The sequence below is a fragment of the Bos grunniens genome, chromosome 21 (genome assembly GCF_055505025.1).
Source record: "Bos grunniens cultivar Pamir isolate PY7600 chromosome 21, Bosgru_T2T1.0, whole genome shotgun sequence".
NCBI lineage: Eukaryota > Metazoa > Chordata > Mammalia > Artiodactyla > Bovidae > Bos > Bos grunniens.
The window spans coordinates 36,585,825-36,656,292 of record NC_141185.1 but is presented as its reverse complement, the minus strand read 5'-3'; the positions used below and the strand labels follow the sequence as shown (position 1 = coordinate 36,656,292).

General features: G+C 47.9%; 2 protein-coding genes across 4 annotated transcripts; one reads left to right on the top strand and one right to left on the bottom strand.

Moving 5' to 3' along the window:
* The first annotated feature begins 23,471 nt into the window (after positions 1 to 23,471).
* LOC147349390 (cytochrome P450 1A1) lies at positions 23,472 to 60,476 on the top strand. 3 transcript variants are annotated; one of them, XM_086363805.1, is made up of 7 exons: positions 23,472 to 23,492; positions 56,903 to 57,765; positions 58,320 to 58,446; positions 58,535 to 58,624; positions 58,717 to 58,840; positions 58,986 to 59,072; positions 59,235 to 60,476. In XM_086363805.1, the coding sequence occupies exons 2-7, from the start codon at positions 56,929 to 56,931 to the stop codon at positions 59,518 to 59,520; spliced, it is 1,551 nt and encodes a 516-aa protein (XP_086219931.1). In that variant the 5' UTR covers positions 23,472 to 23,492; positions 56,903 to 56,928; the 3' UTR covers positions 59,521 to 60,476. The 3 variants fall into 3 exon arrangements, with proteins under 3 accessions (XP_086219931.1, XP_086219930.1, XP_086219929.1); XM_086363804.1 differs by lacking the exon at positions 23,472 to 23,492 and adding an exon at positions 54,397 to 54,497 and having other exon boundaries at positions 56,906 to 57,765; XM_086363803.1 differs by lacking the exon at positions 23,472 to 23,492 and adding an exon at positions 54,397 to 54,497.
* LOC147349391 (cytochrome P450 1A2) lies at positions 28,503 to 35,257 on the bottom strand. The gene is made up of 7 exons (XM_086363806.1): positions 35,144 to 35,257; positions 33,168 to 34,007; positions 32,269 to 32,389; positions 31,712 to 31,801; positions 31,319 to 31,442; positions 29,663 to 29,749; positions 28,503 to 28,957 (listed from the first exon to the last, which is right to left on the bottom strand). Exons 2-7 carry the CDS (start codon positions 33,996 to 33,998, stop codon positions 28,660 to 28,662), a joined length of 1,551 nt encoding a protein of 516 aa, XP_086219932.1. The 5' UTR covers positions 33,999 to 34,007; positions 35,144 to 35,257; the 3' UTR covers positions 28,503 to 28,659.
* Positions 60,477 to 70,468: the final 9,992 nt, after the last annotated feature.

Below are 70,468 nucleotides of genomic sequence, written 5' to 3'. Positions count from 1 at the left end.
AATCCTGGCCCAGGAGGCAAATCCATACACGAGCACAGGCCCCACAGAGCTATCCTATGGCGGAAGAGCCAGTTCACTTTCAAGTTCAACAGCATTCGTTCATTCATTCCCTCACTCAAATAGTTACTGAGCACCTATTAAGTGCTTGGCACCCTTCTGGATGCAGGAGTTGAAGGGGTGAGGAGACCACCTTGGTTCTTGCCTGGTGGGATCAATAAATAAGCAGGATAATTTGACACTGGCTTAAGGGCAATGAATGTTTGATGGAGGAGACAGCGTGGGTTGGGGATGATGGAGAGACACAGAGGGCCCAACAGCTTAAGGGACAGCCAGAAGGTCAAGGTGACAAGACCAGTGAGGAGGGTTGTATGAGAGGAAGGGGCCCGATTTGGTAGGGTGTTGTAGGGAAGAGGTTTTATTACATGAGTTTGGATTTTATTATATGAGCAATGTGGACCCAATGATAGATTTTAAAGTAGGGGAGTAACACGACTGAGCAAAAGTCAAGAGACCAGTGCAGAGGCTTTGTACAGTGGGGCCACTGATGATGGGCCTGGGCCCCAGCGGACAAGGGACAGCCACGTGGCAGTTTTGGTGATGGGGCTGTTTGGGGAGAGCAGAGGCCCCAGGGGAAAATGGACCTGATCATCAAGTACAGCTGAAACACGGGGAAATGCTGGTGCTCTGCTGAGGTAGGGAGGGCCAGGGAGAGGGGCAGACTGGGGGTGGCGCTCAGGAGCTGTATTTTGGACAAGCTGAGGTTAGGACATCCATGAGATGGGGAGATGTCAAATTGGCGTTTGGAGCCATGTTTTAAAGACAAAGCCACTGAGGCTCAACCCTGAAGAACTTTCCCAGAGTCTGACCCCCAGTACTGGGGTTCCAGTCTGAGGACCTCCAAAGCCTTGGGCACCAGACAGCCGCCCCTTTCAGCAGACTCTAGGGAAGGAACTCATGAGAGAAGAATCTGCAGGTTTTAGGATGGGGGGAAATTTAGGAGGAGCCCCCTCCCTGCCAGGTAGGCTCAAGTGCCAGCTTTGCCAGGCTGGGCTACTTGTCCCTACCTTGGGAAAATGGAGAAAAGAAGGCAGGCTGGAGACCCCTGGATGTGGGGAACAGGGCTCAGGATTTCTGGCTGCGTTCGATGACACAAGACCACCACACTAGCTCAATGCAAAGTTGGGTTGGTCACCAGAAGTCCCAAGCTTAAGCAAATTTATGGGTAGAATGAGCTCTGCTCCCAGGATCCGGGATCCGCTGGGAGAGGAAGGGCCTCTCCTCCCTCCACCCTGCTTCCTCCCCTCCCCCAGCCTCTCTACTGTGAGCTGACAGTTTAGAGAAGCTGGTGTGAAATAGTTTGAAACTCAGAGGTCTGGGCGGTCCCCCAGGGCAGAAAACAGGAAGCCAAGATTAAAGGCAGATTTCCAGCAAAGTCCCCTTCGACTTCCTGCAGAGCAGGTGCTCAGGCTGAGCTCACTGACAGCAGCTTCCCTTGCTGGCAGCACCTCTGGGTGGCTCTGCAGAGGCTGGCCCTCCTGCTTTAGGAGCCCATCTTCAGTCTTATCATCACCATCCCCACTGGGAGCTAGGAATTCCCGCCAGGCCCTTGGGGGAGTGAGCATCCTCTGAAAGAGGCTGTGGACGAGTGGTCACTGGTGAGGACGCCTGGTGGTGGCACCAACAGGAACCGGCACCTAAGGACATGGGGGAGGCAGGGAGACCAGGTGGAGAGGACATGGGCTTTGGTATCACTCAGGCCTGGTGTGAATACCACTTCCTTGTTGTAGGGTGGATCAAGAGGTAGATGCAATGGAAAAAGGGCCTCCCTGGAAGGTGGCTGGGGAGACTGAATCAGCACTAGGGGCTGAGAGGCCTAGGGAAGGGCAGGACCGGGAGAAAGCAAGTGACCACAGTGGCTGTCTCAACATCAGGGACCACTTGGTAGGGTGGCCCGGCTGATAGCCATAGCTGCTAAAGGCTCAGGGGACCAGGGGCCAGGATGGGCCTCCCCTGAGACCTCTTTCCCTTCCTGACCCACAGCGGCTTTTGTGGGCTCTATCAAGCAAGAAGCTATACCTACCTTATGCAGAGGCAAAGCCTTGACCTTCCAGATAAGCCCTATGCTCTCCTCAAGGGGCCTGAGTCCCCACCCTCACAAAGCTGTCCTTGAGCGAAAGCATTACCCACCTGAACCTAGAGTCATCACATATTGCAAATCTCCCTCTTTCGGCTTGTTTATCCAGAATAGGTGGCACTGGCCCGGGAGATCCAGTTTCCAGGGACAGACTGGCTCCTGACTTTGGGCAAGTTCTCCCCTTGTCCTCGGTTCCCCCTCTTATCTGTACTAAAGGGTTGCACCTGATGATCTCCTGTAGCTCTGATTCCTTGTGAACAGGTGGAGGCCCTGGGCATGAGCGGGGTGGGCAGCTGGCAATGGCCTCCAACTTCCGTCCCCCTGGGACCAGGGAACTACCATTTCTGAGCATCCACAATGTTGCTGTTGTTCAGTTGCTAAGTAGTGTCTGACTCCTTACAATCCCATGGACTGCAGCCCACCAGGCTTCCCTGTCCTTCACTGTCTCCTGGAATTTGCTCAGATTCATGTCCATTGGGTTGGTGATGCCATCCAACCATCTCATCCTCTGTTGCCTCCTTTTCTTCCTGCCTTCAATCTTTCCCAGCATCAGGGTCTTTTCCAATGAGTTGACTCTTCGCATCAGGAGGCCCAAGTATTGGAACTTCCACTTCAGCATCAGTCCTTCTAATGACTATTCAGGGTTGATTTCCTTTAGGATTGACTGGTTTGATCTCCTTGCTGTCCAAGGGACTCTCAATAGTCTTCTCCAGCACCACAGTTTGAAAGCATCAACTCTTTGGCACTCAGCCTTCTTTATCGTCAAACTCTCACATCCATACATGACTACTGGAAAACCATAGATTTGACTATATGGACCATTGTCTGCAAAGTGATGCCTTTGCTTTTTAATACACTGTCTAGGTTTGTCATAGCTTTTCTTCCAAGGAGCAAGCATCTTTTAATTTCATGACTGCTGTCACATGTGCCTGATACTTTGTTATTATTATTGATGATGATGCTAACATTTACTGGACACTTACTATGCACAAGCATTTAAAATGTCAGATTAATGTCTCTTCTCTACTGTAATAGTTTGCTTTAGGGGAATTTTTAAGGAAGCTTCTTTATTTCTACTATGATAGTAGCAGAAATCTTGGTAGTGATGATTTGGTGGCTTTTTGGCTTTAGTGGTATTAGCGGTGGTGGTGACCCAACCAAAGGCCACTGGAAGCTGGAGGACCTCTCTCTTGTGGCCTGAGGCAGCCTGTATATAGGGCCTCTCCAACCACAACACAGGAGTTAATTGGCTGGTCTCCTGACCTCGAAGGTCATGGGTCTGGGCTCCCCAGTTCATAGTCCCTCTGGAGTAGGGAGATGCAGAGCTAAGTTCATGGCATGAATTGGTCAAGGAACCTGGGATTTCTGCAAATTGTCTGGTGTCCTCCCCATGGCACGTGTTTCTTTTCTCTGGGGTCCCTGGCTTTGGAATGTTCTGTCCACAGATGCTAAACAGGGTGATGAGAGTTATTGCTGCTAGGAGGGATGTGCAGGTGTATGCAGGTATATAGCAGAGAAGCCCTCCTCACCTGAGCTCTCAGGTGAGCTCTGCAGGAAGAGAGGTGCTTGGAAGGCAGGCCGAGGGAATAATAGAAGCAGAGGCTCTGCAGCTGGAAGGGGCTGAGCTTTGGGAGAAGCAGAAAGAGGCCAGGATGGGCTGAGGGGCAGGGTGTGGGGGGCTGCATCAGGAGGAAAGGCCAGTGACCAGAGTCTGCAGGGCCTCCTGTGTCCACCTTGGGGCAGAGGGACCCTGCTCTTTGAGGGTTTCCTCATAGCCTCAGCTGTGTGTTTGCATTTTTAAAAGGTCACTTCTGCTCGTGGATGGAGAACTGACTGACTTATTGTCCTCCAGGAAGCGGCACTAGCCTTCCCCAAATCCCAAGCCTGGACTGCTCCCCTCTGCAGGGCCCCTCAGTGGGCCCTCTTCTCAGCTTTGTAGCCTTGACTGCTCGCTTTGTGTGGGTTTTCTGGTCTGCCGCTGGAGGCTGCAACATGGTGCTCAGATGTTGGCTGCATGAATGAGTGACACGAATTTTTTGGGGGGGGACAGCCACACCCCATGTCATGTGGGACCTTAGTTCTCCCACCAGGATGGAACCCATGCTCCCTGCAGTGGAAGGCAGAGTCTTAACCACTGGACTGCTGAGGAAGCCCATGACATGAATTTTAATAAGTAGCAATAATAGTTAACACTAATGTAAGGGTTACAATAAGCCAGACACTGTCCAAAGAATTTTACATATCTTGAAAGTGTGAAATTGTTAGTCATTCAGCTGTGTCCGACTCTTTGCAATCCCATGGACTGTTGTAGCCTGCCAGGCGCTCTCTGTCCATGGAATTCTCCAGGCTAGGATATTGGAGTCGGTTGCCACTTCCTATATTTCAGGGGGTCTTCCTGACCTAGGGATCCAACCTGGGTCTCCTGCATTGCAGGTGGGTTCTTTACCATCTGAGCCACCAGGGAAGCCCCTTTTAAAGATTATCCTGGATTACCCAAGTGGGAGCAATGCAAGAACACTGGAGTGAGTTGCCATTTCCTACTCTAGGGGATCTTTCCAACCCAGCGATTGAACCAGCATCTCTTATGTCTTCTGCATCGGCAGGTGGGTTCTTCATCACTAGCACCAGCTGGGAAGCCTCTTTACGTGTCTTAAGTGTCAATTAATCCTTGTGATGTATTCGAGAAGTAGGTACCATTACTCTCTCCATTTTGCAGAAAAGAAAACTGAAGGGAATTCCATGAGTGAACTTAGTCACCAGACCCTGGGTAGGGGACAGAGAATTCGGGATGCCATTGTGCCTTTCTAACCCAATTGACTTAAACAGCTTCTCCGTTAGAGTCCTGGTCACACTCCCGCCCAGCGGTGTGACCTAAAGGAAAGGTCACAGAAACTTTCTGAGCCTCACTTCCCTCATCGCTAAGATGAGAGGCTCACCTCCCTTGTGATGCTAAATAGGGATGAAGGAGAGTTCACCACTTAGCGCAGTGCTGTGGCCCCAGGCACTCTTGCACTCACTGGTGGTGAGATGAATATTTTCCTCTGATTCAGGAAACAAGCTGTGTAGTCCCGGCTGTCTCCTGCTGCCCTCTGAGTGTTCAATCCAGCTTCCCGAGGCTTTTGTCTATTCCTGAGCCTACAGTTTCAAAATGGCTCATGAACCATAACCCTCCTGCATCCATTCATCAAATACTGGAGATGTATGTACTTACTACTTCTCAGGTACCAGGGCTTCCCAGGTGGCACTAGTGGTAAAAACCCGCCTGCCAATGCGGGAGATATAAGAGATGAGGGTTTGATCTCTGGATCGGAAAGATCCCCTGAAGAAGGAAATGGCAGACCAGTCCAGTATTCTTGCCTGGAAAATCTCATGGACAGAGGATGGTCCATAGGGTGGCAAAGAGTCCATAGGGTGGCAAAGAGTCCATAGGGTGGCAAAGAGTCGGAACGAGAGTCTCTTGGTAACCGGAGTCCTAAGAAAGCCTCTTAAAGTTTGGTGTTTCCCCTTCAAGGCTACCTTTGAAGCCCTTCACCTGACAAGTGTCGTCTTTGAGCTGGACCAACCTCCACCCAGAGGTTCCCAGGCTCAGCCTCATGGATTGGAAGCCCAGTTGGTGTTGTTTTGGCTTCCTCCTGGGAACTGTTTGGGGAAAGCTGAAAAGGGGTTTTGGGTCTTCACAGTATAAAAGTTGGAAACTTGGCCTAGATTGAGGGTGGGCAAGGAGTTGGAGCAGGAGGCTGGCCTGGCTGGGGCTGCAAACAGCTGGGTGCTGGTGAGCCTCAGGTCAAGCTTTTGCAAATCACATGCAAATCTTGCCAGGTGCTGTACCTGTAAATAAACCACTGTGTGTGTGTCTGAGATCAGGGAGCTGACTAAAGGGTGTGGTGAAACTGGGCAGCGAGGAGATCCTCCTCGAGCTGAGGAGGTTTTAGAAGCTGAGACCGAGATGGGGCCCCAGGGGACCTGGAGGGACATGTCCCTATCCTTTGGCTTTTCTGCAGAGTGGGTGGCTAGGTGGGGAGTCCCTGTCCTGCCTCTCCATGGGGCACACAGAGCTTGTAGCAGTAAATGCATGTTGAATGAGTAAATGGGCAACTGAATTCTCCGTGGGGTCTCTGGCTACCATTCCTGCTGGAGGTCTCAGGGTTCCAGTCCCAAGAAGAAGGCTCTTGCTTGCCTCCCTGTTGTCCTTCCCCTAAACCCATCTTCTTAGACCCCAGCTCTTAACCACTGGGTCTCCAGGGGTACTCTTCTGACATAGAGGTAGCCCCCTGGAGCTCCAGGTCACATCTCTTTCCAGCTGAAGCCAGTTCAGCTGGTAGAGATAGTCCTCTTGTCTTCAGAGACTCCTCTCCCCCTGTCTGAGGCCATGGAACTCCAATCTCAGCTACAGGCAGGGTGGCTGGCCCTGCCCGCCTCCCCCAGTCCTCCACCCATGTGGCCAGTCAGCGGTGAGTGTGGCAATCTCAGAGGAAAGGCAGCCTGTCTGAGTCTTGAGTGCCTGATGGAGGTTGGAGCGATAGGACCAAAACTTGAGAGGAGCTGGCTACATCCTTCATGGTGCAGAAAGAATGTGAGGCTTCAGGTCAGCTAGGGCGAGGGTGTGGCAGAAAGGGGAGCAGTACCACAAATACCAGGGACCCTTGGAGGTTATTTTCAGTTGCAGCTGGGAGCCAAGAGGCTGGGGACAGCATCCTGTTCAAACCGCACTGGAGGCCTGATGCTGGCTGTCTCCTTGTGGTTATCTTCTTTGAGATTCTGTTATTTTGGTGAACACGTTTATTTTTTGCTTGTTAGCCGGAGGACGGTTTTTGTTGTTTGTGACTCAGAACCCTGCCCTGTGCCCCCTGACCCCGCCCTCATCGTGGCGGCTGGAGGATGAGGTAAGGTCCTGCGTGGGAAGTGCCAGATTCATAGCAGCGATTAGACAAAGGCCATTGTCCTCCCCACGCATTCCCCGCCATGACTACTTGCCTTCTGCCCTCTTGTAGAATTTGGTCTCTAATGATGCTGGCCTGTGGTCTTATCCGGTCTGAGGGGGAATAGCGCCTCCTGGTGGCCAGAGTGCAGATCCCAAGGGGAAGGGAAAGGGGACAGGGCTTCAGGCAGAGCAAAGTCTCAAGGTTCTGGCCGACAGCCCCAGGGCAGCCCGTAGAGCAGGAGTCTGCTATGGAAAAGCTGGCTGCTCGAAGCCTGGGCTGGACACTGTCCCGGGTTCAACTGGCGCCATAGCCACAGCTGACCCCTAACAACTTAGAGTGTCACAGGGCGGGCTCTGAGTAGGGCAGGCCAGAGTAGATGAGGACAGATGACCCATAGCGACTAGAAATTGAGGAGAAAAAGCCATGTCTGGAAAGCATGGACGGGTTGGTTATCTCTTCACAGAGGGGCAGAATCCAGCTGTTCCAGAAACCTCCTCCGGTGGTTGTTGTCTGGCTTTTTCACATGGGGTGCTGGTGGGGGACAGCTAGTTCTGGCTGCCAGAATTCTCCAGGGCCACCCCCATCTGGAGTGTTCTGTGATTCTGAGGCCATGACCACGCTGGCCCCAGGGGCCTGGACTGGCTTGAGCATTGCTGATGCCCCTGGGATTCTCCCAAATACCAGGAGGAAGGGATGCCTTGTTGAACATGTACTGTATTCTGGGTGTTTGTACACTGGATTTCATTTGATCCTTATCCTTAAGGAAAATAGTGTCTAGATCTTATCCGAATGGCAAGGGAGGCCTGCAGAAGGTGATTTGCAGAACCACCCCAAAGCCTGGGCTTTCTATCCTGCCCCATGAGGGAGCTCTCTGACAGCAGTTCCAGAGTCCCCAGGCGTCTGTTTAGCAGTGAAGGGGTAGAGAGCTGTGGGCGGGGGGATGGTTGCATCCTGCCTGCCAGTCCACCCTCGAGGTACGGAGGAGCTGGTAGTGCAGAGCAGGATGGTCTGGATGGGATGGCCTTGGGCTCCAAGATGGGGGCACTGTTGGAGGTAGGGCTGGAAGGGAGGAGCATGAGGGGGCAGGCTGGGATCGAACTTTTGGCTTCGGCATACAGTATACCATAGATATTCAACAAAGCATGCCTTCCTTCCTGACCTTGCGTTGCTCCTGTTATTTGGGAGAATTTCAGGGGCATCAGCAATGACCAGGTCAGTCCAGGCAGCTGGGGCCAACATGGTCATGGCCTTGGAATCACAGAACACTCTAGGTGGGGGGCTCTGGAGAATTCTGGCAGCCAGAAGTGGCTGTCACCCAGAAGCACCAGATCTGACTGTCCCCCACCTGCACCAGATTTTGCTGTCCCTTACCAGCACCCCATGTGAAAAAGCCAGACAGCAGCCACTGGCCCAAACCTTCTCAGCAGGCCTGGCTTGGGTCCAGGTGTCATGTGTTGGGAGCTGGGTCTTCTGCAGGAGCCACCAGCAAGGCCGAGGTCAAGTCTGGACTCTGCAAATCACTAGCCGTGTTGTCCTGGGTAGGTAACCTCTGGCTCTGCTCCCCACCGCCATCTGCCCGGTGAACACACGTGCTCTGACCTCACAGTGTCATAAGCACTAAGCAGGGCAGAGCCCTAGGAGGGACCTGGCAGAGAGCGAGTGCTCAGGGGGCTTCGGCTGATTCTCAAGCAGAATTAGGGGAGCAGTTAGCCTCCAGATCCAGATGTCTCCAAGGTTCCGGGCCTAGATTCCTTAGACCACCAGACCCCTGAGAAGAGGTAGGGGGTGTGCAGGTCCTTGTAGCACTGGGCATGCCCATCTCTGTGCACCTGAGGTCCTTGTTTGCTCACCTGTGGCTCCAGGGGGGTGGGCAGTGTGAGTCCTGGGAGGTCAGGGGTGGGTCTACACCATCAGTGTTCCTGGGGCTCCAGATCAGAAAAGATGAGTCAGCCTTGGAGAAGTGAGTTCCCTGTCTCTGGAAGTAAGAGAACAGAAGTGCACTCCCATCAGGAAGCTGGACAAGGAATTTCTACTTTAGGTGTCTCTGAAGACCGGGCCAGGGAGTGATGGGGAAGTGGTGGGGAGGAGAGTCCTCTGGCCATTCTCGGTGGATCCTCCACAAGTTCTGGGAAGGAAGGACTTGAGGGTTGTCTTGAAGCTGTGTTTGTGAAATAAACTCACTTTTCCCTAGTTGGTTAGTTAGTGTTAATTGCTCAGTTGTGTCTGGCTCTTTGTGACTCTGTGGACTGTAGCCTTCCAGGATCCTCTGTCCATGGGATTCTCCAGGCAAGAATCCTGGAGTGGGTAGCCATACCCTTCTCCAGGGGATCTTCCCAACCCAGGGATTGGGTCTGGGTCTCCTGCATTGCAGGCAGATTCTTTCCCCGTCTAAACTACCAGAGAGATTCTATTTGTTTGGCATGGGGTTTCCCAGGACTGCAGGTGAGGGTCAGTGGCTTCGGGAAGCATGTACTTCTCAGAGTGGCCACGAGGGGTCAGGCCAGAATGCATTATTGCTGCTCCAGCTCCAAGCAGGAACATGGGGCCAGAACCCGATCTAACATCTGGGGGGCAGGAAGAGGGGTGCAGAACTGGACAGCTGTGAGATGGGTGGAGAACTTTCTTCCCAATGGATCACAAGCCTGACTTTGTTTGGTGGGGATGGGGAGATGGGGAAGCGTAAGAAGCTTTCCTTTGAACAGTAAGTCCAGCTACTGGGGAGAAAAGTGCAGAATTTGATGAAAACAGTTGTAGGAAGTGTCTAGGAAGCCTTCCAGCTTGGCATTAGAGACACATTTCTCCCGTGAGGCAAAGAGAATGTAAGCATACGGGTGCTGGGAGGAGCACAGGAGGAGGGGAACCCAGGGGGGCAGTGCTGACCTCAGATGGTTCAGGCACCGGACTGAGCTGTGGGCTATAGCCCGTCCTGGGTCCCTCACATCATCCCCTGGGAGGGCAGATCATGGTACAGGCTTTCCAGTATCTCGGGCTTACACACCTCTCCTTGCAGGGAAACAGGCTTTTTTTGAGGGGGGGGGTGCGTTATGGAGGCTAAAAGGGGACGCTGGTGTGGGAGGGAGCAGGCCTGTGTGTGATGAGTGTGCGAATTTCAGAGCTCCTGGCCTCTTCCCAGGTCAGCTGCTCCCCTGGGCTCTGCAGGGGCTTAGCACGGGCTTAGCACAGGCACAGCTGTGGGGAAGCACAGGGACTTCCACCTGCCCTCAGGGTGGGGCCTGGGGCCTGGGGCCCTCTCTGGGCGAGGAGGGGGGAGAGGGTCACACTTGTGACACATCATTGGAACATCCCTGGGGGTGCAGGGCAGACACGGCCAGGACTCCCTTGGGCTGCAGGTCCAGGAGAGGGACTGGAGAGCTCAGACACATCCCAGGATGACAAAGAGGAGATCCTGCCCATTCCCACCTCCTGCCTGCTGGACTATTTTGGAGCCTGGCAGGAGCGAGACAGTATCTTGCAGTCCTGAGGGAGGTGGCTCCTGTGGGGGGTGATTGCACCTGGGAAGGTGATGGCTAGGTTTCTAGCCTTGCACACATCAGCTTGCTAGGTGCTCATCTAGACCTCAGTTTTCCCTTCTGTGCCATAAGGCTCACTTATTCATTTATTCATTGCACATTTATCTACTGTTGAACTAACAGCACGGGCTTTGCCATCCCACACCCCTGGGTTTCAGTCTTTGTCACTTACTTGCTGGACAATTTATGTGATGATCCGTGCCTCAGTTTCTTTATCTGTGTGTGCCTGCTCAGTCGCTTCAGTGGTGTCTCTGTGTGACCCCATGGACTGTCCGTGGGATTCTTCAGGCAAGAAGACTGGAGTGGGTTGCCATTCCCTTCTCCAGGGGATCTTCCCAACCCAAGAATCAAACTCGAGTCTCCTGCACTGCAGGCAGATTCTTTACTGCTGAGCCACCAGGGAAGCCCTTCCTTATCTGTAAAAGGGTTAAATAATATAGTGTGCCCCATAAGATTGTTGATTAAATTATTACACAGTGAGGAAAATAGGAACTGGATGTTGTCTTTCAGTAGCTCTCAGTATAAACACACCACGAATACTCACACGTGAGCTTACAAATACACAACGACACACGTGCATGTGTGCCCTGAAGTCTGTGCACAAAAGAGACAGCTTTCTATTTATTTTAAGAAAATATTTACTTGGCTGTGTTGAGTCTTAGCTGCAGCATGTGGGGTCTTTGTCTCATCAGGAGGATCTTTCATCGTGGCACCGAGCGCTTGGTTATGGAGGCCCAGGCTCAGCTGCATGGTGGCGTATGGGGTCTTAGTTCCTCAACCAGGGATCAAACCCGTGTCCCCTGCATTGGAAGGTGATTCTTAACCACTGGATCACCCAGGTAAGTACCAAGAAGGAGCGTTTTACAAGAGGCACATTTCAAATTTCAGGTAGAGGCAGGTGTCCGGCTTCAGGCCTGAGGTCCACGGTCGGCTAGCCGCTCAGCTGTCTGGGATGTGCCTGGTGCTCACGCCTTGTGTGAGTACATGCTTGCACGTGTGTGAAGTCTCTGATTTTCCCCTCCCTCATCCCTGAGATGGTGGAAAGACATAGGGGAGTGGCCAACTTCTTTCCCTCTTTCCCTCCGCTCTTGGTCTCTGTGATCCTGCGAAAAAGTCCCTAAGTGAACTGAGAATAGCAGAGTCCATGGACTCAAAAGATCAAGGTGCCCGTCCCGTCTCGCCAGCCTTCCTGGGGAAACCATCTTCCCTCTCTGAGCGTCTGTCTCTCCATCTCTTAAAATGGAATTATTTCACTTGTGAGGCTGTGCCTTCCCTGAGACGGGTGGTGATTTGCCCACGGGCACATGGTAAGCCCCTCCCTGCCTCAGGACCTTAGCACATATTGGGCCCTCTGCCCAGAACTCTCTTTTTTTTCTCTCTTCCCTTCTTATTTAATTCTGTCTTCTGGGGGAAACCTGCCTTGGTCGACCCACCTAAAGTCATCATCCTTATTTGTCTCTTTATAGTATGTTTGCTTCTTCTTCATAATGCTCATTGCAACTTGTAATTGGTTATTTACTTGCATCTCCTTTTTTTAGTGTCTGTTTCTTCACTAGACCATAAGCTTTATAAGAACAGAAATAACCATGCTGATCTTGTTCACAGCCATGTCTCCCCTACCCAGCACAGCCCCGAGTGCATATTCAATCAATATGATATAAATTCCTTTTTTGGAATAGGAAATCTATACACATGATACAAAATTCTAAAGTTACAAAAGGATAAAATCTCTCTCAAACACATGGCCGATGGACATCTGTTACTTTGTTTTGAGAAGAGGCTTGCTTTTTCTTGAACATCCTTGATGTTCAAGGATCTTCTCCCCATGTCTTAGTATACTGCTTTAAAACAAATGGTAACAAAAGTAGATATTTTGTTCTGGAGAATCTTCCATGCCATGCATATTATTTTTGTATGGATCTATCATAATTTATTTGGGCTTCCCAGGTGGCACTGGTGGTAAAGAACCTGCCTGTCAATGCAGGAGTCATAAGAGATGCGGGTTTGGTCCCTGGGTCAGGAAGATCCCCTGGAGGAGGGCAACCCACTCCGTATTCTTGCCTGGAGAATCCCATGGTCAGAGGAGCCTGGTGGGCTACAGTCCATAAGGTCGCAAAGAGTCGGACACGACTGACGTGACTTAACACACACACACATCGTCATTTATTTAGTCATTTCCAGATTATTAGAATTACTGCAATCCTGCAACAAAGATATTGAACATATTATTGTCATTTGTGTGAACTTAACTGAAGGATGAATTTCTAGAAGTGGAATTGCTGGGCCAAAGAATATATATTCTTTCAAAATTTTAATGAAACTAATAAATTCTTTTTTACCGGTTTACTTTTTAACTTAAATTCACCAAAATGAATATGAGTGCCTGTTTTCAACACCATGTATTAATATTTTACCTTTGCCAATCTTATTGGTAAAAAATTATATATAATTTATATTTCTTTTCTGATAAGTGAGGCCAAGCATCTCTCTCTTTCTCTTTTTTATTGAGGTATAGAACTGCACATGGAACAACAGACTGGTTCCAAATAGGAAAAGGAGTATGTCAAGGCTGTATATGGTCACCCTGCTTATTTAAATTATATGCAGAGTACATCATGAGAAACGCTGGGCTGGAGGAAGCACAAGCTGGAATCAAGATTGCCGGGAGAAATATCAATAACCTCAGATATGCAGATGACACCACCCTTATGGCAGAAAGTGAAGAGGAACTCAAAAGCCTCTTGATGAAAGTGAAAGAGGAGAGTGAAAAAGTTGGCTTAAAGCTCAACATTCACAAAACGAAGATCATGGCATCTGGTCCCATCACTTCATGGGAAATAGATGGGGAAACAGTGGATATAGTGTCAGACTTTATTTTTCGGGGCTCCAAGATTGCTGCAGATGGTGATTGCAGCCATGAAATTAAAAGACGCTTACTCCTTGGAAGGAAAGTTATGACCAACCTAGATAGCATATTCAAAAGCAGAGACATTACTTTGCCAATTAAGGTCTGTCTAGTCAAGGCTATGGTTTTTCCAGTGGTCATGTATGGGTGTGAGAGTTGGACTGTGAAGAAAGCTGAGCGCCGAAGAATTGATGCTTTTGAACTGTGGTGTTGGAGAAGACTCTTGAGAGTCCCTTGGACTGTAAGGAGATCCAACCAGTCCATCCTAAAGGAGATCAGTCCTGAGTGTTCATTGAAAGAGCTGATGTTGAAGCTGAAACTCCAATATTTTGGCCACCTCATGTGAAGAGCTGACTCATTTGAAAAGACCGTGATGCTGGGAAAGATTGAGGGTAGGAGGAGAAGGGGATGACAGAGGATGAGATGGTTGGATGGCATCACTGACTTGATGGACGTGAGTTTGAGTGAACTCCGGGAGTTGGTGATGGACAGGGAGGCCTGGCGTGCTGCGGTCCATGGGGTCGCAGAGTTGGACACGACTGAGCGACTGAACTGAACTGAAGTACACTACTTTATAAGCATCTCTTTATAGTTTAAAATTTATTTGTACTTTCCTCTTCTGTTAATCATGTTTTTGTCCATTTTTTATTGGATTTTTGGTTGGTTGGACCTCTTTGCATACTAAGGACGCTATTCTCTTTTCTGTATGTCATGCAGCATTCCAGGAGGAAACAGATGGAATTCTCAAGTTAGGTTAATTTGTGTGCTGTGCTCAGTTGCTTCAGTCATGTCCAGCTCTTTGCAACCCGAGGAACCATAGCTCACTAGGCTCCTCTGTCCATGGGATTCTCCAGGTAAGAATACTGGAGTGGGTTTCCATGCTCCTCTCCAGGGGATTTTCCTGATCCAGAGATCCAACCGATGTCTTCTGCATTGCCAGGCAGGTTCTTTATCACTAGCGCTAGGTTAACTTCGGGAAGGGTTAATAAGGGATTGTTTACAAGGGTATAGGCAGGGAATGGGGCTTCCTTGGTGGCTAAGGTGGTAAAAAAATCTGCCTGTAATGCAGGAGATGTGGGTTTGATACCTGGGTTGGGAAGATCTCTTGCAGGAGGGCATGGCAACCCACTCCAATATTCTTGCTTGAAGAACTCCATGGACAGAGGAGCCTGGCGGGCTACAGTCCACAGGGTCACACAGAGTGGGACATGTCTGAGCACCTTTTTCTCACTCCCTCAGGCAGGGAATGGTGGGAGTTCCTCCAGTATTCAGTTCAGTTCAGTCGCTCAGTCGTGTCCGACTCTTTTCAACCCCATGAATCGCAGCACGCCAGGCCTCCCTGTCCATCACCAACTCCCGGAGTTCACTCAGACTCACGTCCATCGAGTCTGTAATGCCATCCAGCCATCTCATCCTCTGTCGTCCCCTTCTCCTCCTGCCCCCAATCCCTCCCAGCATCAGGGTCTTTTCCAATGAGTCAACTCTTCGCATGAGGTGGCCAAAGTACTGGAGTTTCAGCTTTAGCATCAGTCCTTCCAATGAACACCCAGGACTGATCTCCTTTAGAATGGACTGGTTGGATCTCCTTACAGTCCAAGGGACTCTCAAGAGTCTTCTCCAACACCACAGTTTGAAAGTATCAATTCTTTGGCTCTCAGCTTTCTTCACAGTCCAACTCTCACATTCATATATGACATTTTTCCCACTGGAAAAACCATAGCCTTGACTAGACAGACCTTTGTTGGCAAAGTAATGTCTCTGCTTTTTAGTATGCTATCTAGGTTGGTCATAACTTTCCTTCCAAGGAGTAAGCGTCTTTTAATTTCATGGCTGCAATCACCATCTGCAGCAATCTTGGAGCCCCGAAAAATAAAGTCTGACACTGTTTCCACTGTTTTCCCATCTATTTCCCATGAAGTGATGGGACCGGATGCCATGATCTTCGTTTTGTGAATGTTGAGCTTTAAGCCAACTTTTTCACTCTCCTCTTTCATTTTCATCAAGAGGCTTTTTAGTTCCTCTTCACTTTCTGCCATAAGGGTGATGTCATCTGCATATGTCAACCTGCATATCTGAGGTTATTGATATTTCTCCTGGCAATCTTGATTCCAGCTTGTGCTTCCTCCAGCCCAGCGTTTCTCATGATGTACTCTGCATATAAGTTCAATAAGCAGGGTGACACCTGAAGGATACCACTAGAGGGACCTGTTGCTGGAGTCCCAGGGAAAGAGTTGTTGGAGAGGGGTGACTTAGAGTACAGGTTCTCCATCTCCCATTGGAGATTCCATTCCAGGAACCCAATTAGAAACCAGAGGGCAAGGGAGCCTGTGGCCCAGGCCACTGCAGGTCAGCTTCACAAGACAGAGAGCAGGGTCGAGGTGGATAAAGAGGGGGTCTGGAGAGGCAAAATGGAAGAGATCCAGCACACGTTTGTTATATGTCTTTTGAATTTGTTCATGATTCTTTAAAACATAGAAATGATTTACTTTTTATGTAGTAGGATCAATCTTTCCTTGTAAAGCTTTCGAACTTATGTCAAATTTAGAAATGCTTTTCTCACTCCCAGTTTATTTTAAAAAAAATCAATTCCATGTTTCCTTCTGGCCTTTTATGGTTTTTATTATCAGCATTTAGTTTTGATCCACTTGAATTTATTTTGGTGTTAGAAGGGAGGGAGGTATCCAATTATGCAATAATGAATCTTTTCCCCATTGATTTGAAATCAGTGGGGAAATTTAGTAAAAACTTGTTTTTAGTAAAAGCTTGTATGAATGAATGACTGAACTGGTAGCATTTCTGGGCACAAAAACTCACTGCTGTATCATGTGTTACTCAGCACTAGACCCTATTGTTATCCCTGGGCCCCACCGGGATTCATGTCACACCCTGAGGATTCTCTGAACCTCCAAAGTGGGCATGGTGTGGGTCCACAATAAGATGAAGTTCCTGGGGGGGTGGCCCAGCCAGGAGTACCAGTAGGCTGGTGGGGAGTGGGGTGAGGGTGGACATGCAATTCAGAGCTAGCCCTGTGGGGTGTATAAGGGTTATAAGAGAGGGGGCACCCTCTCTCTCGTGGTGCGCGCACACGGGCCAGCACGATCCTAGCGTGCCAGGTGCATACGCGTGCCTGAGTTTGCCAGGTGTGCGTTCAGCTGCAACAGCACGCCAGCCGGGTATGTGCGTGCTTGCAGCCAGGCGTGTGTTTGCAGGTGTGCCCCCAGGGCCACGGGAGTTGCTTGCTCGCATGCTTGAGAGTCCTTCCTGCCGTGGGAATTGAGGAATCTCTCAGGCCCCAGGTTAGCACGTCCTCAGAGGTGGGGGTGGATGTGGGGAGGCGGCCAGTGGGGTAATCAGGCAGGTTTGCAAAGTGTCTTTCTGCTCCTCCCCCTTGCTGGCAGTGGTCACACCTGAGAGCATGGAAATCTGGACTGGGCGATGCTGCCTGCCTGGACAGGTGGAGCCAAGACCTTGCCCAGGGCTTTGGTGGGTCGTGGTGTCCAAAAGGAGTCATGGAACAAGATGCAAATCAGACGCAGCTGTGCGCTGGGCTATAGCACCCACCCCATAGCCAGGCCAGGAGGGCCCAGCTCTGCGGACAGTCCCACCCAGTCCACTGACTCCCCTGGCTGCCACGTGGGGACACGGAGGCCTGGACAGGGTGTGTCTTGTCCAGAGCCTCTGGTCAGCAGCCCGTCAGGTGTGAACCCTCTGAGATATCCTGCCAGGTGTGGTCAGGTACAGTGGAAGTGCCCCCCACCCCCATATCAGAGGGCTCCTAGTCTGAGGGTGGAGGCACTGGGCATACTGGAGTGAAGGTGATCGTGCGTGAAGGAGAAGTCGGGGGTGTGAGTGAAGATGCTGCTACATCAATGGAACCCCGAGGACCAGAAGGGCTTTTCCAGGGAGAACATCCGTGGCTCCCCCAGCAGTGTGCCCTGTACTCTCTGTGGGGTTTTCTGGGGCCCTGACCTCATCTCTGTCTGCAATATAAGAGTTTTGGCTGAGCCCTGAGCTGGAGCCTTCTCTTTCTTCCATCTTTCCTGGCTCAGCCCCTGGGCCCTGACCATCCCTCGGCTGGCTTCTTGTGTTCAGTCACTCAATCAGTTGTCAACACTTACCAATCGGGACTGCTCTAGCCAGGCCGCACTGCGGCCACAGAGATGAATGAGAACAGGGCCGTAGACTCCTGCAGGAGGACCCAGCCCAGCCCCTGGGGAGGGGGGCAGGAATGCCTCTGAAAGGGGGTAGGGGTGGCCAGTCCAGGTGCAGGAACAGAATGTACTGAGAGTGAGAGGCCTGGAGTACACAGGTGCCCCCCCTCCTTGAGCAGCATGGGGGGTCTCCAGCCCTCCCTAGGGCAGACATCAAGGCGGAGGAGGCCAGTCCCACTGGGAGGTGAGTTTCCTTCCCGCAGCTCCTTCTCACGCAATGGGCCGGAAGGGGTTGGGGGCCCATTGTTCCCTGGCACGCCAGCACCCCTATCCCTTCCCAGCTGCTGGGTGGGGGGAGCAGTGGAAGGAAGTAGGCTGAGCCCAGGCCCTGGCAAGACCTCTGAGAGGGTGCGGGGTCCCAGGAATGCTGGCTCACTCATATGGGGCCTGGGATACACACAGCTGCTCAAGCCACATCCAGATCCTGAGTTCAGTCCTGCCTGAGACTTTCCCAGTATTCCTGGTGTGTGTGTGCATGTATGTGTGGAGCACTGACTTAATACCTGACGTATTATACACTCCATCTCCTCCCCAGCCCTGTGGGGTAGGATTATTATCTCCAGTTGCAAGTTGAGAAAATATAGACCTGGGAAGGTTATGCAACTGGCCCAGGGTGTGTGGGGGAGCTGAGATTTAGATTTCTTTCTGTGAGCCAGCCTCCTGCCTTATCTCCTCGCCCTTTCCCAGGCCTTGCTGGAGATCAGACTCTTATTAATTACCTGCCCAGGAGGAGTGGGAGGGTGCAGAGGCGAACGGTTGACCTGGGGAAGCATATTGAGTATCACCATGTTTCTAATACTAGAAACGTCACTGGCACACAGGACCTAAAGGGAGAGTGCAGGTGGCCTCAAGGGAGACCAGAGGCTGCCTCCCCCCTTAGTGAGGGTTAGGTGCATTGGGCAGGTGCGCTGCGTGCTAAGTTGATTCAGTCATGTCCAACTCTGTGCAACCCTATGGACTGTAACCCCCCAGGCTCCTCTGTCCATGGGATTTTCCAGGCAAGAATACTGGAGTAGGTTGCCATGCCCTCCTCCAGGGGATCTTCCTGACCCAGGGATTGAACCCACATTTCTTATGTCTCCCACGATGGCAGGTGGGTTCTTTACTTCTAGCACCACGTTAGGCAGGCTCCCCACTCAAAAATATCCCCTCCCCTGCACAGCCTAAGAGTTGCTGCTACAGCTACAGATCCTTGAATTATGTCCCCAATTTCAGGGGCATCTTGTGAATCAGGTGTTACGTTATGGGTCGAGGGGTAACCAGAGTGCAGGGTCTTGGGGAGCACATTTTGAAAGAGGGTATCATTAAGGGATGGAGAACTCAGCTCAGGGTGGAGGAATGACCTCTGGTGGCAGCCCCCTCTCATAGAGAGGAGCCAATGCCAGGGATAAGGTGGAGGGCTGACTCAGGGATTGACTCTTTGAACTACATAAAGTTTGCAGTACGAAAATCCAGCCTCTGGTTTCCCCTACCCAGATGGTGCACTCACCACCCTTCTTTCAGAAGTCTGCTCCCTCCTCAGATTTCTCTGTCAGTTGGAACATCTTTTCTTGGGCAGCAAGTTGCCTTTGGACTAAGACTAATCTGGGCAGATCTGGGGTGGGAGGGTTTCCTAGTGACTGGGTTCATTTGCATAGGGACCAAGGGGATCCTGGGCAGAGGTCACCCTGAGGAGAAGGAGGAACCAGGAAGGACCACCCACCCCAGTGTCACACTCCTTTTCAGAGAAGGATTGAGCTGGGCCAACAATAAGAATAGTTATGTTTTACTAACTGGTTGTGTGTGAGCTCAGTCGTGTCCAGCTCTTTGTGACCACACAGACTGTAGCCTGCCAGGCTCCTCTGTCCATGGAATTTTCCAGGCAAGAATACTGGAGCGGGTTGCTATTTCCTACTCCAGTTTTATTAACTACACCACAGTAAAAAAAAAAAAAAAAAGAATAGTGATGTGTTTTTTTTCCAATTTGCCAAGAAACCCAGCCTTTTGGAGTCTCAGGGAGTACTGAGGATGAGGGTAAGATTGCTTTGCACTAAAGGCATGGGGAGGAGTGGGCAGGGCAGGAGAAGATGACAAACGGGGTCTCTTATGTGGCTCTGCTAGCTTTTTTCTACGCCACTGTCTTTCCTGGGCCTGGTTTGCAGGGTCTACCTACCAAGGTGGCAGGTGTGCTGTGACTATTTGGACCAAAGGTAGATTCTGTTCTGAGGGGACCCAACGCTGACTGACAAATGGGTGGTTCAATCAAACTCCTCTCTCAAGAACCTGAACTGAGGGGTTGTTTTTTAATTTAAAAATAAAAAAAAAGTTTTATTTGGCGGCACCAGGTCTAAGTTGCAGTGCTTGAGATCCTTGATCTTCACTGCGGCACGAGGACTCTTTATTTGAGGCATGCGAACGGTCAGTTGCAGCATATGGGATCTAGTTCTCTGACCAGGCATGGAACCTGGCCCCCCTGCATTGACAGCGAGGAGACTTAGCCACTGGACCACCAGGGAAGTCCCACGAACTGAGTTATGTAAAGGAAAGTGCTAGTTAGGGGTGGATGCCTCTGATAAAAGGAGTTGAGAGTCTGAGCTGGACAAGATAGGAGACTTTGAAAAATCACTTAATTTCCCCTGTTAGGCTGACATGAAATTCCCAGCCCAGGGCTTTTCCCAGTATAGGGGTCTCCCCACCATTTCATCTTTGCCAAATTACCCTTCCCCAGTGCCCTGCACCCCGCAGTTTGCCAGATTCTCGTGTGATGTTGCCCATAGCAGACCAGGGATCATTGCCAGTGGCCTGATCTTGGTTTATGGTAAGACCTCAGAGCTGGCTGAGGATGGGGGATCAGAGGCCCAGTGAAAGGGAGGGACTTGCCCAAATTTACCACACCTATAACCTGAGTTCAGGGCTCCTAATCCTCCAGCCCAGTTTTCTCTCCAACTCTTCACACGGTTCAATGATCGTATTGCATTTCTGAGCTGCCCTGTTCTAGCCAGACAGTCCTGGCTAAGGAGGTGAGGCAGGGGAATAGACCCAGCTCTGAGTCCCTCCCGCACCAGTTCTGAGCCTTGTGTTCCTTATCTCTAAAGGGGTGGTCACAGTATCTGCCTTCTGAGGTTTTTGTGAGAACAACCTGGGATGATGTATGTCCAGGGCCTGCCCAGAAAGGGACAGGACAGAACTGTTTCAGTCTGCCTCCAGCCTGCTGTGGGAGGCAGAAGGTGCATGGGGGGCAAAGTCTCCGCATCCCATTTCTGCTCCTTTGGCCCTGGCACGAAGGGAACCCTAAGTCAGCCCAAGTGAGTTAAAGATTGGCCAGGTGTGCGTGAGAAGCTCAGGCCAACTTCTGACCACAGGGAGCCAGCCAGGGCAGTGACCTAGGGTGACCGCCGCTGGGCCTTGACTGAGTCTTGGATGGGCAAAGTATGGTAGTGTCTGTTTGTTGCTTGTTGGGGGTCTTTACAAGGGGACAACAGAGGATGAGATGGTTGGATGGTATCATCGACTCAATGGACGTGAGTTTCGGTAAACTCTGGGAGCTGGGGATGGACAGGAAGTCCTGGTGTGCTGCAGTCCATGGGGTCACAAAGAGTCGGACACAACTGAGAGACTGAACTGAACGTGTGCCGATAGGGTGCCTTAGTGGAGTTTTCCAGTAGTTAGAGGCTCCAGAAGGATAGGACCATGTCCCTGACAGACTGGAGCTCCCAGAGCAAGGGCCCATCTCCTTGCTCAGACAGGGAGGTGTTTCTTGAGATTCCCAGGCCTGGGCTGCAGCCCAGTTATTAGACTGGGCCTTGCAGAGCAGGCTCATTTCCCTCTCAGACTGGAGCCCCCCGGTAGGGCTGCTGTCTCCTTCCTCAGCTTGCGACATGCAGGAACGGGTCTCAGGTTCCCAGGATAGGACTGTCCTCTCCCTCGGACCACAATTCCCTGGGGCAGAGCTATGCCTCCTTCGTCTGACAGGTGAGCTGGCTTTCCTCAGAGGTTTCCTTGAGGAGTTTGCTTTGGGTTTGAGGACAGGCCTGGAAACAGACAAGTGGAGCTCAAGTGAGGTGCTTTCTTCCTCCAGGACTTTAACAGAGAATCTGGCTGGTTTTGTTCTTTTTCTTTTTTTTAATTAATTAATTAATTTATCTGTGGCTGTGCTGGGACTTCATTTCCGTGTGCAGGCTTTCTCTAGTTGCGGCGAGTGGGGGCTAGTCTGTAGTTGCAGCGCATGGGCTCCTGACTGTGGTGGCTTCTCTTGCGGCAGAGCATGGGCTCGAGGCACGAGGGCTTTGTAGTTGTGGTGCACAGGCTTATTGCCCAGCAGCATGTGAGATCTTCCCACACCAGGGATCAAACCCGTGTCCCCTGCATTGGCAGGCAGATTCTTTACCACAGGACCACCAGCGAAGTCCTGATTTTACTCTTATATTATTTTCTTCAAAACCGCAGACAGCCATGATTATTTCCAGAAGGTTGGGGCAATTCAGCCACTGGATGAACACTTTGGAAATGAGGTCTGGCTTGTTTTCATCTCATCTCTGCTGCTGCTGCTGCTGCTAAGTCGCTTCAGTCATGTCCGACTCCGCGCGACCCCATAGACAGCAGCCCACCAGGCTCGCCCGTCCCTGGGATTCTTCAGGCAAGAACACTGGAGTGGGTCATCTCATCTCAGAGAACTGCAATTTGTAGGACATATATGTAGGACAATATGTAGGACATATTTGTTTCTAATCTTGATTAGAAACAAAGAAGGCAAAAATTAACTGAAGGAACATGTCAGCAAGAGTGCAGATGGAGTGTATTAGGTAGTAGCAGTCCTGTTGGCCGAAGGTGGCATTGCAGCTTAGCCCGTAGTCCTTGTGGTTATCGCTCAGAAGCGGTAGGAAGTGAGGTCCAGCAGTCAAGTATATGGGCTAGTTGGAAAGGGGTGCTGGCAGGATCAAAAGTCAGTAAAGTCCCTCCTAGGACCTCCTAGGACACCTAGGGACTGGTCACCATCTGAGCCATCTTCTTACTAAATTTTCAATTTGAACTATTTAGTGGCTATTTTTCCTACAGAATACATCTCTAATACAGGGATAAGAGGCAATAGGAAAAGAGGATTCACTTTGCAGAACTCACTCGACTGCCCATGTGGATGAAGCTATTTCAGGATAGCTGTGTGGGCACAGCCGTTCTTCTCTGTCATTCTCTTCTACCTCCTAGGACCCTCCCTGAGAATTCTTCCATCATTTTCCCTAACCCGCCAAGGGAGTCACACTATACCCAGTCGGTCTCTCAAGTATAAAGATGTGTCCTTGGAAAGAGCCTTGGGCTGGACGGGCAATAAGGAGGCAGGTGGTCAGTTCAGATGTGTGTGGGAAGAGATGAAGACCAAGTCTTAGCATCCTCAAGTTCTGTTTTTCTGTATCCATTTTTGTGTGTGTGTGTGTGTGTGAAGGGCCTTGTTCATACATATGAAACATAATGAACAGGAACTTCCCCGATGGTCCAGTGGCTAAGACTCCAAACTTCCAATGCAGGGGGCCCGGGGTTCCATCCTTGGTCAGGGAACTAGATCTGGAATGCCACAGCTAAAGATCTTGCATACCGAAATTAAGACCTGGTGCAGCCAGATAAATAAACATTAAAAAAAAAAAAAACATAGTGCATAGGTCTCTCATTTTGTGAAGACCAAAGAAAACTTAGTATGCACTTAGAAGAGAGTGCTCTTATAAGATGGAAGTAATTCTGCTCTCTGCCTCCATTTTGCAGGTGGAAACACTGGCGCATCGGATGGGAAGAGAGGGCTCTGGAACTACAGATATGAGCATGGTGAGTGCACCTCCCCCAGGGCCCGATGAAGACAGGGGACAGCCTGGGCCTTTGTTCCCTAATGTTTTTGCAATATCTTTGTTGGACTACTTGCCTTTTGTGTTCTTAATTGATAGGCCATTTTTGGAACAGTTTTAAAGTACTGAGAGTGCCCGTGTACCTGCCTTCCCTGCTCCCAGTTTCCCCTGTTACTAACATCTTGTATTACTTGCAATAATCGTAATCATTTTACAATTAGTGAATCAGTATTGATACATTTCTAGTAACTAAAATCCATAGTTTACAACAGGGTTCATTCTTGTTGTACATTCTTTGGGTCAAGACAAATGCCGTGTACCCACCGTTATGGCACTGACAGAATCATTTCACTGCCCTAAAACCGCTCTGTGCTCCTCCTGTTCATCTCCCCCTCCTCCCGGCCACCTTCTTATCCTTGAACTTGCGGCAACCACTAATCTGCTACTGTCTCCATTGTTTTACTTTTTTCAGAATGTCATATAGTTGGATTCATAAAAATGGTAACCTTTTCAGATTGGCTTCTTTCAGTTAGCAATATGTGTTTAAAGTTCCTCCATGTCTTTTCATGGCTTTTATCCTTGTTTCCTTTTATTGAACACAATACTTTATTATGTTTTACTTGCCTTTAAAACCTTAGTAAAATATGCATAACAAAATTTACCATTTTAACTATTTGTGTGTCAATCAGTGGCATTAAGTATATTCACGATGCAACTATTACTACTATTCATTTCTAGAATTTTTCATCATCCCAAACAGAAACTCTGCAGTTGTTAAACAGTAACTCTCCATTCTTCCCTTCCCAACCCCTTCCCCAGCCCTTGGTGACCTCTAAAATTCTTTCTCTATAAATTTGCCTAATCTAGATACCTCACGTCGGAGAAGGCAATGGCACCCCACTCCAGTACTCTTGCTTGGAAAATCCCATGGACGGAGGAGCCTGGTGGGCTGCAGTCCATGGGGTCACTAAGAGTCAGACATGACTGAGCGACTTCACTTTCACTTTTCACTTTCATGCATTGGAGAAGGAAATGGCAACTCACTCCAGTGTTCTTGCCTGGAGAATCCCAGGGATGGCGGAGCCTGGTGGCTGCGGTCTACGGGGTCGCACAGAGTCGGACACGACTCAAGTGACTTAGCAGCAGCAGCAGCAGCAGATACCTCACATAAGTGGAATCATATAATATGTGTCCTTTTGTACCAGGCTTATTCCACTTAGCATAATGTTTTCAAAGTTTACACATATTGTAGAATGCCATTCCTTTTTCATGGCTGAATACCATTCCATTATATGTTGATGCCACATTTTATTTATCCGTACACCTGTTGTTGGACACTTGGGTTGTTTCCACCTTTTAACTATTGAGAATAATGCTGCTCTGGACATTTCTATGCAAGTTTTTGTTCAAACACCTGTTTTCAGTTCTTTTATATAAATACCTTAGACTTGTTGGGTCACATGGTAATTATATGCTTAACTTTTTGAGGAACTGCCTAACCATTTTCCACAGGGATTGTATCATTTTATATTCATCCTTGTAATGCACAAAGGTTACAGTTTTTCCAGGTCCCCACCAACATGTTAATGTCCATTTTTTAAATTGTGATATAATTGACATAACATTATTATAGTATCAGATATAAAACAATGATTCACTATTTGTATATATTGCAAAATGATCACCACACAAATCTAGTTAACATAAGTCACCACACATAGTTACAATTTTTTTCTTGTGATGATTACTTTTAAGATTTACTCTCTTAGCATCTTTCAAATATGCAAAATACTATTGTTAACTAAAGTTACAATACTATACATTACATTCCCATTACTTACTTTATGGCTGGAAGTTTGTACTTTTTAACATCCTTCACCCATTATGAAACCCCTGTCCCCACCCCTACCTCTGGCTATGACCAATTTGTTCTCTAGATACGTGAGCTTGTTTTTTTTTTTTTTGTTTGGGGTATTGGGACTTTGTGTTTATTTTTAGATTTCTCATATAAGTGAGTTCATATGTTATTTGGCTTTCTCTGTCTGGATTATTTCATTTAACATAATGCCCTCAAGATTGATTCACATTGTTGCAAATTTTAATTATATAATATATGGATAATTAATATATATAATGTATATAATTACAGATTCATGGGGCTGGAAGATCCCCTGGAGGAGGTCGTGGCAACCCACTCCAGTATTATTGCCTGGAGAATCCCATGGCAGGTTATGGTCCATGGGGTCACAAAGAGTCAGACATGACTCAAACAACTTAGCATACACCTCTTATTCTGTCAGTCGGCCTTTTTGTTTTGTTGATGGTTTCCTTTACCATGAAGAAGTTTTTTAGTTTGGTGTAGTCCTGTTTGTTTATTTTTGCTTTTGTTCCCACTGCCTTTGGTTTCAAACCCAAAAAATCACCACCAAGACTAATATCAAGGAGCTTACCACTTATGTTTCCTTCTAGTTTTATGGTTTCAGGTCTTATGGATATATCTTTGATCCCTTTTGAATTAATTTGTGTGTGTGGTGTAAGATAGCAATCCAATTTCATTCATTTGCATTTGACTGTCCTGTTTCCCAACACTGGTTGTTGAAGAGACCACCCTATCCCCATTGGATATTTTTGACTCCTTTGTCAAAAATTGATTGACCATGTATGCATAGATTTATTTCTGGGCTCTCTGTTCTGTTCTATTGTGTCTGTTTTTAGGCCAATACCATACTGTTTCGATGACTATACCTTTGTAATACAGTTTGAAATCAGAGATTATGATGCATCCAACCGTATTCTTTCTTCTCAAAGTTGTTTTGGTTATTTGGGATCTTTTTTTATGCTTCTATGCCAATTTTAGGATTGTTTGTTATGTATCTGTTTAAAATGCCATTGGAATTCTGATAGGGATTGTCTTGAATCTGTAGATTGCTTTGGAAAGTATGGACATTTTAGAATATTAATTCTTCCAATCCATTAGCACAGAATATCTTTCCATTTATTTGTTTCTTCTTCACTTTCTCTCACCAGTGTCTTATTGTTTTCAGTGTGCTTGCATGTGTGTTTGGTTGCTCAGTCGTGTCTGATTCTTTGTGACCCCATGGACTATAGCCCAGCAGGCTCCTGTCCATGGGATTTTTCAGGCAAGAATACTGGAGTGGCTTAACAAACTCTTGACTCCTATGTCTTTTGCATTGCAGGTGGATGCTTTACCTGCTGAGCCATTGGGAAGAAGTCCAATTTTAAGTGGGTTTCTTTTACCTCCTTAGTTAAATTTATCTGTAGATATTTTATTCTTTTTGAAGCAATTGTAAGTGGGATTGCTTTCTTAATTTCTCTTTCCAATAGTTCACTATCAGTGTATAGAAATGCCACAGATATTTGCATATTGATTTTGAATTCTGAAACTTTACCGAATTTGTTTATAATTTCTAGTAATTTTTTAGTGGAGTCTTTAGGGTTTTCTAAATGTAATATCATGTCATCTGCAAATAGGACAGTTTTACTTCTTCCTTTTCAATTTGGATGCTTTTTAATTTATTTTTCTTGTCTAAATGGTCTGGGAAGGACTTCCAACACTATGTTCAATAAAAGTAGTGAGAGTGGGCATCCTTGTCTTGTTCATGATCTTAGAAGAATGCTTTTAGCTTTCACCATTGAGTATGATGTTAACAGTGAGCTTATCATATATGGCCTTTATTATGTGAGGTACATTCCCTCTATATCTACTTTGTTGAGTTTTTTAAATATCAAAAATGGGTGTTGAATTTTATTAAATGCTTTTTCTGCATCTATTGAGGTGATCATATGATCATAGGTTAGTTTTTTTTTTTTTTCCCCCCACACTGCACAACTTGCACAATCTTAGTTCCCCGACCAGTGATAGAATCTGGGCCCTGTGCAGTGTAAGCATGGAATCCTAACTAGCAGATTGCCAGGGGATTCCCAAATAACAGTCTAGTTTTTAATTTTTATTGTAGCCATTCTGCTGCTGCTGCTGCTGCTGCTGCTAAGTCGCTTCAGTTGTGTCTGACTCTGTGAGACCACATAGACGGAAGCCCACCAGGCTCCCCCGTCCCTGAGATTCTCCAGGCAAGAACACTGGAGTGGGTTGCCATTTCCTTCTCCAATGCATGAAAGTGAAAAGTGAAAGGGAAGTCGCTCAGTCGTATCCTACTCTTAGTGACCCCATGGACTACAGCCTACCAGGCTCCTCCATCCATGGGATTTTCCAGGCAAGAGTACTGGAGTGGGGTGCCATTGCCTTCTCCAGTAGCCGTTCTAGTAGGTGTGAAATGGTACCTCGTTGTGTTTTTGATTTGCATTTCCCTAATAACTAATAGGGCTTCCCAGGTGGCGCTAGTGGTAAAGAACCCACCTGCCAATGCAGGTTAGACATAAAAGACATGGGTTTGGTCTCTGGATTGAGAAGGTCCCCTGGAGGAGGGCATGGCAACTCACCCCAGGATTCTTGCCTGGAGAATCACATGGACTGAGGAGCCTGGCAGGCTGCAGTCCTTGTGGTCACACAGAATTGGACACATGCATGCAATAACTAATAATGTTGAGTATTTTTTCATGTACTTGTCCCTTTGCATATCTTCTTCAGAGAACTGTCTATCTGTGTCTTCTGCCCCTTTCTTTTTTTAGTTTTGTTGAGACATGACTGATGTATAGCGTTCTGTAAGTTTAAGGTGTACAGCATAATGATGGACTTATAAGCATCATGAAATGATTATCACAATAAGTTTACTGAACATCTATCATCTTGAATAGATACAAAATTAAGGAAATAGAAAAAATTATTTCTTGTGATGAGAACTTTTAGGATTTACTCCTAACAACTTTCATATATAATGTACAGTAGTGTTAATTATATTAATCACATTATATATCACATTTCTAGTACTTATTTACCTTATAACTGGAAATTTGTGCCTTTTGACCACCTTCATTCAAATTTTCCCTCCCCCACTGTAACCACAAATCTAATCTCTGTTTCTATGAGGTTGTTTATTTTTTGAAGTATAGTTGGCCTACAATTGTATGGTATATATAGCTGTTAATTAAAAAGAAAGAAAGGAAAATAAACAAGGTTCCTCAGTGACCCCCCACCCTTCCCTTCCCTCTGCCTCAGAATGCCAGCAACTTCTTCACTTGATGTGGAAGCGCAGCCGTGCCTGCACGTGCTCACAGCGGGCATGCTTCATGGTCAGCCCATAGGTGGGGGTTAGGTCCACTTTCACACCTGGTGGCACGCTGAACTCCAGCCGCTGCAGCAAGATGGCCAGGAAGAGAAAGACCTCCCACCTGGCCATGACCTCCCCTATGCACCGGCGCTTGCCCATGCCGAAGAGTAACACTTTCTCGCTTGCCGTCTTATCAATGGTGGTGCCATCAGACGTGAGGAATCTCTCTGGCCGGAACACAGATGGGTCCCCCCACAGCTTCCTGCAAGATGAACAGAGGAAGTGGAATCTCTGGGTTGGGGAGACCCTTCAGGGGAAAGGCCTGGTGGGGGGGACTTCTGTGTTAGAATAGATCTAATAGAGCAAGGAAAGGAGAGTGGAGAAAGGAGCCAAACTGTTTTCTGATGCTTGTTTCTTTACATAGCTCTCTCTAAAATCACCAGCCTTGGAAATAGTGCTTTTTAATAGTAACTTGCTATTTTAAAGAAATCATACTTTAAAAGAAGTTCAAAGAAGGAACATCTGTCCATCTCTATCCTACTCAATATACAAAGGGGACCAACAGTCCATCCTCGTTTATGCTTATGGTTTTGTAGTAATTATCGATAGCATCTTTTTTTACGCTCAAAAGGGCCCTAGTTTGGATGGTAAATTATATGATTCTTCTACTTATCAACTAAGGTGGGGTTATCCAAAGAAGTCCCTAAGTTATTCACATCAGAATCACCTGAGGTACTCCACCTTACCACCCGATGCAGAACGTTGGGGTACAGAGCACCATAATCTATAACCAACTTCCTAGTCAATGCACTAAAGGGAGAAACATGGACCTACATTTTACGCCTTAGAGCAGGCTAACTAGCCATTGAGGCAGCATTCCTTTATTGTGTAACCAGTTCCTAGGGGGCCGAACGGCTTTCCTGACTGCTGAACATCACACATTTTCCAGTGGGGGATGTGTACTCACGGGTCATGGTTGACTTGCCACTGGTTTATGAAGACACAGCGTTCCTTGGGTATGAAGAAGCCATTCAGTGTCGTATCCCTTGTTGTGCTAAGGAGGGAAGAGGGCTCTGTCAGTTTCAGGGGCTGGAAAATTGAGGTGTGTCTCTGGAAGGGTTTCTTTTTTAATCATTAAAAAAATGGACATATAATTATTGGCATCTTTTAAAAACTTTTTTTTGGTCCCATGCCTGTGGCATGTGGAACTTTATCTCCCCAACCAGGGGTTGAGCCCACATCCCCTGCACTGGAAGGCAGAGTCTTAACCCCTGGATCACTGAGGAAGTCCAAAAATTGACATATAGCTAATTTACAATGTTGTATTAGTTTCAGATATACAGCAAAGTGATTCAATTTATCTGTAAAACTGAATCCCAAACTCCTAATTTTATCTGTAAAACTGGATCACCTTGCTGAAACTAATTGAAACAAATTAGTTTGTTTCAAAGTTTGCTGAAACTTTGCTGAAACAAATCACATCCAAAACTAATACAACATTGTAAATTGATATACACGTATTCTTTTTCAGATTCTTTTCCATGATAGGTTATTAGAAGATATTGAATATGCTTCCATGTGCTATATAGTATATCCTTGTTGTTATTATCTATTTTATATATAATAGTTGTATATACGTTAATCCCAAACTCCTAATTTCTCTCTCCAGAAGTAGGGGACAAAACATGGCAAAGACTACAGGGGTGGGAGGGCAGAACACGCAGTCCTTACCTGTGGGGGTGGTGAAGGGGACAAAGGAGGAGAGTAGGAAGGTCTCCAGGATGAAGGCCCCCTCCCCCACCTTAGGAGGTTCCTGCGCCTACCTCCACCCTACTCCATTAGCCTGCCCACCGTGGTCTCCCCACTGTATACTAGGAGGGAATATCAGGAGCAAAGAAGGGTTGAAATGGTTCTTCCCCTTTCTCAGGTCCTGCTCTTCAACAAATGTTTATTAAACTTTTGTCTGTAGCCAACTCTACCCTTGGCCATTCTCCGGAGCTAAATAGCAGGGAGTCTGGGCCAGTCCTGGGGAGTTCCCAGTCTGGCTGAGGAGTTAGGCCTCTTCCTCTGGGAATAACTAGACCAACATATGGACTGAAGTAAGTGCTTGCTAACTCTCTTGACATTCTTAACGTCCCAGGACCTAATCCTATAGCACAAATGGCTCTAAATCTTACAAAATATCAGACTGAGGTTATGCCAGCTGGATGAGTCAAGAAAGGCTTCTAGGGGATGGGAAGTTTGTGTTAGAATAGGATAAGATAGGATTCTGGTAGCCAGAGAAGAGGTAGAAGGTATTCCAAGCAGAAGCTCCAGCACAAGCAAAATTGGAGGCTGGCCGGTTCATGTTCGTGAGGGGTGGTTAGGCCAGCCTGGCTGGGTTGAGCATACTTGAAGGAGGGAATGTGAGTGGAGGTGAATGAGAGCTGAGGTCAGAGTTTGGTTTTCTGAGAGCTGGGTACTTTGATCATGTTTGGACTGGATTGGGGCAGAGTAGAAGCCAAGGTCTGGGAGGAATCTGGTGTCATAGCCAGGAAGGAGATGCCAAGGCCAGGGCTGAGAAGCAGGAGGGAAAAGAGGGCAAAGACTTCAGGGATGCGAGGGCAGAAGAAGCAGGCCTCACCTGTGTGGGATGGTGAAGGGGACGAAGGAGGAGTGTCGGAAGGTCTCCAGGATGAAGGACTCCAAATAGGGCAGCTGGGGTCTGTCGGAGAGCCGGGGCCGCCGTGCCCTGCCAACCACTCTGTCTACAGAGCACAGAGGACAGACAAGGCTTAGGGGCTGTCTCCCCTGCTCCATGGCATCTGCATCCCTGTTCATACCAGGCATCACCCTACGTGGTACTATGCAAGTTTACAGGTCTGAGACCCAGTGACCCTCCAGTATCTTCTAGGCAAGGATGGGCACCACCACATGCCCAGGGCTTAGTAGACACATAACAGCTGTATGTAGATTGTACAGATGACCTTGGACCCCAAGGCTTCCCTCCACCAGAGGGCTGGGGGACACCACATACCCAGCTCCTCCTGGATCTTTCTCTGTATCTTAGGATTTGTCACAAGGTACATAAGGCTCCAGGAGATGGCTGTTGTGATGGTGTCAAACCCTGGACAACATGGGGCATGGTGAGGAAGAAAGGAAGACAAGAATGAGAAGGCAGTATTTACCAAGCACCCACCAAGTATGTATTAAGCACTGTCTTTCTCTGCTTCCTTCCCCAAAGATCCTCACCTTGACTTTTCTAAGGGCTGAGGCAGAGTCTCCTCTGCACAAACTTGAGTAACTGCTTTTAAGTTTAGCTGCTGGGATTACAAGGGCCCGGACTTATAGACTAAAGAAGCCTTTATTGTTTAGATGGGGAAACTGACCCAGAGGAGGAGAGGGACTCGGCTGGGTTTTCACCGGGAGTTGGTGGTACCTCTGGGGCTCAAACCTTGAGCCTGGGCCTGGTCTCTGCGTCCTGTACCACCTGACTTGTGGTTGATGGGTTATCTGATGGACCCCAGGGCTGGGCAGGGCTGTGGGGTGAGCATCAGGCACTGAGGGATGGAGGGGCAAGAGTCTGGCTCCTACCAGCCCCAAAGAGGTCGTTGACAAGGTTGACAGTCTTCTCCTGGGAGATGAGGCGACTGCTGGCTCGGGAGTCATCCTCACTGTGCTTGAACAGGGCGCCTATGATGTCCTGGACGCTGTTCTGAGGGGGCATAAGTTTAGGGTCACCCCAGCACTCCTGGGGTGGAAGGCTGGAGCCCCTTGTCCCATCCTTTCTGGCCCCAGCTGCTGGCCTCTGGGCAGGAAGTTGAGCTCACAGCAGCAGCTGTGTGTGCTGTCGCTTCAGTCATGTACGGACTGTAGCCTACCAGGCTCCTCTGTCCATGGGATTCTCCAGACAAGAATACTGGAGTGGGTTGCCATGCCCTCCTCCAGGGGATCTTCCCGACCCAGGGATTGAGCTTACGTCTCTTGCCTTGGCAGGAGGGTTCTTTACCACTAGCACCACCTGGGAAGCTCAGTAGCAGCCCTAGGTAGGGCTTAAAGTATCATTTCATACTCCATTGACCCTTCCTCTCAATAACTCCAGGGGTCCAATTTCACAGGAGGAGGTTGGTGTGAGTACAGGGAAGCAAAGTGACATGTGAGCTGGGAATTAGCCTCTGTCAGGGTTCAGGTTCCTGTAAAACAAAAGCCTTCTCCTAATAACAGCACCCCACATTGCGGGCTCTGCCAGGGCCCCATGCACGGGGTTACCTCTCTGGGGCTTTGAGCAGCCCTGAGAAGGATGCTGTAGGCCTGAGGAAACTGAAGCCAGAGAGGGAGAGGGACTGGCTCCAGGTCACACAGCTGGTCTGAGGTGTCCCAGAGACTTCCTGGGCCTTGGCCACACCCCAGCTGTGTGGGTGCCTTGGTGCTGGGCGAGTGGGGCCACACCCAGACTCTAGGGTGCCCTCATGCCACCTGCACCCTGGGCTTACCTTGTCAAAGTCCTGGTAGTGCTCCTGGACAGTTTTCCGCACGAACTGCAGGAACCTCTGGTTGAAGCTCTTGAACCTTTGCAGAGCCGGGTTGGGCAGGTATTTAAGGATAGGGAAGAAGTCCACAGGATTCCCGGAGCTGGCGGATTCCACGAAATCATGGCTGCTCTCCACCAGACTGAGCATCTCCTTACTGCTCTGGGGGAAGTGCTGCCCGAAGCACATGGCACCGATGACGTTGGCCACTGATGCCACCACATGGCCATAGGGGTCGAAGCGCCCAGGCCCTGACATCAGCTCCTGGAACTTGCCCAGGAGGGCCTCAGCCTCCTTGCTCACATGATCCTCCAGGTAACAGGAGGAGGAGGAAGATGGGTCTGAGGCCACAGAGAAGGTGTTGAGAGCATTCTGGGCCAGGCGTCGCCGGGCAGCCCACACTGGTCCAGAGTCTGGGTTGAAGGTCATGCTCTGGCCATCAGTGACCAAGGTGAAGCTGTAGAGGTCGGGCCGGCCCTTGAAATCATCGCCCTGCCGCACGAGGGCCTGCCGGACGGTGTCCAGGCCGCTGAGCACCAGCACGGGTGTGCAGCCAATGCGGATCTGCAGCACGTCCCCATAGTGCTGGCTCAGCTGCGACAGGACCACGTGCGGGTTCTTCCCCAACGTCAGCATGTGCCCAAGTAGAGGCCAGCCCCAGGGCTCCGGTGGACTCTTCAGGCCTTGAGGGACCCGAGGCCGCCAGGTCCTGACCACCCAGAATACCAGGCAGAAGATGGCAGAGGCCAGGAGAAGCTCCATGGCTGAGAAGGGACTGAGTTGGGACAATGCCATCTGTACCTACTGCAGGGGAAGAGGAAGGAGGGGCGAGATGGAGCCATTCATTCACTTGTTTATTCAGTCAATAAGCACTTGCTCACATTCTTTCCTTGGTTCCCAGCCAGACAGATTGAGAAAGACTGAGTTACATCCAGTAAATTACGTAGGTTCTGCATCCCAGGACCTCATCCATGGTGCATCACAGAATCTGAGGCCTGGAAAGGAGCCCTGAGCTTCCCAACGTGAGTGTCTGAACTCCCAGCCCTGGCCCTCCCCTCTGCCCATCACCTGTTTCCAATTCTGAGGCCGGTGTGATCACTTCAAAACGGGGAAGCACTCTTGCGAACCCCAGTGCAGGGTGTATGCTGGGCATTGTGCCAAAGGGAACCTGCCTGGGGACCCTTCCTGCTGATACCTCCTCATACCTTGGGAACAGGGAGCTGCTCCCCTCTTCGCAACACTGATGAGACCAAGGTCCCAGGGCTCATGCAAATGGCTTTTGATGCTGTCTTCCCTAGGCCATTCCTTATTAAGACCCAAAAGAGAGGACAAATCCTCATTCTCCCAGTCTTTTTTCTTTTGGCTGTGCAGCTCACTATGTGGGAATCTCAGTTCCCAGACTAGGGATTGAACTGTGCCCCCTGGAGCGGAAATGCAGAGTCCTAACCCCTGGACAACCAGGGAAGTCTCTCACATCTCTCATCGCTTTTAAATGTTTATTTATTTGGCTGCCTTGGGTCTTGGTTGCAGTGTGTGGACTTATTGCTCTGTAGCGTATGGGAGCTTAGCTCCCCGACCAGGGATTGAACCTGCGTCCCCTGCATTGCAAGGAGGATTCTTAACCACTGGACCACCAGGGAAATCCTCCTCCCACAGTCTTGAAGGCTGAGGCTGCACTTCAGCCAGGCCAGGGCTATCCTCATGCCAGGTGGGGAGCCCTACCCACCTCTCCACTTGTCACACTAAGGGTCCCTAGACAAGGCCCAGTCTAAGCTTCTCATTTAACATTGGGGAAACTGAAGTCTGGAACTGGGCGGCAAGAACTAGAACTCAGGCTTCCTACACCTAACCCAGGGTCCCTGCATCCCTCTATCTCGAGTGGTTCCCCGGATATTTATCGGGGGATCCCAAGGGCTAAGAAAGGGGCCCGAGAAAGGTACCTGTAGAGGCAGGTGCTGGAGGTCAGCAGGATTGTGGGGGCTGATCCAGAGCTTCTGGCCCCAGATGAGGGACTTTTATAAACAGCACCCCTTTCAGATTGGCCCTGCTGTCCTGGTCACCTGATAGCAGAGTGGCCGAAAAAAGTTGAAAGGATTAGCTCTTGGCCTTGGGCCACAAAACCCAGCTCCACCTACCTCCCAGGGCCCAGGGGCAGCTCTTCCGGGGATAGGTGCTATGTCCCTGGGGAGGAAGATCCAGCTCCTCTCAGGATCCAGAGTCAGGAGGGAATGCTTCCTTCTCACATGGGCAGGACAGGGTGCCAGGAGTGAAAGCCCTCTGGGCTAGTCCAGACCACTTTCCCATTGTCCTCAGGAGGAAGGCCCCTGCCTGGGCACTCCATCCAGGCTTGTCAGTAGGGTAGGCTCCTGTAATGCCCCTCCAACAACCTGTGAAACCAAATAAAGCATAGGCATGTTCTGGCCATCACTTCATGGCAAACAGATGGGGAAACAATGGAAACAGGCAGATTTTATTTTCTTGGGCTCAAAAATCACTGCAGATGGTGACTGCAGCCATGAAATTAAAAGACGCTTGCTCCTTGGAAGAAAAGCAATGACAAACCTAGACAGCATATTAAAAAGCAGAGACATCGCTTTGCCAACAAAGGTCCATATAGTCAAAGCTATTGTTTTTCCAGTAGTCATGTGCAGATGTGAGAGTTGGACCATAAAGAAGGCTGAGTGCCAAAGAATTGATGCTTTTGAATTGTGGTGATGGAGAAGACTCTTGAGTCCCTCGGACAGCAAGGAGATCAAACCAGTCAATCCTAAAGGAAATCAACTCTGAATATGCATTGGAAGACTGATGCTGAAGCAGAAGCTGCAATACTTTGGCTACCTGATGTGAAGAGCCAACTCATTGGAAAAGACCTTGATGCTGGGAAAGATTGAGGGCAGAGGAGAAGGGGATGACTGAGGATGAGATATGGTTGGATGGCATCACCAACTCAATGAACATGAGTTTGAGCAAGCTCCAGGAGACAGTGAAGGACAGGGATGCCTGGCAGGCTGCAGTCTGTGGGTTCACAATGCGTCTGACATGACTTAGCAACCGAACAACAATGTTCTGGCCACCTCTGAATTCCAGCCTGGGTCCTTAATCTGCAAACAAGAGATGGTGAGGATCATATATTCTAAAGAGAAGCTCCCTCAGCCTCCTCCCTCTTGGTGAGAGATGGTAAAAGTGGATGAAGAAAATTCGTGCTGTGGGCTCTTCTTCACAGCAACTAGCTTGGAATCTTCAAAGTGGTGGATTTCATTAAGAAAAGAAAAAAAAGAAGATGGGGCGTTTTCTAGAGCAAAGAGACTAAAGAGACACAACTACCAAATGCAGTATGTGAAACATGTTGGACACTGGATTTTAAAAAGTGTATTTTTAAAGCTACAAAAGACATTAGGGGAACAACTGAAGACATACGAACAAGGATTGGAGATTAGATGATATTATGGAATTAATGTTAATTCTCTTAGGTACAAGCCTAGTATCATGATTAGGTGGGGGAATATTTTAGAAAATATTCTTAGGAGATTAACATTCTTAGGAAACGAATATTATAAGGGTTTTTGGGGGTGGTGTTTGTTGTTTCATTTTGTTTTTGGCTTGCCACGGGCCCGCCACCAGACTGCCAGGGAAGTTCTCAATACCATAATGTTTAGGGGATGAAGTGTCAGCATGATTTCTGCAGTTTACTTTTAAATGGTTTTCTTCAAAAATATACAACCATCTGTTTATCTCTATAGAGAGGAGAGAGTAGACAGGACAGATGTCAGCTCTCTGAGAAGGTATGTGATTGTCTACGGTAGGAAAGGGATCCTTGAGGTGGAGGGCTGTTGCTTGGTAAGGAGTCCCCTGGTGGTTCTCTCCTCCCCCAGCTCACAAAGCCAAGTGAAGGAGTTCAGGAGACTCAAACCCTAAGAGCGGGATACCTGTGGGAAGGGAATGCCTCCGCTGTAAGTGCAGATGGGCAGAAGTGGGGTGAGGAACCTATGGCCTTTGTGTGTCTGTCACACGCTTTACAGCACTCCATGCTTATGGGCCCAGTGTTGTTGTAAAAGCTTTATATTTGTTAGAAAACATTCCCAGTAATCCTGTGGAGTGCAAATTAATACTATTGTCAGATTACAATGGGGTAAAAGAGGCACAAAGAAGTTATACAATTTTTTGTAGGTCACATAACTTCCCTGGTGGCTTAGATGGTAAAGAATCTGCTGGCCATGTGGGAGACCTGGGTTGGAGAGCCGGATTCGATCCCTGGGTTGGGAAGATCCCCTGGAGGAGGGCATGGCAACCCATTCCGGTATTCTTGCCTGGAGAATCCCCATGGACAGAGAAGCCTGGCAGGCTCCAGTCCATGAGGTCACAAAGAGTCGGACACGACTGAGTGACTAAGCGCAGCACACAGCAGTGCATTAGAGCTGGGACGCTAACCTTCAGGAGATTGTGCCCCGGCCCACAGCATGCACCTGCTTGACATGTGTCCCTGGATCTGGGGGAGACTTGTGGACACGAAGGCTGAGCAGAGCAGCCTGTGATGACAGGGGTAGCAGAGGGCAGCCTGCATAGCCCAAGCAGGGTACCTTACCAGCATGTGAGTCTCCTAAGGGCTGGGTGGACATGCTGAAGGGAGCTGGACTTGAACTGCATGGATGAGACCTGGCTACAGAGGGGAGGGGACCCCAGCAGTGACAGGCTACGGAGAGTACTTTGTGAGAATAAGCTGAGGGTGAGCAAGAGGTCAGCCAGAGTCCAGCATCTGTGCTAGGAACTGTTTGATGAGGAGGACACGTTGGGGCTAAAAGGCACTCGATGAAAAGCTGGCAGTGGAATGTCTGCTACACACAAGGGCATTTGGAGCTAAGAGAGAAGATAAACAGCACCAGCCAAACAGAAAGAGATTGGTTCATCTTCCAGCACCCTCCCTCTTTCCTCTCCCTAGTCGGGGGTGAGGAGGGTGTGAGGTGGGATGATGGGGGGTAGTCGGGACATGGTGGGGACCGGGGTAGGGGAGTGGGGAAAGAAAGTGCAGAAAGAGAGTGTGTCTCTCCCCTTCCCACAAACCAGAAATTTCACGTGAGAAGCATTTTGATTTACTTAGGACTGACTGGACTTTTTAATTCCTAAAAAACAAGAAAGCTGTGAGATCAACCTGTGATGATGTCAAAGGGCAAGGCTGGGGAATCTGACAAAGGCACAAGGCCTGTTGGAGGATCGTGGCTGAGAGGAAAGGAAAGCTGTTTTATCTTTGTATCTGCTTTGGGTTTAGCTCACTCTTATAAAATGATTGAGGTTTGAGGTTAGGGTAGGTTTAGTAGAAATCGACTATTTCTGTCTCTCTCTCCTCCTGTCTTTTCCTTCCTCTCTCTCTCTAATGATCTAAAGTCATACTTCATTCAGATTTTCATTTTTTTTCCTAATGTCCTTTTGTCCTTTCCTGTTCTCAGATCTCATCAAGGAGGAAGATATGTTACACAGAGTCATTGTTTCTCTAGGCTTCCCTTGGTTGAAATGTTTTTCAGACATTGTTTTTTCAGAACTGGACAGATATTTGGTAGAATGTCCAGCTATTGGGATTTGTCTGATGCTTTCCTCAAGGTAAGACTGGGCTTATGGGCTGTTGGTAGGAAGACCACAGGAGAAAAGGGCCGTTTTCATCACATCATATTAAGGGTACATACTGTCAACCTGACAGGAAGGTTGATGTTCGTAGTGATCAGCTGACTGAAGCAGAGTTTACCAGATTTCTCCACGGGAACATCACTCATCCTCGGTCTCCATATTGTGCTGTTTGGAAGGAAGTCACGTGCATAGTCCACATCTAAGGACTGGGGGTTCTGCTCCCCTCCCTGAGGATGGAATCTCTACGTAAATTATTTGGACTTCCCTGGTAGCTCAGGCAGTAAAGAATCTGCCTGCAGTGCAGGAGACCTGGGTTTGATCCCTGGGTCGGGAAGATCTCCTGGAGAAGGAAATGGCAACTCACTCCAGTATTCTTGCTTGGAAAGTCCTATGGACAGAGGAGCCTGGCGGGCTACAGTCTATGGGGTCACAAGAGTCGGACATGACTCAGTGACTAAACCACCACCACTGCGTAAGAGATGATTTATCTTTTTAAGTAATTTCTTAAAACTTGTTATTGAATTACAAGATACAGAAAAGTGCAAATACTCTGTACAACTCAATGAACATTTTATAGACTTCACAAAAATCATGTAGTCAGTTCTAGGATTAAAAGACAGAATGTTAGGAGCACCCTAGAAACCGTTCCCATGTTCCTTCCCCAAGGGGAACAATGACCCCAATTCCTAATGGCATAAATTAGCTGTGTCTGTTTTTGTTTTTCATGTAAATGAAATCATGCTGTGTACTTTTTTGGCATGGAATTTTTATAAAAACTAATAAATTTCATTTTTTGGTTGTTGTTGATTGAGTTTATTGTTATTTTTGTTTGATTGAGGTATAATTTACCTATAGTAAGATACAAGGATGATAAGTGAACATTTCACTGAGGTTTTGATAGGGGGTACACTCATGTATCCAATCCAATATATAAGGCAAAATAAAGAATGTTTCCATTACAACAGAAACTTTCCTTGTGCCCCTTTGCAATCAGCTCCCTTGCCTACCCCCACAAGCAACCACTTTATGAATTTTTAAAATCATAGAATAGTTTTACCTTTGTTCAACATAAAATTTTTGAGATTTATCAAGGTTGCCTGTTAGATTTCATTTTTTATAGCAGTCTTAGATTTGTGGAAAAGTTGGGTGAAAGAACAGAGAGCTCCAATATGCCTCCTCCTCCTCCAGTTTCCTCAATTATTAACTTCTTGCATTACTGTGATACATTTGTTGCAATTGGTGAATGAATATTAATACAATATTATCAGCTAAGTCCAGAGTTTACATTAAGATGCAGTCTATATGTTGTACAATTCCATGAATTTTTTCATTTTTAAAACTGTGGTAAAATATAAAACATGAAATTTATGATTTCAAACATTTTTAAAGTGTATGATTCGGCAGACTGTGTACTCTTTGGTTTCTGGCTTCTGTCATTTATTCTTTTTTAGATGATTCAGCCACGATGTCGGGTGTTATTGTTGGGTGTAATTCTCGTTGCTGTATGGTGTTCTAATATGAATACACATAATGAGTCCTCATATAAATACACAATGAGGTATCCATATCCATTCAACTGTCGATTGACATTTGGCTTGTTTTCCATATTGGGCTATGATGAGCCCTGCTGTTGTGAACACTCTCGCACATATTTTTGTACATATTTCTGCTGTCTATGGACCTACGAGTGGAGATGCTAGATGACAGGCTAGGCTAACTCAGGCTTGCACTAGAGTTCTGTGCTAGTAGATCCTAGCACTGAACAAGTTTCTGAAATAGTTGAACCAATTTTATTCCCACTGGCTGTGACTGAGGGTTCAATTTACTTCTCATGCTCACCACTACTGGATTGCTTTTAATCTTTTTGACTCTAGCCTTTCTGGAGTGTGTGTTGACTACTTCCCTTTTTAAAACCCCTCAAAGTTCCCAATAGATTTCAGGATAAAAACCAGACTCCCTTGCTTGGCACCCAAAGGCTTCAGCGGCAGCTCTTGCTCGCCCTCTCTGGCTCTGTTTGCCACCACGTTCTGGTCCCATTTCCATTGTCTTTCTCCACGTGTTGATCCCTTTGTCAGCTGCACCCCATCCTGTGTTCTCTGGCTCCTCATCTTTTTTTAGGTTGAAGTATAGTTGCTTTACAATGTTGTGTTAATTTCTGCTGTACAGCAAAGTGATTCAATTATATACACATTTACCTTCTTTTTTCCAAACTTTGAACTTTTTACTTTGTATTGGAATATAGCCTATTAACAATATTCTGGTAGCTTCGGGTGAGCAGTGAAGGGACTCAGCCATACATATACACACGTATCCATTCTCCTGCAAGCCCGCCCATCCCATCCAGGCTGGCACGTATATATACTTTTTTTTTTTAATATTCTTCTCCATTTTTGTTTATCAAAGGATATTGAGTATAGTTTCCTTTGCTATACAGTAGGACCTTATTGTTTATCCATTCTATACCTGCCCCTCATTTTATACCCTGTTCAGCTGCCCCATGCTGGCTGGGTTCAACCCCCTCCTCTGAGGTCCCACAGACCTCCCACAGGCCTCATGCTACCCTCCTCAATAAGCACCTGTCATGCTGTTTCCCCCTTCAACTGTGAGCTCCTTGAAGGTCAGGGCAGCTTCTGCTTTTCTTCAGATCTCTAGTATCTAGCTCAGGGCATGACACACAGCATGTATCCTGAAAAAGATCTGTTGAATTAGGGTTAGTGTTCTCAAGTAAGAATGCTAACCTGTTTAAGAGCTTTGTGAAAACAACTTTGGGCATTTTCCTGCATTGGTTTTCTGGAACTTGTAAATAATAATCCTTACAGTTGAAATTTACTGAGTACCCACTATGCCCCAAGCTCTGTGCTCTATGCTTAACATCAGCCATCTCTATCTGAGCTTCACAGCAACACTCTGAGGTGGGTACTGCTACTGGCTTCATTTTACAGTTGATGAAATGAAAGCCTGAAGATGTTAAGTAATTTTTCCCAGAACTAGAGTATGGGAGAAAAGCGGTTCAGTGAGCATGGGGTGGGGAAGAGGGCTAATCGGGAGGTTATCATGAGAGAAGGGTGATTTAGAGTTGACTATCCAGAGAGGAGTCTAGGGAGACACAGGGTGGGGCTCAGGTTAGGGTGAGGGAATGGGCACCTGTGGGTCACCTAACAAGTTTATTTAGTGCACATTCACCAACCTGGCCAATGATCAGAATGCAGTAACTGGCAGCCTTTCCCCCTGCTTCTTGTGGGCGAGTCCTCTGTGACCCTCATCATTCCATTCTCATCTCCGACGTGGCTCTGGCCACTAAGAGCTGTAGTTTGGGGCCAGATCATCACTTAATCTAAACCCTAAATCAGACTATGGGCCCCTCAGAAACAGAGGCTGAGTCCCATTTATCTCTGTGCCCAGACCTGGCAGAGAGGAAAGACCTTGGTGGACACAGGTGCTGTGGGAAACACAGGCAAATAATTAAAGCTGAAGGGGGAGGGTGTCTCATAATCTATTACATAAAGACCGGGAGCTTCAGTCTTGGACATCTAATCACCTGCTGCATGTGTCCACCCAGAGGCCCCAGCATCCTCAACATGTCCACATGGATGCTGTCTGTCAACCTCCCTGCCGAGACACCTTCTCTCTGGGTTATCACCCTAGCCAGAAACCTGGGAATCCTCATAGACTCCTTCTCTTATTCACCTCCCACCAAACTCTCAAGGTTCTACTGCCTGAACACCCCTTCTCTCCATTACTGAGGCTTTGCCTGGAGGTGACTCTCAGTGCCACTTCCTGCCTGCACTTTTGGTTCCCACTGTCTTTAACTGGTCTCACTGTCTCTAGGCCAGTGTTTTCCAGCAGAACTTTCGGTGATAATGGAAATGCTCTATGTTTGTGCTATTCAGTAGGGTAGCCACCAGCCACATGTGGCTGATGAGCACTTGAAATGGCTGGTACAACTGAAATACAAAGTTTTAATTCTGTTCAATTTGAAGTGTAAGTGGTGAGTGAGTACTGTATTGGAGGGCATGGTTCTAGGCTCCTCCCATCCCATCCCTACTACCCAGCCTACATCCTGCTACCCAAATGAACTTTCTGAAATTGTGCATCTGTGCAATCCGTGCAGAGAAGGCAATGGCAACCCACTCCAGTACTGTTGCCTGGAAAATCCCATGGATGGAGGAGCCTGGTAGGCTGCAGTCCATGGGGTCACTAAGAGTCGGGCACGACTGAGTGACTTCCCTTTCACTTTTCACTTTCATGCATTGGAGAAGGAAATGGCAACACACTCCAGTGTTCTTGCCTGGAGAATCTCAGGGACAGAGGAGCCTAGTGGGCTGCCATCTATGGGGTTGCACAGAGTCAGACACGACTGAAGTGACTTAGCAGCAGCAGCAGCAGCAGCAGCAATCCGTGTGTGTGCTCAGTTATGTCCGACTCTTTGCGGGCCCATGGACTGTAGTTCGCCAGGCTCCTCTGTCCATGGAACACTGGGATGGGGTGGAGTGGGGTGCCATTTCCTACTTCAGGTGGTCTTCCTAACTCAGGGATCAAGTTTGCATCTCTTGTATCTCCTGCACAGGTGAATTCTTTATCTCTAGCACCATACTCCTTTCTTCTTCTTTTAGCATCATATTCCTATGTAAAATCCCTTAGTACTGATTTCTTAAGACATTCAGAAGCCAAACTCAAACTCCTTAGGTCAGCATGTGAGTCATTTCCTACTCACTTCTTTCACATCATTTCCCATTACACTCTTCCTCTCACGCATCTTTCCCATCAGTCAGAAGGAACTCTTAGAATTCTCCTAATTTTCTGCCTCTGGGCATTGTTCCCTTTGCCTGGAATGCCCTACCCTCCTCCCAATCACTTCTTCCCCATCCAACAAACACGGTCATGGAAATTAATTGCTTCCAGGTTAGAAACGATTACTTATATTGCAGTACTATGATGCAGGCATGACAAAACATTCTCATCTCTCCATTAAAGCAAATCCTCCAAAACTCAGCTCCAGGTCCACCTGCTGCAGGGTGTCCCGAACCCTATTCTGGGTGAGATCCTCCTCCATTGGGCATAGCTCTCTCGTGGCACAAACACCACGGTGCCATATCACTTTGGTTTCATTTGCTCTCTCTAGACTATGAACAACTTGAGACAAACTGTGTTCTCATTCACTCAGTTTTCAGTACAGTGCCTGCTACATCGTGGATGTCCAACTGTAGTCTTTGAGCATAAATTATGTTGCCAGCCACTGTTCTAGGAGGATACTTACAGCAGAGAATAAGACAGATCTTGTCTTTGTAGAGGAGAATGACAAGAGAACAAACAGATGAATGAGATTATTGCAGACCCAGCTTGTGCTGAAAATCCTCTTTTACCTCCACATTCACTACCCCCGCCCCTTCTCCGCCCTGCTCTATACACTGAGAGGCTGATCTCTGTGGACTATGTCAATGGGCTCCCCATCTTCTGGCTTCTTGTTGGGTTCTGTCAATGGGAGGTATTGACATGAAATGGGAGGGTGGGAGGAGGGTGAAGTTGGGGTATTTTTTCTCCAGACCCTCCCTGCAAAGTCACCATGCTAGGCCACGGCTGCTGTCAGGTAGCTCTCCTTTACTTACAGTCTCTCCCTCTGGATTCCAGAAACAGATCCTTCTTCTTGCCCCTTCAGGTCCAAGACAGTAAAGGCTCCTCTCTGCTACAAGTCATATGGTACCACAATATCCTGTGTTAGTCTCTCTATACCCTGTTCACACCTTTATAAAGAATCCCATTATTAAACTCTTCTCAGTGATCTAGTTTGAATGGTTTCTGTTCTTGCAAGGAACTTGAATAATAAAATGATTCTTTGCAAATTTCTTTTCCACCATCCCTGGAATATCAGTTTTCCCCCTAAACTGTCTCCCTTAGGATTGCAAGATGGCAGCTAAAGTTCCGGCCATAATATCCAGACAGGACAAGGGTCAGAGAGACAAGAGTGCATCTCTTGTCATGTATCCCTTTTGCTGCTGCTAAGTCACTTCAGTCGTCTCTGACTCTGTGTGACTCCATAGATGGCAGCCCATCAGGCTCCCCTGTCTCTGGGATTCTCCAGGCAAGAACACTGGAGTGGGTTGCCATTTCCTTCTCCAATGCATGAAAGTGAAAAGTGAAAGGGAAGTCGCTCAGTCGTGTCCAACTCTTTGCGACCCCATAACTGCAGCCTTCCAGGCTCCTCCGTCCGTGGGATTTTCTAGGCAAGAGTGAGGAAATCTTTCCTCAGTTTAGTCCCACCAGATCTCTACAGCATAATATTGGCCAGAATCATGTTACAGATTCATCCAAGGTAACTGGGCCACAATGACTGGTTCAGACCAACCAAGACCCATTCCCTGGGGCCCACCTCCCCAGAAGCACATAACCCTGCAAAGAAAGATGGAGGATACTTAGATAAAATTGGGGTGGGGAGGGTGCTGGGAAGGAGGAAAATGAAAGTGGAGGGAAGGGCTCTTGGGTGTTGACAAGTTGAGAAGCAGTTGGGAAAGGATTCTAAAGTTAACAAAATGGCCTGATGGGCTGGTAGGACAGCCAGGCTGTGCATTGATAGGTCTGAATAGGGCCACCTTCTTGGCAAAGACTGTGAGCACGTCCAGGAGCACTTGGCTGATGAAGCAGGGTCCTTGGAGACCTTGCTTTGATGAGAGGACTAGAACATTCATTATCAGCAAACCTCTGTGTTTATATGTAAAAGGGCATCTCTAACTTGGAAACAGAACAGTCCCCTGAGCTGCTGAACTTGCCCTTCAGTACACTAGCGCAAACATTTCCCTGTAAGGCTGTTTTCACAATTTGTTGGCTCAGCAAACATTTTCCCAACAATAAAGACAACTGCCAACCAGAGCAGAATTAGTCAAATTATGATATCTAGTGTGGGTCTAAATTAATCATATTTGATATTATTGAAGGAAGAAGAGAGAAAGGAAAAAGAAGGTCTGCCTTTATCTCCATTATTTTGTACCTGGAGAACCTCTGGGGTATCCCTTAGCCCCTTCTCTGGGCAGTGTCCCCGGGTCTGCACTGTCACAGCCCTTCCCCGCCCATCAAAATATGAAGCCCTCTTGTCCCAACCCTGCAGAGCTCTCTCTGCTGAGAGTAGCTATGGTGCCTGGTCTCTTCTGATTTTTGTGGTGGAGCCGGATTGTGGGGAGAGGAGCCGAGACCTGTTGAGAGGAACCAGGCGACTCCGAAACTGAAAGCAGTCAAGGACTCCTGGTGATCATGGCCATGTGGTCAACAGTGAGATGCAGTCCAGATGCTGGCCCTGGGCTAATGTGAAGGTGGCATGAGGCAGATGCCTTAGCTGGGCCAGGCTGAGATGAGCTTCTTAAGGCAGGACCATGCCTGATCACGTGTCTCCTGGCAACAGGATGACTAGCACTTATCTGGGAGGTACTGAAGAAGGGACCTGGCTTTGGAGAGGGGATCCATTCAGCCAGCCATTTTGGACTAGGTGCCCTGCCTAACAAGACCCAGAATCTTACCAGGTCACTACCATTTCAAACCTGACATATTTTCCTATTTGGAGGTTTGACATTTTCCACTTGCTCCTTGAAAGAAAAGCTATGACAAACCTAGACAGCATATTAAAAAGCAGAGACATCATTTTGCTAACAAAGGTCCATGTAGTTAAAGCTATGGTTTTTCCAACAGTCATGTATGGATGTGAGAGTTGGACCATAAAGAAGGCTGAATGCCAAAGAATTGATGCTTTTGAACTGTGGTGCTTGGAGAAGACTCTTGAGAGTCCCTTGGACAGCAAGGAGATCAAGCCAGTCAATCCTAAAGGAAGTTAACCCTGAATATTCACTGGAAGGACTGATGTTGAAGCTGAAGCTTGAATACTTTGGCCACCTAATGCGAAGCACCAACTCGTTGGAAAAGCCTGATGCTGGGAAAGATTGAGGGCAGGAGGAGATGGGGGCGACTGAGGATGAGATGGTTGGATGGCATCACCAACTCAATGTACATGAGTTTGAGCAAGCTCCAGGAGATAGTGAAGGACAGGGAAGCCTGGCAGGCTGCAGTCCATGGGGTCACAGAGTCAGACATGACTTAGTGACTGAACAACCACAGCAATTCATTTATTTAACAAATGTTTATTTGGCATCCACCATGTGCCAGTTTGCTGTTGATGAAGCATTGGGCACAGCAGACAAAAGTGCATGTTCTGCAGACACTTACATTCAGTTGAGGAATATAGACCATACAGAGCGTTGAGAAGTAAAATACAGAGCAGGTATGAAATTTTCAGCAGCCACATGTGGGGAGGAGCTACTGTATTTTTTAAAATTATTTTTTATTTATTTGTGTGCACCGGGTCTTAGTTGTGGTACTCAGGATCTTTCAGCATCTGGGATCTTTAGTTGCGGCATGTGAACTCTTATTTGTGCCACACGTGGGATCTAGTTCCCTGACCAGGGATCAAACCTGGTCCCCCTGAATTGAAAGAATGGAGTCTCAGCCCCTGGAGCACCAGGGAAGTCCCTACATAATACGTTCAAAGTTTGTTCAGTGCCACAGACCTGTCAAACAAGTGCTACGAATAAATAGCAAGTTAAGAAGAGGGATGGAGACTATGATTCAGGGTAACAGTTTTACATAGGATGGCCAAGGAAGGCATACTGAGAACGATATTCGGGTAAGTAAGATATGAGGATCTGGGGGGAAAGCGTCTCCAGGTGGCAGGAACGGCAGAAGCAAAGGCCGGATGTCGATATTGTCCACTTGCCTCTCCAGACCACTCTCCACCCTTCTTCTCTCAGTCCCCGAGGACTGACTTCCATGGGCTACAGGCATGGACCCTCTGCTTTTTGGCTTCTAGCTAGGTTCAGTCTGTGGTAGGTACCAGCAGGACATCAGAGGGTATGAATGGAATGAGGTCAGAGTATTTAGGCTCTTTCCCTGTAGGGTATTGGCATGCCATCTACAACTCTCCCAAAGGCTCCAGCTCCTCTCCATAGCCTTACCACAGCCACCTTCTCTGGGTTCTGTTTTCTGCTCCTTCTTCCCATCACTTCTGGCCTTGCTGTTGCTTGCCCTGGGCTGCTGCATTGTCCTACTGATTTCCCTAAACCTCGAATCTTTGTGAGTGGTCCCTTTATTAAATTCTCCTCAATGACTCAGTTTGAGGGGGCCCTCTGTTTCCTGAAAGGACTGATCTTGACAGATATGGGGAGGGACTTGCCTGGAGTGTCTTAGGAACCTCAGGCTGCTCTGGTGCCTGGAGAGGAGTGAGCCAGGGAAGGGGGAGGGATAGGAGAGGAGGTCAGAAAGGCCATGGGAGCCACAGCTGAAAAGGTCTTGCGGGCCATTATAAGGACTGTTTCCTTTGAGAGTCTTCAAAAACTTTAACTTGGGGAAAGGATGGTATCTCTTTCTCAGCTAGCAGCTGGGAGAGAAAATAGGGCACCTTCCTTCCCAGGGTGTCTCCTGGCCAGGGAGGGTGTCAGCCGGCCAGCAGGGCATGAACTCTGCCCCTAGTGCAGTGAGATGGCACAGACTCATCTGATGGTCTCTGCCTTAAGTGTGGGTTCTTTCCAGACACTCCCCAGCCAACAACTCCTCAACTCCATCGTGGGGCCTTCTGGAGATAAAACTAGCCTCTCACAATGCTGCTGATGGAGGCATTGTTGGCACAGGGGCAGACCCGTTGGCACAGAAGCTGTTAGATAAGAGTAACTTCTTAGGATTCTGTCCAACCTGCCCAGGACTTCTTGGATCTGCCTCAAATGTTGAGGTTTAATCACTCAGAGAGCACTGTTGGGTAAGCCTCTCTGGCCTGCAGGTTTCGGCTCTAATCTGTTCAGTTGCAAGCCCCCAAACCCAACTCCTAGTAGAAGAGAAAGATGAAGAGGGGGAGGAGAAGGAGGAGAAAGAAGAGGAAGTGGTAAAGAAGACGGAAAAGGGGAGAAAGGAGAAGATGGGAGAGGTGGTGATGCTATCAGTTCACATAACAGAGAAGTTCTATGGTGAACTTCCCTGGCTTCAGGAATAACTGGATCTCATTGCTCAGTGTCATCAATTCTTTTCCTCCCTCCCCTCATCCCTCAGTTCTGCTTTCCTCTAATGGGCTTCTTAAAAATGGCCACTGGTAGGTCCAGAATTATTTTCTAACCAGCTTAGCCACTTCTGGCAGAAAGAGAACCTTGCTTTTCCAACAATTTCATGAAAACTCCCATAAAGGGTTCTCAGTGGCTTGGCCTGAGTCATGTTTTAGCCTAGGGGCCTGGGATGGGGTTAGTTCCACCAAGCCTATCAGCTAAGAGTAGGGGTGGGGTGGTCCCCAAAGGACAAATGAAGTGATATTTCCAGATGAAGAGAGAATGGATGCTGGGCACACAAAACCCCTCACAGGTCTTCTACTATTGACTGGGGTAACCATATAATGTATGTCCAAGCCAGTACTCATTAAAAAAAATGTATTTATTTGGCGGTGCTGGGTTTTAGTTGTGGCACACTGGACCTTTGATCTTCATCGCAGCATGCAGGGTCTTGTTGGACCTAGTTCCCTGACCAAAGATCGCATCAGGGCTCACTGCATTGAGAGCCTGGAGTCTTAGCCACTGGACCACCAGGGAAGTCCCAAGCCAAGACTCTCTTGAGAATGAAAGAGAGAACTTTAAATAGATAAGTATCATTAGCCTGACTAGAGCAGCAAAGAGCCAGAGAGCCAGGGGTTGCCCATTTGAGCCTTGGATCCTGCAGACTGAATCTCTCTGTCTTTCTGGGCACAGGTAGGAGAGAGGAAGGCGCTTAGGGCTCGGATCTCAGGTAGGGTGGTGGGTGGCTTGGTGGGGTGAAGACACATTGGAAGACAAATCCTATTTCTCCATATTCACTTAAACTCCACTTTTCTCAAACTTCCACTCCCATGCTTTGTTCATGGCCCTGCCTCGTGCCAGGGGTGCCCTTCCTATTCTCCTCATACTCCAGGACGCCTCTCTATTCCTTTGCTCACCCCTAGGGCCCTCAGCCTTCTCACAGCTCCTGTGGCATTTGCAGAGTTAGCCTAGGCTCTGTTCGGGTGTGATTCCTGCTGCCACCACTGGGTAGTGAGTTCGTTCTGGGTCTGGTTGTCTCCTCATCCCCTGACCACACAGCCCTCAGCAGTGCTGACTGAAGACTCCAGGCTAGGCTGGGCCAAAACCCTCAACTGTGTCTAGCCCAGAGACCCCTCCTTTTCGCACTGCCCACCCTTCCCTCTGTGCTCCTAGTATCAATTGCTAGGGAATTCTAGCCAAAGAGCTTCTCACGCAAAGGCATACAAACTTTGACCCAGGATTGGCTGTTCAACTCCAGGTCAAGGTCCTCTAACCTCCCGCCTGTCTCCCTCTTTGTCTGCCCCGGTCCCCTGTGGGCCCCCTTCTGTCTTTTGAGCTATTCTCCAAGACAGGCTTGGTGATGAGAAGCGCAGGGCCTCCCATAACCCCAGTGCATTAGACTCTTGTCCAGGAAGATGGGGAGAGGGGGGCATTCTGACTGAGGCACTGAGCCTGTCTACCTTTGGCCCCCTGGGGCTTTGCTGGTAGTCTGGGACAATAAATCAAATTGGGAAGAGCTCTGGCCTGGAAGCAAGGACCTGGGCTCTGCTTTGATTTGTCATTTGTCCTTCAGCTTTCTTTGTTCTGGTTTCAGTCTCTCCAGCCAAGAAGTGGGACAGGAATTGGCTTAATTAGCTAAAATTTCTTTGGAATCAAGAGTTCCTTGGAGGACTTCCCTGGTGGACCCTGGTAGTCCAGTGGTTAAGAATCTGCCTACCAATGCAAGGGACACAGGTTCGATCCCTGGTCTGGGAAGATCCCACATGCTGAGGTGCAACTAAGCCCGTGTGCCACAACTACTGAGCATATGGGCCACAACTACTGAAGTCCACATGCCCCAGAGCCCGTGCTCCTCAACAAGAGAAGCCAGAGCACCGCAACTAGAGAGTATTCCAGGCTTGCCACATCAGAAGAAAGCCTGTGCACAGCAAGGAAGACCCAGCATGGCCACAAAAAAAAAAGAAAAAAAGAAAAAAAAATCCCTTGGAAATGTGAGGAAAGCAACATATCTTTTACCAAGAGAAGAGTTTTTCTGCAGATGGTATTTCAGCTGTAAAGAGCAGGCTGCCATGAGTCTTCTTTTATTTTTTAAGTTTTATTTATTTATTCGTTTGGCTATTCTGGGTCTTTGTTGCTGCACAGGCTTTTCTCTAGTTGGGGAGAGAGAGAGGACTAATCTCTAGTTGCAGTGCATGGGCTTCTCATGGTGGTGGCTCCTCTTGTTGTGGAGCATGGGCTCTAGGGCTCCCAGGCTTCAGTAGTTGAGGCACACGGGCTCAGTAGTTGTGGTTCCCTGGCTCGAGCACACAGGCTCCGCCACATGTGGGAGCTCCCTGAATCAGGGATCACACCTGTGTCTCCTGCACTGGGAGGTGGATTATTTACCCCTGAGCCAGCAGAGTAGCTCTGGGATGATTCTCTAGAGCTACAGAATTGCTGGGGACTCTGAGAGCCAAAGGAGAGACTGGGCTACAGAGCAAGGTGATGGACTTGGAAGTGGACTTGCCACAGCTTCCACATAAATTCTTTCCACTCTCTGTGGCTCTAGCTCCTACTTGGTGTAAAGGATAGACCTTTCTCGGGTACTGCAAAAATTCTCAGACAGAGCCTGAGATGCAAAGATGAAATGAATAGAAGGATGCTGGACAGAATTGAAGTCTAGCAATACCTCCCTGTCTCCTGCCTGTTCTGTTACGTAAATTCCACCATTATATCATTAGCACTTTGGGCTCAACACCCTGGTCATGCACCTTAATACAGATGGATTTAACTCCTTTACCTGTTATTAATATCTTGCAAGATCTTGGCTTATCAGATCAATTTTCCAAGGCTGATTTTCTGTGTTAGAGCATGGAGGATGGAGTGACAGTTTGGGTCCGTGTCCTGTCAAAAATCAAATGTTCTGAGAATTACCATGAAGCAATGCTGGAAATAAACCAGGAGAAATTTAACTTGCTGTGGAAAGGATCCAGGAAGTGTTCTCAGAGGAAGTGATGTCTTAGCTGAGGCTTTAAGTAGGAAAGATTCAAAGTAGAAGTGGGCATTCCTGTTAGGCTCTGCAAAAGATTCTGGTTTCTATTCAGATGGGAGCTACTGGAGGGGCAAGGTGGTGATGGAATGAGATTTTTCATCTTTGAAAAGACACTTGGGATGCCACAGGTTGGAGAAGGAACTGGAGGCACTGAAAGTCAGATGGTACCCAGGTTGGAGGTCATTAGTACTCTGGGAGCAATGATGGGGGCCTGCATGAGGATGGACAGAAATCAAAGTGGAGAAACAGGTCCTTTACCCCTCAGTCTGTTCCCAGCATGTTAGCCAGTGATCTTCCTTGACTCAGACCTCACAGTGCCTCTATCTCACACAAAGGAAGTCCCTTCTCAGCAGGGTGCTCCCAGCATCTAGGGCAGGGCTGTTCCCCACCCTCAGCATCCTCACTCCCACCAAATTCCAGAACTCCCCAGTCACAGGACACTGCACATTTCCAGTGTCCCTGGCACTGCTCCTTCTTTCAAGGACCACTGTGCAGGGCCTTGAACTTGCTGTTTCTTCTACCAGTTGCACTCTTCTTCCAGATACCTGTGTGCCTTGATTCTTGGCTGGGTGTCTGCCCTTTCTGCCTGGGTTGGGTGTCCTTTCCTCAATGTCCTTTGAATTGCAATCTGCCCCTACATGATTCCTACCCCTTCTCTGTCTTATTTTTCTCTAGAGCACTTTTCATCCTCTGAGACTCTCTAGGCATTTTCTGGCCTCACCTCTCATCCCCCGTGCCCCACAATGTAAACTACAGGGAAGCAGGAGGCTGTCAGTTTTGTTCACTTCTGTATCAGTCGCTGGCATCCAGAACAGTGTCTGGTACATAGTAGGCGTTTGGTAAATATTTATTCGTGCAGTGCCCGAGGTGGCATCTGACTGCAGTGAGAGGTGAGTGGGTAGGATGAGGCTCTGTTTTCTGGCATGGGCCAGCGGATGGCAGTGCCATTTGTAGGGCTGGGGAGCGCGGTTGAGCTCGGAGGGCGGGTGATGTAGTTAGTTGGAGACAGATTGAGCTAAACAAGCTTTTCTTTTTTTTTTTTTTTGCCTGGACATCCTACATTGGGAAGGCTCGGCAGGGGCGGGGACAGACCAGCTGACCCAGGCGGTGCTGGGGCTGCGTGTCCCGCCACAGGCGTGGGCCAAAACTATGGACACACTCAGGCGCCCGCTTGTTTGCAAAAGCTCAGCTCTGCACGCAAACCTAGGCCCTTTGCACCGCCCTACCACCCATCCAATCACGCACCCACGAGGGTTCGGCGGCTTGTCTTGCTCCACCTCTGCCCCCACGCTCCGCTAGAGACTGGCCCTTTAAGAGCTCCGCCCCCGACTCCCCCCACCCCCCCGCGCTCGCGTGACTGTGCCAGGACCCGAGCCGGGCCAGGGAGTTGGGCTGCTGGGTGGCTGCGCCGGCCTCCGGGTCCTTCTCACGCAACTCCTGGGCACCGCGCCCCCGGCCAGGTGGGGCTGGGATGGGCCGCGTGACCTCTGCCCCCTGGAGGGATGTACCAGACACAGGCACGCTAGCCTGGGGAGGCATCTGCGCCCGCCACCCCTCCCCGCCCCCTTTAGTAGTCCCTGAGCTCCCTTTCTTGCCCTCCACCCCCACCCCCAAGGCCTCCTTCTAACCCTTTCCTCCTCCGCTGGGAGATCCGCTCGCCGCACGATTACTCTGCCCTGCCAAAGCGCTAATAGCCCCAGGAACCTCGAGGGCCCGAGGGTTCTGGGTCGAAGTACCCTTGGTTTTCTGAGTGATCCTAGGGGCGGCTCAACGCGTCCAGCTAGTGCGCTCTCAGCAATGCTGCACATTCTCCATCCCTTCCCGCATTCCGGACCTTCCATTAGGGAGCGCGGACTTCTACTCGTCCGGGCTCTGGAGGTTCTGGGGGTCGGGGAGGCTCTGGGGAAAGGGGCCAGCCCATCGGCGCCTCTGGCCTTCCGGCCCTAGTGACCTCGGGGCTGGGGTCGCCGTGCTTCTCACGCGAGCCTGGACTCAATAACAGGGGTTAGGAGGTCATCACCGGGCAGCTCCGCCCCTGCATGCCAGCCTGGTTCCTATCTGCTGGTAGAGAGGAGGAATCACTCCCAGTGTTCAGTGCGTGCAAAAATGAGGGTGACTGGTCCCCGTGCCCCGGGATGGAGCACCCCTATACCCTCTTTTGGGCTATCATGGGATTTCTTCCCCAAACTCCTCCCCAATTGGGCTCTGCGCTTGTCCAGGGGTACCTTGGAACTGAGGGTCCCAAGGGTCCCTAGCCTTCATCCCTTTAAGAGCCAGCACTTTATCGAGGCATCTCCAGAGTTGGTTCTTAACCTATCCCCCAGCGTCCTCTCTCGCCCCTCCTTCCTCCGTCCAAAAGCTTCCAAAAGCGACCAGTTCTCCTCCCCCCTGCCCCTCCCTCTTTCCCCATCTCCGCGCTCCGGGAGGCGTGGCCACACGCCCAAGCCGTCTATAAAGGTGGCATTGCTTTCACCCTCACTCTGAAGGTGACAATTCCTTGGAGCCTTCCCTGATCTTCTTTGGGGTCCCTGGCTCCAGAGACCACTCTTCCCAGCCCAGCTCTGCACCCCCTCACAGCCACAGGTGAGTGCTGGGAGTTTCTGGGTTGTCGCTTCCCTCCGCCAAAAGGAAAATTTTGATGCTTCCATGTCTTCCTGGTCTAGCACCTCAAAAGAAAAAAAAAAAAAAGGAGGCTATGAGTGTCCTTAGTAAGGAGGCAGTCCAGCTTCCCTCACTAAGTGGGGAAACGGAAGCCAGGGGAAGGGCTGGACTTACCCAAGATTCCATGGGTAGCACCAGAACTGCTCCCCTTTCAGCATTCCAGGACTTAGGCTCCAGCTCATCCCCTACTGACTCCTGGAATGCCTGGGGGCTTCCCCATGGAGGTCACCTGGAAGGTTGGAATAGGATGTAAGTGTGAGAGACTGGGGATCAGTACAGCACTCCTTCAGGCTCTGTGAGGAGGAGGCTTCTTCGTGGTCAGGGTGTCCAAGGAGGCAAGTTGGGTTCTTACCAGCTGTACCCTGCCTTATCCAAAAGCTGCCCCTGGCTGGGGCCACCCTCCTGAGGCATAGCTTGTCAGTGCTGAGAGGTGTTGGCTGGACAAAGGAGGCTGATCTGAGAGGGAGTCCTGGGCGTTGTCCAGGGGCCTTCCCTGTTCCACTATCTTCTCTGGCCTTTGCTGGGGGTGGATCAGTGTGGGAGACTGCCCTCTGCAGAAAACTTGACCCTGAAAACTCAGCAATCACACCTCTCTTGGCCTCCTATCATCTTACTAAGGCTAGGGGTCTTTGGAGCACCCAGTGTGCAGAAGGGGACCTCATGACATGCCAAGGCCTAGAAGTGTCCCCAGTTCACTCAAGGAGTCTGGACTCAAGTGTGCTTTGGGGTTCAGCTCCTTCAGGAAGCCTCCCTAGACAAACAGCTATAGTAGTTCAGGTAGGAACCATAAACCTCCCCATCTCGGGTGGCTCTTCTGCAGGGAAACTTCACTAGTCAGACTATGCTTAACCTCAAAGGAAAGATCTGAGTTTTCTCTTATCTGAGATGAGCTGAGTACCCTGAATCAGAGATCATGTCCCATCCCTTCTCTCAGGTGATGTGACTGAAGCCCAGAAGGGTAAAATGAACTAACTGTCCAATCCAAGGCCATGTCATAAAACCTGGAACCCTTGTCTCCTGACCTCCAGTCCAGGGCATCAGTAAGATGCCCCTGTCATAGCCCCACGCCTCGAAGAGAGGAGTCCATGAATTTGCACACCCTTTCTAGACTGAACCTAGAGAAAGAAAGTATTGTGTCAGTGTCAGTTAAATTTAGCTCCATTCCTAGTTTCTCATATTCCAGTCCAGAGTTTTCTTACAGCCTTTGCCTGGTAGGATCCTTCCATTTATTCACAGCTCTTGAGTGACTGGCAAACGGGGGAGGTCCAGACTATTCATTCATTGAGAATTGAGCCCAGTGAAAACGTTGGCCTGGAATTTTGTGACTGGGAGCCTCAATCTAGTTGGCCTCCAGCTGCTTTTAACTGTGAGTCCGCTGAGCTCAGAGAGCTGGGGCTAAGGGCACTGTGGCTTAGACAGTAAGGAAAGGGGGCAGTCCCCTGTTCCCTCCCCACTGTGTCCCGGTGTCTGGCCAGATTCCCTAGATCCTGGCTTTGAAAAGTAGAGAACTGACGGTACTGAGAAGATTCCTTTCCATCAGTTGATCTGACCACTCTTCAAAGAGAGGTGCCTATGACAGGAATATAGAAACAGGGAAGGCTGGGCCTTGAATCTTCCCAGGGAACATTGCCCAAGAGGTCTGAGTCCTGGCTCTGTCTGAGAGCTGGGTGCCTTTAGCCAAGTTAGTGCCTCCTCTGGAGGTCAGTTTCCCCAAATGTGAAATGAGGCTGAAGAAGAGGGGATCCTTAGTTCTTTGGTAGTGTTGTCCCAAGTTGGGTGGGTAATACTCAAGGGGAATTGGGTGATACCCATCAATTATGTGCTTATTTTAATATATGTTAGGGGAAAAAACAAACCTGTATTTTCACACAGATGTTACTGTGTGAAATGGTGCTAAGTGGGTGGATTTAAAGTTGATTTTAGAAAAATATGAAATAAATAATAGTATAGGTATTCTATGGAAATCACAGACTGACACTGAGATTGGTATGGCAGGTAAGGTGTTCTGGAATTAGACAAGTTGGGATTGGGTTTGGATTCTGTCGTTGCTGGCTGTGTGACTTTGGGCAAGTTATGTACTTTTTCTGAGTCTCAGTGCTGCCTACCAAAAAGGCTGTGGCCAGGACTGAAGAATGACTGAAATTCTTGGTATGGAGTTGGCAGCTCCACAAACAGCTTCTCCTATCTCCTCTCCCATTTCATGCCCAGTGAACAGTTTTGGATAAGGTTTTCCCTTTACTTGACTGGTGTGCTGACATTTTAGGACACTGGCTCCTTCCATCCACCTGTCAGATCTATTGACCTTTTCCTCCCATCTCACCTCTCAGCAGCCACCTTGGAATCTACGTGGATCATGTTTTCTGTGTTTGGACTCCCCATCCCCATCTCGGCCACAGAACTTCTCCTGGCCTCTGCCGTCTTCTGCCTGGTATTCTGGGTGGTCAGGACCTGGCGGCCTCGGGTCCCTCAAGGCCTGAAGAGTCCCCCGGAGCCCTGGGGCTGGCCCCTGCTCGGGCACATGCTGATGTTGGGGAAGAACCCACACGTGGTCCTGTCGCAGCTGAGCCAGCGCTATGGGGACGTGCTGCAGATCCGCATTGGCTGCACACCCGTGCTGGTGCTCAGCGGCCTGGACACCGTCCGGCAGGCCCTGGTGCGGCAGGGCGATGATTTCAAGGGCCGGCCCGACTTCTACAGCTTCACCTTGATCACTAACGGCCAGAGCATGACCTTCAACCCAGACTCTGGACCGGTGTGGGCTGCCCGACGACGCCTGGCCCAGAATGCTCTGAAGAGTTTCTCCACTGCCTCAGACCCGGCATCCTCATCCTCTTGCTATCTGGAAGAGCATGTGAACAAGGAGGCCGAGTACCTCCTGGGCAAGTTCCAAGAGCTGATGTCAGGGCCTGGGCGCTTTGACCCCTACAGGTATATAGTGGTGTCAGTGGCCAATGTCATCTGTGCCATATGCTTTGGCCGGCGCTATGACCACAATGACCAAGAGTTTCTTAGCCTCGTCAACCTGAGTAATGAGTTTGGGGAGATAACTGCCTCCGGGAACCCATCTGACTTCATCCCTGTCCTCCGTTACCTGCCCAACACTGCCCTGGACCTCTTCAAGGACCTGAATCGGAGGTTCTACGTCTTTGTACAGAAGATAGTCAAGGAACACTATAAAACGTTTGAGAAGGTATAGACTAGGGAGAGGCAGGTGGGTGGTAGGGAGCAGGTAGAGTCAGGGGTCAGGAGTCAGAGACAGCTGGAGCAGAGTGGAGTTTGGCAAGCTCTCACAGGCCTTCAGCCTGGGATTTTGAAGCCAGTAGTGGAGGGGATTCCATCCTTGGCAGGAAAATAGAACTTTTTATTGTCCAGCTCCTCTAACTTTCCATTACACAGCAGTATCTACTGTAGATAGCCAGTCCATGCAGGACCCTGGGCTAGTTGTGGCAGGAACCAAGAAGAGTTAAAGAGTTGGTCTTCTGGCCTCATGGGAGAGAAAGGTGTAAAGGGCATGTGCAGATGATAATATTACTAGACTCTGTGTCAAATGTCCCTCGAGTTGGGGAGGCAAATATTCTGGGTCAGGAGAGAGCCTTGGAGAGACAAGAGAAGCTGGGGGGGTGGGGGATGGGGGGTGTGGTCACCTCTTGGACGAAGATGCTAGGGATGGGAAGGGACCAGGTCTGGATGGAGAGGCAGTTCTGGGTTTGGGATCTTCCTTACCTGTGGGCCTTCCCTACCCAGGGTCACATCCGGGACATCACAGACAGCCTGATTGAGCACTGTCAGGACAAGAGGCTGGATGAGAATGCCAATATCCAGCTGTCGGATGAGAAGATCATTAATGTTGTCATAGACCTCTTTGGAGCCGGTATGAATTACCCCGTTATACCATTCCTATGGCCAGCTGCCCTGACCCACTAAGCACCTAACTTCTCCCTCTGTTCTCCCCTGGCCAGGGTTTGACACAGTCACAACTGCCCTTTCCTGGAGCCTCCTGTACCTGGTGACAAGCCCCAGGGTGCAAAAAAAGATTCAGGAGGAGCTGGGTAGGTGGTGGCTTCCCTCAGAGCACTCAAGGCAGGAGGCCCAGCCAAGGTCTGCGTGGCCCCTGACCTGTCTGGTCCTCTGTGCTCTGCAGACACAGTGATTGGCAGGGCGCGGCGGCCCCGGCTCTCTGACAGACCCCAGCTGCCCTATTTGGAGGCCTTTATCCTGGAGACCTTCCGACACTCCTCCTTTGTCCCCTTCACCATCCCACACAGGTGAGGCCCCGTGGATCTGCTGCTGTCTGATGCTGGGCCTTACTTCAGTTCATGTACCTGATCAGGGTGGTAGGAAGGACAGGGTATGGGAGGCAGGGAGATCTGCTTGTGGGCCTGAGCCTGACTGAGCTTCCTCCCTCCTCAGTACCACAAGAGACAGCAATCTGAACGGCTTTTACATCCCCAAGGGGCGCTGTGTCTTTGTGAACCAGTGGCAGATCAACCATGACCAGTAAGTTGAGAGGCGGCAGGGAAAGCTCCCGCGCTCCTGAGCTTCACACTTTGCTGTATCTGGGCCACTTGCCTGAACCCTATTCTTTTCAGCTGGGGCTCAACCCGCTTGATGGTTCTGAGTCCCCAGGCTGCCTCTTCAGCTGCTTCTCTCTGATTACAGGAAGCTCTGGGAGGATCCATCTGAGTTCCGGCCAGAACGGTTTCTCACTGCTGATGGCACCATCAACAAAGTACTGAGTGAGAAGGTGATTATTTTCGGCTTGGGCAAGCGGAAGTGCATCGGTGAGACCATTGCCCGCTTGGAGGTCTTTCTCTTCTTGGCCATCCTGCTGCATCAGGTGGAATTCTGTGTGACCCCGGGTGTGAAGGTGGACATGACCCCCGTGTACGGGCTGACCATGAAGTACGCCCGCTGTGAGCACTTTCAGGCGCACATGCGCTCTTAGGGGACAGGCAGCCCTGCAGCCTAGACAGCCCATGCGCTCTTGAGGGACAGACAGCCCTGTCCTTGTCTGGGCAGCCAGGCCAGGGGCCTAGCCCAGGGGAGCCTAAAACCCACAGACATTGTCGGGCTGACTTTTTTGCTGTCTGAGCTGTGGGCAAGCCTGAGGGATCATACCTGCCCCCCACCCTGGACTTGTCCTTCTTCACAGTGACCACAGATAGCGGACACATCAGGGGCCACACAGGAGCTGATGGAGCCCTTCCAAAGTTGTGCTGGAAGGGCTAGAGGGTCCTCAGGCCTCTGGAAACCTCTAAAGAGGTTTTGGGAAGCCCCTGGGCCTGGCCCACAAGATGGTTGGCTTTCCATGGAGGCTGACTGGCTTGGTAAACATTCAGAGCAGGTCCCACCAGGGCCTGACCAATCTCTTTGACATTTGGAAGCCATCAAGACTGAAGGGGAGAGGCAGTCCAGAATACTGACATGGAGGTGGTCTCCCTGCTTTAACAAGGCTGAGCAATCTGACCACTAGGATCTGGGACACTCTGCCTGGGAGATGAGCTTCCTCTCTGCAGGCAGGGGTGGGGCTGTCGCCTGGCCTTGTGAGGCCCCTGTTCCTGTCCAGGGAGGGCTGAGGACTTGTGTCTAACAGAAGCAGAGAGCAGAGGGAGGGCCCAAATCCAGGTACGGACTGGATCAGGAGGGAGGGGGGTGGTAATCGAGTTACCTTCTACTGCATCTCCTTTCAATATACCCTGTGTTTAAAAGTCTTTTAAAAATGTTTGTATACAAGGACCTTTTCATTTTAGCCTGTATTGTACTTGCATGTTTGTATTTACCATATACGAGAGCTTAAGAGCAGCTTATTGAGAGCCATGAAGAAAATTCTAACCCTGGTATCCAGAAATGTGTAGGAAATATCTATCTACCTGAGCTAAATAAAGATATTATTCAGAAGTCCTTATTGGTGGAGACTTTTAAAATCTTGAATGAAGGCATCTATGTGCCCAGTCTGAGCCTAGTCTCCTGTTGGGTTTTGCTGTGGGAGGACACAGAGTGGGAGGAGGAGGCAGTGCTCTCAGGAGCTCTCAGAAGCCACTGCTCTCAGGCAGCTCGCACTCTGGTTTGGGCACAAGACTCTGTCACTTCACTGCCTTCCTCCTTCTCTAACTGATCACACATTGATAAAGAACATTCTCTGAAGCAGGCATTGGGGGAGATAAAGTGAATGAAAAAATGGTGCCTTCAAGAGCCTCCTAAGCTGGTTAGGGGAACTAACTCATTAACACATCATCCAATTCATTGTCCGTGGATGCATGCTAAGTTGCCTCAGTTGTGTCTGGCTCTTTGTGACCCTATGGACTATAGTCTGCCGGGCTCCTCTGTCCATGGGATTCTCTAAGCAAGAATACTGGAGCGGGTTGCCATACCCTCCTCCAGAGTTCCAATCCAGGGACTGAACCCACATCTCTTATGTTTCCTGCATTGGCAGGTGGGTTCTTTACCACTAGAGCCAACTGAGAAGACCCCAATTCATTGTGACCAGGTCTCTAACAGCCAGATACACAACAGGAGGGTGAAGCACAGAGCCAGAGCAGGCTGGGTGGGCAGGGGAGTGGGTGCTGGGAAAGGTGACCAGGTCTTGGGGATATATGCACAGGGCCCTCCTTGAAAGATGGGAGGCAGACTCACTTGGGTCTCACAGCAGTAGATCTCAAGTCCAAGAGGTAGACTATGGTCACTGTATTGGAGGGGGTGGGGGGCGGGTCTCAGCTCAGAAATCACGGTCTGTTTGCTCTTCACTAGCCATACCGGGCTCAGGTCCTGCACTATATTAGACCCCATGGCTGGTCACAGATGGAGAACAAGGTGTTTGATCATCGGGTTCCATAAGCTGACTTTGGCCCAGATTTCAACACTCAAGTCATAGTGGTAACAAGTAGGGACAGAGACTGGACATACATGCTATGCTGTGCTTAGTCACTTAGTCGTGTCCAATTCTTTGCGACCCCATGGACTGCAGCACACCAGGCTTCCCTGTCTATGGGGATTCTCCAGGCAAGAACACTGGAGTGGGTTGCCATGCCATCCTCCAGGGGATCTTCCCAACCCAGGAATCGAACCCAGATCTCCCACATTGCAGGCGGATTCTTTACTATCTGAGCCACCAGCTGCTGCTGCTAAGTCGCTTCAGATGTGTCCGACTCTGTGCGACCCCATAGATGGCCTCTTACCAGGCTCCTCTGTCCCTGGGATTCTCCAGGCAAGAACACTGGAGTGGGTTGCCATTTCCTTCTCCAATGCATGAAAGTGAAAAGTGAAAGTGAAGACGCTCAATCTGAGCCACCAGGGAAGCCCATGAATACTGGAGTGGGTAGCCTATCTCTTCTCCAGGGGATCTTCCCAACCCAGAAATCGAACCAGGCTCTCCTGTATTGCAGATGGATTCTTTACCAGCTGAGCTACCAGGGAAGCCCCTGGACCTACATAGTCAGGAGCTATTCTGGCTAAGGGACTCCGAGAGGAGATGTATCTCATGCTGGGACCCCAGCCCAGCCTTCTTCCTGAAGCACTGTGTAGTGACCAGGGGTTGCCATTCATGCACTGTGCTTTCAGTCAGGAAAGCACTCCCATTCATCAAAAGTTTCAGGCTACTTCCAGGAAGGAGCTGAAGTCAGCAGGAGCAACCCTGTTTATATAAGAGGATGAGGAACTTAGCATCCAATCATTCTTATATTGATTTATTTTTTACTTAAAAAAAAAAAAAAAACTTATAGGACTTCCCTGGTGGCCCAGTGGATAAGAATCCACTTGCCAATGCAGGACACGCAGGTTTGATCCCTGGTTGGGGAAGATTCCACATGCACTGGGCGACCAATCCCCTGAGCCACAACTACTGAGCCTGCGCTCTAGAGCCCACAAGCTGCAACTACCGAGCCCCTGCGCCACAACTGCTGAAACTTGCATGCCCTAGAGCCTGTGCTCCGCGATGAGAGAAGCCACCACAGCAAGAGGCCCATGCACCACAATCAGAGAGTAGCTCCCACTGTCACAACTAGAGAAAGTCCGTGTGCAGCAATGAAGACCCAGCATGGCCAAGAATCAATTAAAAAATCAATAAAATAAAAAGCTTATATGATACAACATAAATGAGCCTTCAAATCATGATGCTAAGTGAAGAAGCCAGAGATAGTAGGCTACATATTGCATGTTTCCATTTATATGAAATGTCTAAAACATGCAAATGCAGAGAGACAGAAAGTTTTGAATAAATTAGTGGTTGCCAGGGGATAGGGGGTGGGGAGAGTGAAAGGTACAGGATTTTTTTTAGGTTTGATGGAAATATTCTGAAATTAGATAGTGATGATGGTTGTATAAATTTGTGAATATACTAAAATCCACCAAATTATGCAGTTTAAAATAGCTGAAACAGTGGAAAAAAGAAAATCTATACCAATCTTTATTCTAAAGAAGGGGCGGAATGGAGACAGCATATGCACAACAATTTATGGAACTGTTCTCACTAATTATATTGGTAATGGTAATATTAGTATTTTTTATTTTGAGACTATAGAGTGTTGTGGGTTAAGGAGGTACACATTGAACATACAAAAGGTTAATTTAAAAAATACATTGTATATATGTAATATGTATTATGTATTATACATCGTAGCTCAGTTGCTAAAGAATCTGCCTGCAACACAGGAGACCCTGGTTCAATCCCTGGGTTGGGAAGATCTCCTGGAGAAGGGAAAGGCTACCCACTCCAGTATTCTGGCCTAGAGAATTCCATGGACTGTATAGTCCATGGGGTCGCAAAGAGTCAGATATGACTGAGCGACTTTCACTTCACTTCATTTCATATTATATATAATATATCTTATGTATATATATTTCTAAATGTTAGAAACCATGACCAACTCAACAGTGAGCATCCTGAATGCTTAAATTACCATCCAAGGCTTCTTGGAGAAATGCTGGTTACAGAACCAGGGCAGAAAATGTAAAAGATGACCTGAAACAGTTGTTCATATCAGATAGCAAAGAAGCCACAAATACTATCAAGTTGATCAAGCCATGCAGGAGCCCAACAGAAGAGCCTCGAACAGGTCAAAGATTGGACAACTTGACTGTCAATAATAAAATTGCCCTGGATGAAAACCTATCAAATATCTTTGAATCCATGAGTCTACAAGGACATATATGTACATGCACATATACACATATCTGTTTAGACTAGTTGTTTATCTTCAGAAAAACCAATTCATTACCTTAAAAAATGAAAAACAAAAGCAGAATCAAGCATTCATCCTGTTTCCTATATGAACTATACTTGCAGATAACCAAATAGTATGTAAGAAGCATCTCTTTTTAAAAATTTATTTATTTTTAATTGGAGGATAATTGCCTTACAATATTTTGTTGGTTTCTGCCATATATCAACATAAATCAGCCATAGGTATACGTATGTCCCCTCCCTCTTAAATCTTCCTTCCACCTTTCACCCCAAGAAGAAACATCTCTTAATGAAAGTATTCCAATTAATAATTGAAAAAGAATTAATAGAATTGGATTATCACAACATTGTTAATTAGCTATACTCCAATACAGAATAAAATGCTAAAAAAAAGAAACAATGGAATTGGAATGTCACTATTTTGCATCCGCCACTGCTTCCAACAAATGCCAGCATCATAAAAGGAGAGAAAACCAGATATGTGCCTCCTGGTAAAAGAAGCCAGTACTGCCCACGGTCTTTCCCAAGGGACTGAACCAGAGTCTGGTCAACTGTCTGCATCCAGCTGCCAATTTGCAATTAATATAGGAGATGAAGAAACACGCTGAATGGAAATATCAGGGAAGAACCAGTAAAATTCAGACTTTGGGAAACTCTACAGGTCAAAAGCCCTGGGGTCTTCAACTGAAAAAGAGTAAGGAAAAGAAGCAGATGGAAGGAAAACTTGTCGACTTAAAAGACATCAATTTGGGGGGGGGGCATTAGGTCTTAGGTGCAGCATGTGGGATCTAGTTCCCTAATGAGGGATCGAATCTAGGCCTCCTGCATTGTGAGCACAGAGTCTTAACCACTGGACCACCAGGGAAGTCCCAACATATTGGATTTTTAGAAATGAACGATGCTAAACTATGGTGTCTAGGAAATACACACTTGGCTATAAGTCTTGTAAGAATGAGGAAATAATTACTATAATAGTTTGGAAAATGGTTACTTTTGCAGGGAGGGAATGAGTTATAATTGAAATAGGATATATAGAAGGCTTGTTTTTGTTGCTCAGTCGCTAAGTCCTCTCTGACTCTTTGAGACCTCCATGGACGGCAGCATGCCAGGCTTCCCTGTCCTTCACTAAAGTTCTATTTCTTAACCTGAGTGTGGTTCAAGAGTGCTTGTTTTAAAAAATGAAAGAAATAATATAAATAATTTGTATTGCTCATTGCTTTTTAGAAATAGAATTTTTAACTTTTTAAAATTTATTTTTTAATGAAGGATAATTGCTCTACAGTATTGTGTTGGTTTTTACCAAACAGAAATATAATTTATATGTGTTGTCAGTGCCCTTCAGTCAAAGGCCACCAAGAACACACCTAGTTAGGCAAGCTGGGTTTCTTATTCATCACAGTGAGAGAGAAAACACATCATGGGGAACTGGAGGATCTCAATAAAAGGATGTTAGGAAAGAATTAAATGATTTGGGCTTTGTGGAGTGATGTAGGGGACTACATCTAGACAACATCTAGACTGGATGTTGTCAGAAAGTGGGGACAATAGGGTATTTGGTGGGTAGCACTGTGACCTTGCTTTTATTTGTGCTTAGACAAAATTATAAAGTAGCTTTGTTTTTTTTTTCCATTAACAATGTTGTTAAAATATACATAGCATAAAATTTACCATCTTGACCATTTTTTTTTTCAGAGAGTAGAAGGCGATTTATTGTGAATTTGATCCTGGCTAAGTTCAGTGGTCTGGAAGGCAGCAGAAGTGAACATCAATGAGTTACTGATCCATAATGTATTTATGGAGGAGCTAAAGAGCTTCTTGATGAAAATGAAAGAGGAGAGTGAAAAACTGGCTTAAAACTCAACATTCAAAAAATGAAGATCATGGCATCCAGTCCCATCACTTCATGGCAAATAGATGGGGAAACAATGGAAACAGTGACAGACTTTATTTTCTTGGGTTCCAAAATGCAGATGGTGACTGCAGCCATGCAATTAAAAGATGCTTGCTCCTTGGAAGAAAAGCTATGACAAACCTAGACAGCATATTGAAAAGCAGAGATATTATTTTACTGACAAAGTTCTGTCTAGTCAAAACTAAGGTTTTTCCAGTAATCATGTATGGATGTAAGAGATGGACCATAAAGAAAGCTGAGCACCAAAGAATTGATGCTTTTGAACTGTGACATTAAAGAAGACTGTTTAGAGTCCCTTGGACTGCAAGAAGATCAAACCAGTCCATCCTAAAGGAGATCAGTCCTGAATATTCATTGGAAGGACTGATGATGAAGTTGAAGCTCCAATACTTTGGCCACCTGATGGGAAGAACTGACCCACTGGAAAAGACCCTGATGCTGAGAAAGATTGAAGACAGGAGGAGAAGGGGACGACAGAGGGTGAGATGGTTGGATGGAATCATCAGCTCCATGGATACGAGTTTGAGCAAGCTCCAGGAGATAGTGAAGGACAGGGAAGCCTGGTGTGCTGCAGCCTATGGGGTTGCAAAGTTAGACACGACTGAGCGACTGAACTGAACTGAATGCATTTATGGCCACATCTTGATGTCTCTTACGCTCAAATCAACCATCTTAACCAGTTTAAGTGTTTAAATTCATTTGTAATGTTAGGAAGGCATCAGCATCATTCATATCCATAGTATCAGAACCCTGAAACTCTATACTCATTAAGCAATAACTCCCTATTCTTTCCTTCCTGAAGTCATTCTACTTGTGTGTCTATGAAGAATTCATTTTATATGTTCTCAGAATAACCTGTATGGGACTGGTGTTCTGTGAGGAAAGAACCAGAGAAGGGGAGAACAAAATGGCCTAGGAGCACCAGAACAGCCTGTAATAATACTTTGTGGTCTAGCTGGGAGTATCACATCAATTCCAGCTGTCAGGAGCTGCTCCTTCTCCATCCTCCTTTTTGGTCAAGAAGAGACAAAGCTAGGTCTCAGGACATACCTACATTATATTCAGATTTTCATCATTGCCAAGGTTTTGCTGATTAAGATCAATTTGCTAATTAAGAAGGACATCACTGAATGCAATCAATCATTGAACTGGACCATCTATATGACAATGGCTGCCCTACTAGTAGTGCCTCAGTGGTACTTAGATTTTGGATAGGCTGTTTGTTATGTATTGGAACATAGGCAATTATCAAGATCAAGGTGACTATTAGTTTTCTTGATAGGTCTGGAAGCCAAGGACCTAGATTATTAACTACTTGCAATCAAAACATATCCCAGAATTCAACTGGATCTATTTCAGAAAATCAGGTTGCTTTCTCTGTTTGCCCTGTAGTATTTGCATAAGTGTAGCAGTGTTGACTTGGTGGAGTAGAGAAAACCATGGGGTATATGATTGTCCATGATAACTCCTGTTAATTGATTTAGAGTATTTCGTGGGCTTTCAGAGCAGAAGTAGGGTCCTATATGATTTCTGGTACATCAGAGACAAGTTTTGAACATTTTTTACCTGTGCTATTCCCACTCAAGGAACTGTAATTGGCAGAGTATGTATGAAGAGGGGATCAGTTATTCCTCTTGGAAGTTCTCCTGAGTAATCTGTGCTTGCCTCATTATGGAGGCTTGTGTCCATATATCATAGTGTTCATAAAAAGAAACACTCATATATCACTGTGAAAATGTACAATGATGTAGGTGCTTTGGAAAACAGTTCCTCAAAAGATTAAACATAGAATTACCATATGACCCAGAAATTCCATTTTTAGTTGTGCCTAACATTCTTAAAATTTTTTACATGATTGTTGTGAAAATATTACACAAAATATCACACAAAAATCTGCACATAAATGTTCATAACAGTGTTATTCATAGCAGCTAAAAAAGTGGAAACAATTCACATGTTCATCATTGATGAAAGGATAAGATAATGTGATATATCCATATTATTCACCATTAAAAGGAATGAATCACTAATTTTTGAGATAATATGAATGTGCCTTGAAAACATTACACTTAGTGAAAGAAGCCAGAGCACACATTATATGCAGGTCACATATTGTTTGATACAATTTATGTGAAATATCCAGAATAGGCAAATCCCTGGAGACAGAATGTAGATTAGTGGTTGCCAGGGGAGAGGGAAGAATGGAGAGTGACTGCTAATGCACATAGGGTTTCTTGTTGGGTAAGGAAAGCATTCTGGAATTAGCAGTGATGGCTGCACATTTGTGAATATAGTATTGTAAAAGCCACTGAATTGCACACTTTAAAGGGGCAGAAACAAGACTTCCTGTATAGCACAAGGAACTCTGCTTGATGTTATGTGGCAGTCTGGATAAGAGCAGAGTTTAGGGGAGAATGGATACATGTATCTGTATGGCTCCATTGCTCTGCTGTGCACATGAAATTATCACAACATGGTTAATTGGCTATATTTCAATGTAACAGTTAGAAAAAAGCCTATACTACTTCATCCAAATAAATACAGGGATGACTATTACAGTATACATATTATGTATATCTCAATTTAACGAATGGACCAGGAGGCCAGAATCAACAATCTTACAGAATGTTGAAGCTGTTCATATTCGGTGTAAGAGCCGATCAGAATTCTCTCTGCATATTCAGGGTAATATTAACAGTTAGAGTCCTGGCTGAAAGGTTTGGGAAAGATGGTATTTCCAAATGAACGCACAACTCTATTGCTTGGCAAGTTAAATAAATTCAACTTACTCTTTCTGCTGATCTGCTTATTTTAACAGTTTGGAAATTTCATTAGAATGAACGCCCTCACATCGTGGCAACTCCACAGAACCTTCCATGCTTAAGCCCTCTATTCAGATAGAATAGAGCCCTTCATTGTATACCCTTCATTGATTATTTTCCGGTTTGTTGCTGGGTATGTCTTGAGGACAATATTGAGCTTCACATATTTCTGCTGAGTTCTCATTGCTGTATTCTGTTATCCTAGGATATCCTAGGCTCCTTTGTGGTTCTCGCTCTGGTTAATACCTTGGAAAGCATTAGGCAATCTTTTACTAAACCTGTTTGTCTTCTGTTACTTTTACTTGATTTGTCAAATGATTTTTCCTCATTCCTTGGTAATTTTGCTCTGATTGTCATAAGGGAGCATTTTTTTTTTTTTTTTAGGGAATAGAGGCACAGACCTAGTAAGTCCCTTTCCACACTGGCTCTTGAGAGTTCTAATAACTTTGGGGACATACTTATACTTTAAAAAAAATGTATTATTTACAGCAGTCTAAATTCAGCTGGGCATCCTGTGTTTTTATTTGCTGAATCTAGCAATCTTAATGATTGTAGCTTCATCAGACTCATGGACAAATAGTGCTGGGCATTCTATGTCTTGTCTGGAGAAAAGCAGTGCCTTGGTGGCAGGAATATGGTATTTCTTCCTCCACAGCCTTGCTACAGGATAACATGGTGGCTGTTGGAAGTGAAGTCAGAGATCTCTGCACCAGTATGGTACTTCCCAGCTGTGTGCTAGGTTCAAACATCCATATTTTGTTCTAATCATGCTATTTTCTTCCCGTACCTATTTGGGTTTGTCAGCAGCTTACCTCAAACTCCTTTGGGTTAAATTCTTGCTTCATGCTACTTCTCTTTGTAACCCTAATTCCTAAGCCTGTTTGGTTAAAATAGCAATTTTTCATTAAAGATAGTTTGAATCAGGGATTTCCCTGGTGGTTCAGTGGCTAAGACTCTGCACTCCCAATGCAGCGGGCCTGGGTTTGACCCCTGATCAAGGAACTAGATCCCACATACTACAACTAAAAAATCCTGCATGCTGAAGATGGAAGATCCCATGTGCTGAAACTAAGACCCAATGCAGCCAAATAAATAAATTAATTTAAAAAAGATTGTTTGAATCACAGTGGTCATTTTAGGGAACTTTTGTGGATTTTAAAAAATTACTTATTTATTTATCTGTTTCCGGCTGTGCCGAGTCTTCATTGCTTTGCAAGGGTTTTCTCTGGCTGTGGCGAGTGGGAGCTACTGTTTGTTGTGTGCGTGGGCTTTTCATTGAGGTGGCTTCTCTTGTTGTGGAGCACGGGCTCCAGCCACAGGGGTTCAGTAGTTGTGACTTGTGGGCCCTAGACCCTGGGCTCCGTGGCATATGGGATCTTCCTGGACTAGGGATTGAGCTCGTGTCTCCTGCATTGGCAGGTGGAGTCTTATTTTATAAGTATCTTCCTCAAAACAAAAAGGAAAATAACTCAGTTTTTTTAAGTCTTTTTGTTGGAAAGGCTTTCATTTAATGTACACTTTAGGAATATCTAATCCATTTAGACAAATCTAACATTTAAAAAAAAGAGAGAGAGAAAAAAACTACTAAATCAGATTATAAGGTCCCTTAGAATCCGTAAGAGCTCTGTATTATCTGTTACAGACTCATGTGAATATATAATAAGAAAACTCAAAGAATTTTTAAAAGAAAGAGAAGATTTTAACATACAGCATTTTAAATACGTTAATTCTTTAAAGACTTAAAAAAAATTTGTCTTTCTAGCTGAAGCTGAACTCCAAAGGGGAAAAAAGGGAATAATTAAGTTAATGGCCTTGGTTAATAAGTTGTAGTCAGTTGTTTAGTTGCTCAGTTGTGTCTGCCTCTTTGCATCCCCATGGACTGCAGCACACCAGGCTCCCCTGTCCATCTCCAACTCCCAGAGCTTGCTCAAACTTATGTCCATCGAGTCAGCAATACCATCCAACCATCTCATCCTCTGTC

Coding starts and splice junctions, on each gene's coding strand:
- LOC147349391 (XM_086363806.1), bottom strand. CDS start 33,998: ATGGCATTGTCCCAACTCAGTCCCTTCTCAGCCATGGAGCTTCTCCTG. Junction 31,443..31,711: donor AAAGATCCAGGAGGAGCTGG/GTATGTGGTGTC, acceptor TGTGCTCTGTAG/ACAGAGTGGTTGGCAGGGCA. Junction 29,750..31,318: donor CCCTTCACCATCCCACACAG/GTGAGGCCTGCT, acceptor TTCCCTCCTTAG/CACAACAAGGGATACGACAC.
- LOC147349390 (XM_086363805.1), top strand. CDS start 56,929: ATGTTTTCTGTGTTTGGACTCCCCATCCCCATCTCGGCCACAGAACTT. Junction 58,447..58,534: donor CATAGACCTCTTTGGAGCCG/GTATGAATTACC, acceptor TCCCCTGGCCAG/GGTTTGACACAGTCACAACT. Junction 58,625..58,716: donor AAAGATTCAGGAGGAGCTGG/GTAGGTGGTGGC, acceptor TGTGCTCTGCAG/ACACAGTGATTGGCAGGGCG.